The 72,089-nt window shown below is 42.3% G+C and overlaps 1 protein-coding gene across 1 annotated transcript; it reads left to right on the top strand.

The window, feature by feature from the left end:
• The first annotated feature begins 10,432 nt into the window (after positions 1–10,432).
• NTF3 (neurotrophin 3) lies at positions 10,433–57,572 on the top strand. The gene is made up of 2 exons (XM_085048936.1): positions 10,433–10,785; positions 53,787–57,572. The coding sequence occupies exons 1-2, from the start codon at positions 10,768–10,770 to the stop codon at positions 54,579–54,581; spliced, it is 813 nt and encodes a 270-aa protein (XP_084905062.1). The 5' UTR covers positions 10,433–10,767; the 3' UTR covers positions 54,582–57,572.
• Positions 57,573–72,089: the final 14,517 nt, after the last annotated feature.

Genomic DNA, 72,089 nt, shown 5'->3' on the forward strand with positions numbered 1-72,089 from the left:
TTTTGTTTTTTTTACCTCCAGTGAACAACCCAAAAGCTTGGACAAAACTTTTCATCCTTCCTGAAAAGAAATGTGGTGGGTTTTTTTCATTGAAATTCAGACAAGCAGTGCCAGGCAAAAGTCCAATTTATGCTGCAGTCTCCTCTATATCTCTCTGGTAATGAAGAGGAGATATAATATGAGCAAGAAATTACACTGAGTTCACCAGTTTATTGATTTGGTTTTCAGCTGGGTGTAAAGCAATTTTATTCTCAGTGGGTTTTAACTCTGGAGCACAACGAGAGTCTCTGGACTGCCTAAAATTTGATAAAGGGATCATTTTACCTCTCTGCTGTTCACCAAGGAGTGAAAGGATCAGTAACACCTCCTCTGTGCTCACAAAGCCAGAAGACTTTCATAAGACTATCTAGTGGAAGAAAAAGGTCTTTTTGCTCCATGTCTTTCCTCCAATAACCCAGAGCAAAAGCAAGGATATTTCCCATATTTCCCAGCAGAACAGCAAGGGAACACAGTGTTTATCCACTTCCCTGGGAGCTGAAGTGTGCTTTTCCACTCTTGTTATGTTAACCTCTGATACCAAATGTTAGTCTTGCCTGCCCTGTGTATGACATTGGCAGGCACGGGGGAGTTACAAAAAATAAATTTAAAAAAGGATGATTTTGGCTCTTCACAGCAAAACAAGGAAGGACCATTTGTGCATCCTGTCAGTTGCAAAACTGTGGTCTGTCAAGGTTTTCTGTCTGTATTTTCTCAGTTATATCCATCCAGAATGAAGGAGGTCCAGTGCTTAATCCATGTTTGCAAGGTTGCAAAGTGGATTTTTTGCTTGGAATCTTAGCTTTGGAATGTCCAATCGCCTGGATCTACTTCAGGAGAAGTTATTACAAAATATTCAGGATCAGATTTTCTACAGAATTTCCACTGCACTAGGCCAGAATGGAGTCACAAAAGGGTGTTAACATTTTATACTGTGTGGAAATTTGTCAATCAAAATAGAATTTTTGCAATAAATACATAAATATAAGGTAAGTATTGCAGTAGCAAGATATTCTCATTTAAGTTCTCAAACCTTTTAGCTTAAAATACTGACTTAGCACTATTTTAGTATCTGATCCAGATTAATCTTACCAATAAATTATTAAGTGGACTTTTAAAACAGAATCATTTTGCATACAAAAGTTGCAAAACCAAATGACTTTTTGAAGTAGAAATTTCAGTAGTAGAAATTTTTCCTCATGCAAAATATTACTGAAATATTTTCGTTTGTTTCTTTGTTTCACACGATCAAAATCAAAACTGTTGTGTTTTTTTGGTTTGGATTTGTTTTTGGTTTTTTTTTTAGTTGGTTGCTTGCTTGGTTTTTGGGGCATTTTGTGTTTGCTTTTTTTGTTTGTTTGGTTTGGTTTGGTTTTTTGGTTTTTTTGGTTGGTTTGGTTTAGGGTTTTTTGTTGTTGAGGGGTTTTTTTGTTTTATTGCTTCTTTTTATTTTTGTTGTTGTTTTGTGGGTTTTGTGGTTTTGGGTGTTTTTCTTGGTTTTGATTTTTGGTTTTGGTTTTGGTTTTTTTTTTTTTGTTGTTGGCTTTTGGGGGAGTTTGGTGGTTTTTTTTTTTTTTTGTTTTGGGGGTTTTTTGTGTTAAAATACAGTGGCAAAGCAAACATCTCACTTGAGATATTGGAAACATTCTGTACCAGCACCAAATGTTCATGATAATCTGGGACTTCAGCTAAAAGACTACATTTTCATGTCAGAGTTGGACTCTGGGTGCATTCTTGAGTGGAGAGGATGACTCGTGCATGGTAGCTTTGAACAACTGGCCTGAGCAGGAAGCAGTGTAAATAATTGCAAAAGTGATTGTGCCTCAGGCCATTGTGGAAGAGGTAAAGTCATGCCTTATCACCTTCCCCTGCATGTTGACACGATTTTATAGCCTCAGATTGCACTGAGCATTATCTTTGTTTCTCTAAATTCCTCTGACTGCAGCTATTCTTGTTCTTTTCACTCCTATTTACTTTTCCAACTAGCTGTTCCATTCTTTCTTTGTCTCCTTGTTTGCCTCCCACTTCCTACACTCTGCTACTCCAGTTTTTCTCCCCACAAACTCCAGAACTGTTCTTATAAAAGTACTATATGTATCTATTTATCTTTGTAGTGTGGAATATATCTTCCTCACGAAAGAATGGTGCTGTGACTCCAAACCTCCTCTTCCTCCATCATTAAAAACTGAAGGCACCTTTCCCCAGCTCTAACATGAGTAATTCAACCAAACTTCTTAATAGGGTTTTGATTTTTTTCCCCTTAGCATTTTTCTTGCTGATAGTCATGCAAGTTCTCTTCAATTAATCATAACAAATGAATAGGGGTTCAAAGTATGTCTGTAACTGCAAGGAATAGATTTTCTTTTTCAAACCCCACCTTATATAAAAGGGTGCTTGTGAAATGGAGCAAAACCTTGGTTGGGACCCCAGAACTTTTGTCACACACACAGAGCCAGATGTGCAGAGCACGAGGAGGTGAAATTATCTGTAAAATGGGGTCAGTGAGAGTGCCCTGCCCAGTGCCCAGCAGCTGAAAGGACAGATCAACCCTAGAGAAAGAATCAGTCACAGAATCACTGAGGTTGGGAAAGACCTCCAAGACCATCCAGTCCAACCCGTGACCAGACACCACCCTAGCAGCTAACCCAGAACCACATCCAGGCTTTTTTTGGACACCTCCAGGGGTGGAGGCTCCACTAGCTCCCTGGGCAGCCCCTTCCAGTGTTTAAGAACCCCCTCAGTGCATCCCACACAGCCACCCAGGAGACTGACCCAAGCATTGATGGCTACCCAAGCTCCACACCAGTGTCTCTGTGGGGTGTTTTCACAATTTCTATGAGAGCAGAGACATATCTACTGCATTTAACCAGCAATATTCATGAAAAAATTAAATATCACTTCAAAATTTTCTATATTCTTCATTTTATTGAGCTGATGCAGGGTCCTGTCCCTGGGAAAAACACAGTGAAGCATGGAAATTGCCTTAAAGAACTTGAGACTGCAGCAGAACTGACATGTGGCATTTCTCTCAGTGCAAAGTAAGGCATGTTGCATGGTCAGTTTTTCCCAAGTGAAACAATTCCCACTTGCTGTAGGTATCACGTCACAGGACAAAAGCCTCTGTGAGGGGGGAGGACTTAAAACTGCATTGCATGCTAGGAAATTTGTAGGTTCTAGCTGGGCATTTTCAGGATTTTCTGTTATTTGCTCACTTTGCTGGCTCAGTAAGACCCCCCAAATCTGTTACCTTGTTAGACACAGTGCAACATCCATTCTTTTCTTGAGATATTTCAAAAAATAGAAGTCATGCGTAGAAGAAGGGACCATGTACAAAAATTAAGGGAAGATACAGGGGAAGGTACAATGAAGAAAGTGAGCTAATCCCTGAGGATGTGGAGTCTGCTATGGGCACATTTAAACAAGTGATTTGTTTAACATTCTGGGCCTAACTCAGTACAGCCATGTTTCCATAAAAAAATCAGGGATTCCTGGAGTTTTGCTTTATTTGGGGTTGATGAGAGCCAAAATATTTGTCTCTATCAGTTGAGGTCTGGCTGTAACACTGACTCTGCCTCAATGCAAGAATAATAATGTCTCACTTCAGAGCAAGTAGCCATGCAAAAGAGTTATATTCACTCTCAGAATAAAAATTTCATCTTATTCACTTCATAATATTTAGGCAGAGACAGTGATAATTAAAGGGAAGCCAAGATGCATCCTTAGACTATAAATAGTGCCATAAAAACTCTCTTTAATACCTTTAGATTCAACTCCTTACACACATTTCAAGCAATTCCACAGCATAATGATGTCTTGGTTTTTATCAAAAGCAAATCTTGCAGGGATAAAGCCTGTCTTTAACAAACACTGCTGGCTACTGAGACAAGCCATACTGGGGAATTGCCTCCAGCAGGAACTTCTCAGCAAGGGGAAAAAACGTTGAATTAACCACTAAAGGGGAGATAAAAATCAAACCCAGCATGGGCACTGGAGAGAACATACATGCCATAACTTCACAACAGCCCTAAAGTCTCATAAATTTTCCTATTGTTGCTTATGTGACCAAGCCTGTGTGACTCATGGATTAGGCTGTGCCAGTCAGGGATGATTGTGTGACCATCCCCATCTTCCTGCAATAAACACTCTCTGTGTCCTCCGCTCAACGCGTGATTTCTTCACTTCCCTCCCTTGCAGGGCAGAAACCTCAGCTGCTATTCTGGTCCTTGATAAAGGAATGGCTCAGCTGCAGAACTGGAATGAGACACGGGACAGACAGGAAAACATGTGAGTAGGAACCTTTTATACAACCACAGGCGTGGGTTAAACGGCGATGATATTTGGGAAGAGAGAGATTTGCCACGAGCATGTGGCAGAACAGAATTTGGCACAAGCCTTCCTCGGAGGGAAAAGAGTTCCTTATAAACTAAGAACTTTGCCTAAACTTAGCTCCAGGCATGGACAGCCTGAAGCACAAGCAGCCTCAAGTGTCAGTAGTGCGATTCAATCAAAAGAACGTGCTGGAATTTTCCACTGAGCCTCTTTTCTTACCCACTACTCCCATGATGAGAGATGGGGTCGAAAATCATAAAGTACTGAGAAGAAATTATAATTTTAAAAGCCTCCATGCCTTTGCTTCTTTCCCTATTCCTTTTGATTCCCAAAAGGCTGAACGTTTCCTTCCAAATAAAACTGGGGAAGGATGGAATGTGGGTTAAAAACATTTGTCTGTTTACTTGGTTTATAAAAGATCTGGATGACAATGAAGAAAAGAAGGTATTCTCTTTCTTTGAATTGAGATTAAGAAAAGGCTCTGAGCATGCAAAAGACCCCATTGCCTGTTCACACAGCTCCTAAAGAGTGGTTTTGACTGTGCTGTGCATCCTGGATCCCTTGATCCTTCTCTGGATGCAGACCATCAGCACATCCCTTGCCCACAGGAGGTAAGGAACATCCCGCTGGGGATGGGCCTAGAATGGTCCAGCTGGGGCCACCATCATTTGAAACAGTCTGAAATAAGTCCAGGGACTTCCTAATTAGCTCACAGACAACCCCAGTGAATTTAAATTAATACTGTTGAAAGATGCATTAAATGTTTTATCTATAAACCCTCAAAGAGTACCTGGGTATGCTAGGCTTTGGAAATACTTTATTAAAATAATACATTTAAAGAAAAAGAAAAAGAAGATAGGCCAGGACAGACAGAAGAGCACACTTTGGCCCAGAGTTGTTTCAAACCCCATGCCTGCACATCTGCATTGGCTCAAATGGGACTTTCAGTTTTCGGCTGCCTGAAAGTTGATCCATACCACGTTTGCTGCCCTGCCCCTCCTCCAGCAGATGTGATTTCACACTTAGGTTTTAGGCAATTAAAATGTAGAAGCCCAGCCAAATGGGCATCAGCATCCATCAGATAAAAAGTTTGACTAAAAATTGCTTTAATTCAAATAAAATTGCCTTTTAAGGACACAATACACAAATATTAACTACAGGGGACGCAAGCCAGCGTGGAGAAATGTTCCCCTGACTTCAACAAGCTGACTTCTGCTGTTAAATACACCTTGCCAGCTCTACTTTGAACCAAGACTTTTTCTATTCCAGCAGACAAAAAGAAGAGCCCTCATTAAATTAGTTAATGCAAAACATCATTGCTCAGTTGCATTTCCATCATTACACCAAATTTCGTTGCTTCTTGAGAGTGAGTGAGCTTCTCTTTTCACAGAGTGTTTCACTATTCAACCTTTCTTGCTTTGCCTTGCCCTATTATCTATTTCCTCTGTTACTGACCATTGAGAAGGGCACCTCTGTTTGACAGGAGGACTAGGAATGTCAACAGGGAGGTCAGGACACATTTCCATATGTGGAACACGACTGGATGCATTGTATGGAACTGAGCCTTTTATTTCAGTGATGAGCAACCTGCTTGGATCTAACAGATGCCAAACCAGCAACGCTCTGAGCCCTTTCCATTTGGAACTGCTTGACTTAGTGGTAGTTACTTTTATGTTTATTCTGAAAAATATTCATTTGTTGTCTTTGCTTTCATTCTTTTTGACAAAATTCAGCTATTACAGTTCCACTGCACCCGAAAGATGCAGAAACATCAGTCCAGGAGGGAAAACCAGCACTGTGCTTTACCTCCCTCTGGGAAAATTTCCCCATGATAAAGCCATTTAGTATCCCACACCAAGTCATATGAATATGTAGTAGAAACTTCTTGAAGGGTATCACTGGGAAGTTTCCTTCCAAAACTATGCTGGAGTCCTGAGTAAAAGATGTTCCTGAAAAGATTTGCTTTCTGTGGTGGTGTAAGTCATGCAGTCATGGGAGAGAAGGGGGGAGAGGAACCACCCAGACCTTCCCTTGCCCTGTGCAGGGTCAGTTCCAGTCTCAGGAGTCCTGAGTGATTTCTTTACTCTGTTGGCATTTTTCATCATTTTTTAATCTACATGACACATTTAATCATAGCTTCTGTCATTTTCCAGGTCTTCCCTTACTCAAACATGGTCAGAGCTGGGTCCCTGCATGCCAGCTGACATCTTACCAAGTACTTTTTTGTATCTCTTTCTAAATTCCCAGTGTGGAATTTATCTTCTGCACAAAAGAATTATGCTATGACTCCAAAGCTCCTCTTCCTCCATCATTATAAACTGAAGGCACCTTTTCCCAGTTCTAGCATAAATAATGCAACCAAAATTCTTCATATGGTTTTGATTTTTTTTCCCTCTTAACATTTTTCTTACTGACAGTCACACAAGTTCTCTTCAATTAATTTGGAATCACAACAAATGAGTAGGGGTTCAAAGTATGCCTATAATTACAAGGAATAGATTTTGTTTCCCAAAATACTGCCTATCATCAACTAAACTTGTTTCTGAATTAGTCCTACAATAACGACCACCTCTGAAAAAAACGGATGCCATCAGAAAAGTAAATATGACATAAGTCCAAAATATTAGCCTAACTAATAAGTGAGGTTACACATTAGTATAGTGAAGAGATTTGTAATCATCCATGACTCGATTGCCAAACACAGCTATATATTGGCAGGTGTAAGTCCCTTTTTGTATATCACTGCAATATATAGCTTCATTTTGATAACGAAGTACAGATTCCTACATTTCTTTTGAAATGAAAAATACTTGTAAAACCCACAAAATTTTGGTCTGGATACTGCTGTGGTGCATGTGTAAAATATTTCACACAGGAAGGTCATTATAATTGTACTTACTAGATGCATTTTAATGCATCTAGATGCTATTTTAATTAATACAATCATTATAATCCCATTTATTCTCACTTTGCTAATTGTCTGTAAAGGAAATAGGTTTGAAGGCGATAAAAGCTGACTCTGTAAAATGGTACTATTGGTATTCTTAAAACAATATTTAAATAATGTTTAGATAAATTATTTCTATTCTTTTCCACTACCCTCTCCACCAAATAAAAACATAGTTGGATTCCTTATTACTTCTAACAAAATATTTGCAGCACATTTCAAGTAAAAAAAAAAATTTCTGGAGCTGTCAGACACTTTATTAAATTCTGGAAATTTGAACAAAAGTGATTTTAAAATTTGAAAGTTGAACAGCCTTCTGTACTGTAAATATTAGTCAAAAGGCTCAGAGCTAATCTTCTTCTTCAACTTCTTCTTCCTTGCTTTGATTCCAAAACTACCATCTTAAGAAGGGAGGACCATATGGCTGGAACATATTTCCATCCCAGGTAAGTGCATTTGTCAATGTATGTTAAACCAACCACCATGGGAACTGCCCAGACTTGGTGAGGCACATATGGTGTCCCTATAGTCCCTTTTTGGGATCTGTTTGGGATTTCAACCACAAAGTGGTGCTGTTGCAAAAGCTAAACATTAGGAAACAGGCTTCCTGCTTTTAGAATGACCCAAGGCATGCATTAAACCCAATAAAATTTTCATGCATTTGCATACTCACACGCATATCTTCCCTATAAATATTCAACTTTTTATCATCAAAAGAAATCACAGCAGTATCTGTTAATATGTAAAGAGAAATACATGTCTTCAAAGTATATAAAATATCCCATTTTGAAGTCTGGTCAAGTGCCTAATTAATCAGATCAATGTCTTGTAATTATCCCAATTAAAATCCCCAGAATTCAAAGATGACTTTCTCCAGCACGCTTTGAGCAATGTTTCAGATTCTTCAAGACAGAACAAGGCCTTGTTCAAAGTAACTTTTTTTTTTTTTTTGCCATGTCAGAACCTCAGATCCAAGGGCGACGGATAAAATAAAGTGACCATTTGGGAGCTGGATCGCTTCTCATAAAAAATTCAGAAACCTGTTTAAAGTGTAAAAGAAATCCACCTATGCTAAGGGTTAGCATGGGGGAAAAACCACCCCATCTGCAGAATAACAGATGGAGATGTAAAAATACCTAGAAAGAAGCAGCCTCAGAACAACAGAAACATCTGTAGGGGAAAGGTTGGAAAAGTTGAAGGACCAAACACGTCTCCATTTTCCCTGGCTGTGAAAACAGGCTGTCTACAATGCTTTTTGCAGTGCACACATATTTGGCAAGATTAAGGTGTCACATCTCAAATTACAAGGCTTCTGATTGCCCACAGACCCAGACACAGGGCAAAACCCCTCCACTCGTGCAAGCTCTGGGAGGTTTGCCTCCCATCAGAGGTAGGCAGCCTCTCTGCCCAGGGCTTTTGCTTCTAGACTTCTTATTTTGCTGGGTTTTTTTTTCCCTTTTTTTTTTTTTCCCCCTGCAAATGCGAAGTTCCCGGGCTAGGGTTGCCTTTGGATGCTTAACCCTTTGCCTACCTCCAGAGGAACGTTCGCCAGCCACGGGAGAGTTTTCTATTCCTAGCACTGTTTGTCTACTTCAGGAGATTAAAAGCTGAGTCACATTTTAGGCATTTCTCAGATCTGACTGCAGTGCCTGGGCTGGGTGGGGGACGCACGGGATTTAATTTGAGTTCCCTCCTCTTAGCTGAAAAAGCTCTAAATTGGATGGAAACAGTGTTCAGGCACAGGGTGAGACAAAAGCTATTGGAACCAGAGTTATTCAAGTTCGAGGGTGGTTTTTTTTTTTTTTTTGATTGGCAGAGCAGTGAGTTTCAGTAGAGAACTCTTAGGAGGCAGTGGTGGGAGATTACTTTTGTTCTCCATTTGGGCAAGAAGTGACTCAGGCAGACCTTATAAGACAGATACAAATTGTGGAATCCCCTAAACAGGACCATTTAAATTGCAGAATCCCTTAAATAGGACCATTTTATGCTTGAAAAAATTCAGATAAAGGACAACTGCAACTAATGACGCCATCTGTATTTCAATCTATGGTGGCAAATATTTCAATAAAACTGTGACAATTCTCTAGGTAGATTAAAATGCCTTAAAGGAGATGATACAAAGTTTTGACAGCAAGAGAGGGCTAATTATCTTTAAACAGGGCGGGGAAAGATAAAAAAGTCCCTGGTTAAATAGCAAAAGAAAAGACTTAATGAGCTAGTAAAAGAAGTATTCTTTAAGGAAACAATCTAGTGACCCTTAAGATTTAAAGTGTCACCTCGTATCTTATATGACCACGTTCTTATGGTTATGACTTGCTCAATTATGCTTGAATCAAACAGAAGAGAAAGATGACTTAAGCATGTAAATTTAGAGGGAGACTTAGAGGCATGCAGCTAAATTTATCAGCCATCTCTGCGAGCGATTTCTCTAAATAAAAAGTTTGGGAACCAGCCGCTGCTGGTTGCTGATGAACTTTCCATGTTTTTGGCCCTTGCCATCCTTAATGGACGAATCTGCGAGTCAAAACAGGAGGAATTGTACACAAATCCATCCTAAGGTCTGTTCTTAGCAGTGGATATTTCTCCCAGCACTTATTTTTTGTGTCATGGGGGGGCCTTCCTTGACAGAAACGCTGACCAAAGAAATAAATTTGTCAAAGATTTGCAAATAACAGGGGGAAAAAAAGAGAGAAAGAGAGAGAGAGAAGCCAGAGCAAGCAGGGGCTTATGGCATTGCAGTTCTGTGCCTCTATTTCACCTGTTTGACATGTCCTGTAATGACTTGTGAACAGGGGTAGGAATAGCAGCACATGCTGGCAGTGTGAGCAAAGTGTGTGCATGTGGGAGACAGAGGGAGCGTGGGGGACAGGGGGGCGGGAATGGGGGAGTGGATGGACCATTGGAGTGCAAACACACAGACATTCCTGCAATAAAATACTCGTCTGCTGAGAATCGCAGTCTGGAAGAGATGGTGGTGATTTAACAAAAGAATTCTCTAAAATGTTCCCTGGTGCTAATACTGTTCTTAATAATAGGAAGAGGTTTTGCCAGGAAGAGGAATAAAACCTTCTGCTGGATTTAAAAAAAAAAAAAAAAAAAAAAAGAAGAAAATAGGAACATGCAGGGGGGAAAATGACCTTTACGACAGTTTTGTCATTTTCAGAAAGATGCCTCATTCTCTGAATTTCCCCAGCCAGGCAAGGTTGTTATAAATGGTAGGTAGAGAGAGCAGAGTGTGGCAATAAAGGGGTTAATCCACGAGCACAGAGCCATCTGGCTGAGCTGGTTTGTTATAATCGAGCAGATTATGTTCACGGGACTCAGAGTTTAAGGCTCCTCTCCCATAGAGCAACTCTGCACAGCCCAAGCAGACCAACTTTGGGACTTTGAATGAACGTATTTACATCCACCTTTCTCTTCATGTCGACTTTTCTGGAAACATTCACACGGATGCCATGGTTACTCCTACCACGGTAAGGGAAATTTGACGTTTTCTAATAGGGTCCTAAGAGGGCGGGGAGGGGAGGGGGGGAGAGGGGTCCTTTAAAGAAGTATAATGGGGAGGAGGTGGGGGTCTTGTAAGCAGTAGATGTGTCCCAAATGTTGCCTTTCCCGTTGTGCCTACTCCTTCCCCCAGCCCTACTTGCCCTGTAGTTTGCCTCTCCTCCTGCTCCTCACGCTGTTGTTTGGATCCCCGGGAAGAAAACGGCGGAGGAGAAATACGAGGTGCTACAGGAATCTGATTTAAGAGGCAAAAGCAAAGGAGACTTCTTGTTTTGTTTTAAGAGGGAAACCAGCAAGTTCAGATATAACAAAAAGGGTTGAAAACCTTGACCGTGGATTGCAAGAACCAGCCTCAGCACACGTAGCGTGCTCGCCCTCCGGCAAAGTTAGAGCCCATGACAAGCAAAGCCAAAATTCCCAATTTCTAGACCTCGCCTGCCTCAGGTAACCAGCTTCACTGGAGCTTTCTTATTTTGTGTGTGTGCTACACACTGGAAACCCTATTCACGACCTTTGAATCAATCCTCATTCTCCTCAGACCCAAACACAAAATTCTCTGGGAAGAGCTGGAGATCAAAAGATTCCCTGCACATCTGTGTCTAGGTGAAAAAGATCCACTCTCTCTGTGCTGGAATGGCAGGGAAACTGTTCTTACGTTGCAGCTCCCAGCGTTTGGTGAATGCCTTCTAGGAATGCAGCACACATCTAATCAACAGAGATGCACATCTAGAGAGCAAAATAGAAAGCTGTTTCTCGTCTAAACAGCTGAAATGCAGCTTAAAGCGTCAGTTACTGGCGAGTCCTTATGGAGACACCAAACTGCTCTTAGCCAAGAGGGGAAAAAGTCCTTGAATGGTTTAGATAGTTTTCTGATCAGTTCTTAATCCTTCATTAAAATAAACGGGAAAGCTCTGCGCTGGTCCTATCTCTCAAACTATAAATATGCAGTATCTGGAGAGATGGATATTTTGGATTGAACAGGGCTGCTATGCGCACATTCTCTAGTTCCTATGTTGCAAAACCAGTTATTTAGAGATGACTCTGTGTGTGTGTGAGTGTAAGGGGGGTTGCTTCTCCCCCATCCCCCCTTTTTAAATAGCCAGGGATGTGTGTTATATGGTCCAGACGATTGTTATGAGCTACAACCTTTCAGAAAACACTCTTTGCTCTCAGGCTCGTGTGATTTGTTGCATGAGGAGTGCAAATGGTATGTGAAGTTTTGCCTTTGCGTTGTGCCTTCAGGAAAATATCCAGACAAGTAGGAGAGGCATCCTCAGGCGCAGAAATACCTGATATGTGCAAGCCTGCAAGTGGAGAAACAGCGCAGGGAGCACCCAGAAATGGGATGTGAGAAAAAGGGAAATCTAAAAGCAATAAAAAAGAAAAAGAAAAAAATGGAAAAAAAAAAAAAAAAGCCTTGCCAGACAAAAGCAGCAGAGAATGGAAGAGTTCAGCATGGTTCCAGCTGCTGGCAGTAAAAAAGACCAGTCTGAGCTACACGTGTCAGTACTAGGGGCTCTGTGTGTGAGCACTGCAGGGCGACAAAAACCAGGCATGATTACAGGTGGTGAACCCAAAACATGGGGGCAAGAAGAGGCACCAGCAGAGGCAGGAGGGAAGTGCTTTGTGTTGAAGGGTGCTATATGTTGAGGTATGCAAAACACGTAGGTTTAAGAGGTTTTGTTTGTATTGTTCTGCTGGGGGTTGGGGTGTTTTTCTTTTTTCAGGGAATGAAAAATGAAATGGTACATTTCATTTTTCATTCCATGAAAAGGCAGATAAAAACTGGAGGGAAGGTGTTATACAGCAGAAATAAAATGCTACGTGTTCGTTGTTGCGCACTGAGGTAACAAGGGCAGGTGAGGCACACAAAGGTGGTCAGCTTGAAAGGGAAAAAGAGGATCTCTGTGGGTGGCAGAAAGTTGAGGAGCTCAGAAGAGGAAGTAACACTCGAGAGAGATGGGTAAAGGTACAGGCTGGAGGCTGGGTGAGGATATGAAAGGGACATACAAGGCTGATGGGGTCTGCAAGGGGGAGGTTGGGTATGGAGTGGGAGTGGAGGGAGAAAGGTGAAAGCACAAAGGATGTCTGGAGGAGGAATTAAAATGTGAACTATTGGCTATTTGGAGAAAGGTATGGAAGATAATCAGCTACATGATGCTTGTGGGGGGCGTCAGAAGGAGACACCTTTGATTCTGTTAAGAAATAGATCCGAGGATGTGTTTACAAGGAAGGTATCAGAGTATGAAAGGCAAGGCTTGCATGGTGATGGAAGCATGTGCTGAGAGCAGGAATGCAGAGGGAAAAAACGAGCTGGATGGAGGCAGGGTGTGGTGAGGGGGAAAGGGTCCTATAAGCCTGGAAGGGGTAAGTGATTAGAGAGATTTCAGAGAAGGTTGGAAGCCAGCTGGAGTGTGCTGCCTGCTTGCAGGGGAGAGACAGGACTGGGGAAAAAGCCATGGGAAGGTGGTGTGAGGAAATTCAGGATGGTGGAAATCATGGGGGCAGGATGAGCCACGGCAAGCACATAAAGCCATGGCAGGTGTTGAGAAGCAGGAGAATGGGGAAAGAATAAGGAATGTTGGAGGCATGAGTGAGGATGAAATGAAGAGCTATGTTTTGTGTAAGGATGCTTAGGGAAGAGGTGGTTTGGAGGAGATACAGGGCAAAAGAGCAGAGAGTGAGGGGGAATTTGGGAGAGTGTTTCTTAGGAGGCAGAGAGGAAGTGGTGCAAAGGTGAAGTGGTTTGGTCAGCAGAACAGGCGATGCCTCTTTAGTGGGGAGTTGGAGTAAAACAGGGAAAGAGCAGGCAACGTGTTACAGGGGAAGCAGTTGGGGCAAGGAATGGCAAGTAAGGAATAGTGGGAAGACTGTGGGAGGAGGAGAACATACACAAACAAAAAGGAGCGATTTTCTGTTGCAACAGACGTAACAAATGTGTTTATATCTCTGTGGTAGGTACTGGCTGAGTGAAACAGCGAGAGGGAATGGAACAAATGTGCTGCTGGAGAAATGACTAAAGATATAAAGGGGTGGGAGGAGGAGGAATGGGAGGAAAAACTACCTGGAGGGCTGTATAAGCCACATGGCTGTACCAAGGTCAAAAGTAAAGTGTGAAGTGTGTGGGGAGGCAAGTGGAGTTGGGAGCTGTAGGGCATGAGGTGGAAGTGGATGGGAATGACAGTTCCTGTTACAAGGGGTGAGGAGCTCGGCGTGGGTTGACACATGGTGGTGTGGGAGCGAGGAAGGGACCTGTCAGGCTGTGCCTGCTCACTAGGGCTGTGCAAGGGAAGGGGAAAGGAGGGAAAAGTTGGGTCTGATCAGAGAGATTTGTGCACACAGCATGCTAGAAGGAAATGAGGGAAGTACAGGTGAGGATTGCAGACCTGGGTGTGGGGCTTGGGAGAAGGAAAACCACTTATGGGGGAAGGAAGAGTGATGAGGAGTGAGAAAAAGTTTATGACGGCTTAAGCCGTCTGTCGTTATCTGACTCTTAGTGTGAGCGAGGCTGCCTAAGTGTGCAAGGGGCCCTGTGTGCATGCAGTGCACCAGGAGAGCAGACTGGGAGTTCAGGGCAAGGGCAGAGCAGGCAGGAGGCACAGGTAAATCCATTTAGCCCTTGGTGATAGGTGCATGGAAACGGGATGCTGGTTCCGCATGAGGGCGAATATGTCATGGGACTGGCAGAGTTGCGTGTGATGAGGACAATCCAGCAAGAAGCTGAAATCCTTGAGGGGCCTGTAAGAGCCTTGGGTTGCTGTAAGGGATGGATTGCTGTGGGGAAATCCCAACCAGCCACCCTGGAGGCCGTGCTGGTGTGTAGGGTGGCTACCAGAGGCTGAGTGGAGCACCACGTGTCCACGGCGGTCACGGCTCGGCTCTCCATGTCGAAATCGCTTACGTAAGGGGTTACTGCACCAGGGGTGAGTTTCGTGAGTGCTGGGAAAGCAATGTTTGCGTTGAGAAGGAGGCAGGAAAGGATGATTAACAAGGAAGATGGCTTGGTGCGTGGGTAGCGATAGGACCCAACGTGCTCTGGATGTACCTGCCTTCCGTATGACTTGCACAGCAGGCAGCCTCTCCTCTAGAGATCTTTTGCAGACCTTTTCTGAAAAACTGAGAAATAATAATCTGAATAATCCTGAGAAAATCCTGGCAGGTCTAAGTATGATATTTAGACCAGCTTCATTCAGAAGCGTATCAATGCACCTTACTTTCACGCATTCCAACTTCTGAATACTGCTGCTGGCAGGGAGTTTTCTCAGGGACAGGTTTACAGGGTTCTTGGATGAACAACCATGGAGCTGAAGTACAGAGAAGGACTACAGATGTCAGTCAAAGGACAAAGGAAAGCACTGGCTTTCTCCGTGGCTTGAAGCAGTGCTGGAGTAATGTGCAGTTGGTTGAAGGTTGTGAATGTAGGATAAATCTTGGGTGTCACAGAGAAGCACTGGGAACTTATTTCCCTTCAAAATGATTGTGCTTATTGACAACAGATGTTCTTCAAATCTGGTCTAAAAACATCTTCAAATCATGTTCTTCAAATCTGGTCTAAAAACATCTTCAAAATTGAGTCTTCTACACTGGGTAGGAAAGTGCATGTTTCCATCCATAGCTGGTGAGAATGTGTGTAATCCTGTGGGACTTGCACTGGAAGAAGTCAGTCTGGTCACACAGAACCTCCAAGCTTAAAGGTTGAAGCCTCTGAGCCCAGACCCTACATAACATCAGCCCCATGGGTCATGGTTCTTAGATCCCTTTTCTGTTCATTGCAAGGACCAATTCCTGCTAAAATAAAAACAAGCAGCCTGTAGAATAATTGGCAATGGGTGTTCATGCAACCACAGGTTGAGTTGGGAACCAGCTGCCCTGTTTTTCACACATGTTTCCCACTGCAGAGTCCAGTTCAAGTTCTCTAGCTGGAGAATTTCTCCTGGCAGTGCTCACAGCTGGTTGCAATCTGCAGAAAGCACCTTTCTCCTCTGGTGGGAGTGAACTTCCAACCATGGCAGGCTGTGGGTGGAGGGGATGGTGAAGCAGTTGTCCATGAGGGGGAGATGCAGTCCCAGACACTGGGATTCAGCTGGGCTGAAACCACACACCATAGCCTGCTCAGCCCTCTGCCACCAGTGCTTCCCTGGCCTCTGACCACTGGGAAAATAAAAATCAAACAGTGGCATCAACCTGCCAGCTGGCAGAGAAAAGAGAAAGGGGTTGATGGGTTGCTGCAGGAAGTATCAAAGCAGGAGTGAACGAGCTGTGCTCAGTGCAGGGAATGTGGGGCATTTGAGCCTTTCTGGACTCCTTTGCAGCCACGACACAGCCAGGGAACTCTGCTTGCAAGGGGCTGGAGCATTTGGGTGTCCATGCAGATGTTTGCTGGCCACGTGTGTGTCTCCTGGTGGTGTCCAGTGGAACGGGGAGTGGCGTGGGTGGGGATGACAGAGGGGGATGGCAGCTGTTTCTGCGTGGGAGACTCTTGGTGCATCTGTCAGGGGGGATGCTGGGAGCAGGCGCTTTCGGAGGGGACAGATGAGATGTGCGTGTCAGGAGAGGAGAGCTAAGGGTGGATGTGGAGTGGTTTCCAGGTTGTGAAATGAGTGCTAGAGGGAATAAACACAGCAGTGTTCCTGATGGTATCATGAGCCTGAAGTCCACAGGGGAAGGAGAGTCCTCTGCAGGACTCTCTTCAAGGGAGATTATACTTCCCAAGGAATTCAAAGGAAAACCTCACCCAGGCATCCAGTCCAGTTCAGATTGCAACCCACAGGGTAAGATTTGCAGTGCTCCTCCAGCATTTCCTGTGCTTCCACTGTGCACGTGGCCAGCCCATAATGGAACCACAGCAATAAATGTGCTTCTTCTCAGTTGCTCTTTCACACCTTCCAGCAATAAATTCCTCTATTCTGAGTTTGACCCTGGTATAGATTTTACACATTTTATCTTACATTGGCTGAGTTAGCATATGAGAATCTAGTTAATTCAAAAATGCCTATTTCTAGGCAATGCCCTACAAAAAATTCACCCACATTTGCCAAAAGTCTAAATTGATATACTCAGAGGACACTGGCAGTGAACTGTTGAGTTGCTGTAGGGAGAAGTACTTTGTACTCTGCATGAATTCAGGTTGGGAGTGTGAAATTTAAGCCCTACCACTCCTGAAAAGCTCTGTGGTTAGACAAGTTCAAAGACAGCATCCTCTCCTGTGACTTCTGCCTCACCCAGGAGATGGACACACTTGCAAGGACAAAATCAGCTTCTGCCCCCTCAAGAGATGGGTTTTGGGAAGTATTTGGTTTCTGCTCCAAACCAAGATCAGATATTATGGCCTTTAGGCATCAAATACAGACCTCATAAACCTGATGGAGACAAAACCACAGTTGTTAAGAGGGACACATCATTTCATGTGCTGAGGAGTCTTTCCTGGGTTTGTCCTTTCAAAAGTTAGAAGATATTCACCCACTTCAATGTTTTCAGCTCCTGTGAGAGGTAAAACTAGTTCCTCCATTCATTTCTCAAACAATTTGCACAGTCAGATTTTAAAGCACTGACTTTCCAAATGGATTATGCAGAGAACTCTATCACCAAAAAAAAAAATCTTCTTGAAAGGATGGTTTTTATTTGCTGTTTATCCATATTTGCATGTTATCCCATTTAGATCCCCTAACATCTTGAGCAACTTTCCTCCTTTGTTACTGTTTACTAAATATATCCCTCACATCTTTGACTTAAGCTGTCCTTTGTTTAAGCCCATTCTTTTCTTACAGAGTTAATATGATTTTTTTTCCTGTAAGCTTTTTCTTCTATCTTTTTCTTCTATTTTTTAATCATGTTTTTTCAATTTTCTGACTTCCCTCAATTTCACCCACAACTTTGTGGCACCAGAGCATTCAGGAATAAAAGTGATGTTCCAAAACCAGAAGACCTCTTTCATCCATTTGTCTGCCTTCTGTAATTGCACTGACTTTTTGCACTCTCTATTTTTCGCTTTTGTGTCTCCCTTCTACTGTAAAAGAACTTCTATCTAATAAGTCCAGCACTACTTCCTTATTTTAATCATGGCTAGCTGATTTTCAATATTATACCTTTCCAGCTTCCTCCCTAACATTTAACACAATTGCTCTGAATTGATTTTTCCTAGACATATTATCTTTGGCTTTTCTCCTCTCAAGTTCTTATTTTCTGCCCATTTTTCTGACAAATCTCTGTCCTTCTATGTAGTATTTTTTTTCTATCCTTTGCATTCTCTCTATCCATCTACAGCCCATTCCTTCTCCCCTTTCATTTTTCTTCAGCTTTACTCTTTAACACTTTCAGAAAGAAATTATTTTTGAAGTTCCTTCCAACCCAAACCATTCCACATTTCTATGATTTTTTTTTCAGGATAAAACTCTTTCTGAGAGAGATGGCAACCATCTCATCACATAGGGACACCTTTAGGAAATAGTGCCTTAATATGCCTCTTTTTCCTAGATGGGCTCTAGATGGTCTCAGAACAAAGTGTTGAATCAATTTATTAATACAAAAGGTATTCATTAATCCATCTGGGCACAGACTTTTTTTCTGCTCAGAGAAAATGTCTGTGTTCAAACTGCCTTTTTAAGTTTGAAACACTCAGGAAATATGTTTAGTTGTTTTGTTGAAAGACAAACCATCAGAAGCTCTGAGAAAAGAAAAAGCAATCTAAATACTATTGCAAGATGAATTTGGGACGGAGTTTTCATTGTTGTTGTTGTTTTACCAGAGCAAAACAAAAATAAATGAAAGCTTCATGGAGTTAAATCTTGCCCTGAGAAGCTAAAGCTGCATTTCACATCTGCTAGGGTAGGGAGTGATGTCCCTTGGAAAAGTTTGCGTTTGGGAGAAACAGATATGTTTTTAAAGTCCAGTGATTTTTATTTTTCCTGTCTTTCCTCTACTAGGAAATCTTCTTGTCAATTTTTTTTTTTTGGTCACAATTTTTTTTTTTTGTTGCTCTCATTTGCCTCATTCCCCTAAAATAAAAGCTGATGAATTTTCAGTGCTAGCTACTTTTTTAACCACTCTGGTTTAGACTGTGCCTTTCCTGACTCTGATTTGACAGCAGCACTTCCATTGATCCCAAAGCATTTCTGATTTACACAGGATCAGGGCCAAGAAGGAAACCCACCTGACTGCAGGTCAGATTCTGCTCTCAGTTGCACCCTTACTAAAATCAGTGAGACTGGAACTTTGAATTTGCCTCTTAGGGTTTGTTTCCTGGGATTTTTTTAAACCATGAATGCACATCCAAAGCCTTTTTGTATGCTGAGCCATAGAAATCAGAGAAGCAGAGAGAACATGCCTATATTAGATAAGAAGTATTTTGATTGGGAAAATTGCAACAAATCTCTTTTTTTCTCGGTTGGAATTTGTCAGTTCCTCAGAAACGAAATTCCCCTGCTTGTTCTAATAAATTTCAATTAGGTCTCTGTGGACACCAAAGTTTAAAAACCTTTCAGGCTTTTCTCTTGATCAAAACCCTGTGTCCTTGTTGACCCATCCACCAGCCAGCCATCCCCAGAGCAGAGAAGTGGCACTTGGAGCTTCAGGGAAAAAGCCAAGGAAGCCCAGGAACCTGGAGAAATCAAGGGCATGATGCTTTTGCCTCATTTGGGACATGGCACTTGGGAGGCAAAGTGAAATTCCTCAGTACTGGAGAATTAAACCCAACAAAATCTCCCTCCAGTACAGTCCAATATCTCCTAATATGGTCTGTGTCTTTCAGATCCCAGCCAGCCAGATAGAATATTCTTCAAAGCTCTGTCATGTCTAATTTTAAATTAATCAAGTGACTGGGCTTCCACCACTCCACTTAAAATTTTCATCCCATCCCCCGTCCAACTTGAGTGCCATTCATTACTACAGGACTGAGTGCTTTCCCATGGACAAGTGGTTAGCAACAACACAGCCCTGGGTGGCAGCAGGACAGCTGGCAAGAGACCATTTTAGACGAGTGGTTTGGTTTCAATTTTATTTTTTCTTTAGTTAAATTCTAGCGGTTACCTTTTTGAGACAGCATTGTTTGAGGCAGAAGTGAAAATAAAAGGCATCATTGTGGAAAGTAACAGAAATATTTTAGTGAATAACCTGTTCTTGGAGAAGAGCTTTTTCAAAAGAAATGTTGCACTGGTGAGGTCACACCTCAGATCCTGTGTCCAGTTCTGGAACCTCACTGCAAGATGGGCATGGAGGGGGTGGAGAGTGTCCAGGGAAGGGAACAGAGCTGGGAAGGGTCTGGAGAGCCAGGAGCAGCTGAGGGAGCTGGGAAAGGAGCTCAGCCTGGAGCAAAGGGGGATTAGGAGATCAGGACCTTCTGGCTCTGCACAACTCCTGACAGGAGGGGACAGCCAGGGCAGGTTGAGCTCTGCTCCCAGGGAACAGGGACAAGACAAGAGGAAATGGCCTCAAACTGTGCCAGGAGGGTTCAGGTTGGATTTCTGGGAGAATTTCTTCATGGAAAGAGTGGTCAGGCACTGGAAGGGGCTGCCCAAGGGAATGGTGAGTCCCCATCCCTGGAGGTGCCCAAGGCACTGCTGGATGTGGCACTCAGTGCTCTGGGCTGGGTGACAAGGAGAGGTCAGTCACAGGTTGGACTCAATGCACTTGGAGGGTTTTTCCAGTCTCAGTTATTCTGTGGTTCTGTGAAAAGCTCAGCACCATCTCCCAAAGGTATCTGGTGTGTCTGTAGCCTGGCAGAAGCCTGGGCAGAGCTCCAGAAGGCAAAGCCACACAAATTAACATGGCTGCACCTTCCCTCATGGAGAGCCTCCAGACCCTCCGACCTACTGGAAAAAACTGCACTAGGATAATTCACCTTATTTTTGCTTGGAGGGCATTGCAAAGCTCTCCAGGGACAAATCCCCCAAAGACACCCTCTGGGCTGGTGTTGAGACAGGGACACCTTCCACTATCCCAGGCTGCTCAGAGCTCCATCTAACCTGGCCTTGGACACTGCCAGGGATGGAGCAGCCATAGCTTCTCTGGGCAACCTGGGCCAGGGCCTCACCACCCTCACAGGGAAGAATTTCTTCCCAATATCTAACCTAAATTTCCCTTTTCAGCGTGAAGCCATTCCCCCTTGTCCTGTCACTCCAGTTCCTGATGAAAAGTCCCTCTCCAGCTTCCCTGTAGCCCCTTCAGATCCCAGGAGGTGCTATGAGATCTCCACACCCTTCTCCTCCCCAGGCTGCTCTGGCTCCAGCCCCAGATTTCCCAGCCTTTCTCCACCAGAGAGGTGCTCCAGTGCCATGATCAACTTCATGGCCTCCTCTGCACTTTCTCCAACAGTTCCACATCCTTCTCTTGCTGGGGGGTACCAGAACTGGATGCAGTATTCCAGGTGGGGTCTCACCAGAGCAGAGCACACATGGGCACCACAACCTTCCTTCAGCCAGGTCTATAAATCCGATTATTTTAATTTTTATTCATAAATACCTTAATTTTTTACAGCTATTTAGGGAGAATTGTTTATTCTAATTGTTTTCTGAATTTTCTCCTGATTAAGTGATATTTTTTTAGCAACACATGGAAACTTACAGACTACAAAGTAGCATCCAAAATTATTTCCTGGTTACCTGGCAGATTTCCACTGATGGATTTCACTCAGGTTTTTTTCCATCTTTTCCCATCCATCAGCTTCTATTTTCCTCCTGCTGAATTTTCTTGAACAGCCAGTTGCTAGCTCTGGAGATAACTAACTTAACAGAGGCCAAATTCTGACCCCACTTACATGGGAGAAACCTAATGGCCCCCTGGGGAATAGGTTCATCTTGAGGCAGTGAAAATTTAGACCAGAGTCAAGACCTGAGATCTCAACAGAGAAACTATTGCCAATAGCCAGCGAACTGAGAGTGGATGTTTCTGCACAAAAAAAAAAAAAAAATTCTTAATGTAGAAACAGTTTTCCAAATTTGAACCAGCAAAGCTTTCTCTGAAATTCTGCTCTGATCTGTCAAACATTATCTACTCACAGCCTGATACTGCTCTTGTTTGTTTGTTTGCTTCCTTGCTTGTTTTCTCCTTTCTTTTTGCGAGAAGGTTTTGGTGAGGTGACTCCAGCTCTTTTGATTTTTCCATTCATGAAATTCTCATCCAGATGAATTATGTCAGACCAAATCTGAGCAATGAAACCCAGCATCCTACCTTTGATCTGAGGCAAAGAATTGTAGGTGCCATGGCCAGCCTTCTGCAGGAATGTTGTCCAGAGCAAAGGACTTGAAAAGAACCTCAAAGATACTTCTAAAAGCCATAAAATGTTTTAGCAATTTTGCATTTTCCTCCCTTTTTCTTACTGAAAAGGAACAGATGGGAACAGAAGTAAACTCTGTCATCTGGAAAGACTGAAAGATCAGTATGAAAAGAGCCAGGTGTCAAGTTTGTTCATCACCAGCCTAGCTTTGTCAATTATCAACATCAAAACCTTGTCTCAACAAGGGCTGAATTACACTAAAGATAAATGATTTTGCAAAGCCATTTGCTTCAGTATATTTTTGTCACCTAATTGTTCAACTATCTTGAAAACTAAAGTTCTGAACAGAAATAGGAAAGAAATCAATTTAAATTTTTAGTTCTTATGTCACAGGATATTGTCTGCCTTGGTCTTTCCCACCCTACATTGAACATTGCAGTCTGGATTCCACTTAAAGTCCATTAGCTCTGTCATCACCTTTTACTATTATGCTTAATTGAATTTATTTATAGGTAATTTGCACCTTGTTCATATAACAGTTTGAAATGGCAATGTAGCACCTGTAAATTTTGAGTGAGAAAACAGAAGCACAAAAATCATTACAGTGCTGTTCAGTCTCTGGAAAATGTCTGAATCACTGACTTTTTTGCTTTAACTATTGGCAATTATGTGTGTAAATGTAATTATATATGTGTATTATAGATAAATATGTGTACACACATATATATATGTGCATATATGTATGTGCATTAACCGTACACAGAAAAAAACTGAAGATGTCTTGTTCTTTGAGTAGGTTTTCTATTTTTTAATTTTGTTTTATTTGCATTTCATTTCTGAGATTTCACACCACCTTTGGTTTTAATCTTCTTATTACGTAAGTGAGTATTCTTGCTTTACACTTTCTACTGAAGGATGTTTGAGCAAATAATTTAACTTCTGCATGCTAATGATACTGATACCACAGAGCCCCAGAAATACAAATAAGGAACCTGGAGTGACAAGACAAGGAGCAATGGCTTCACACTGACAGAGAGCAGGGTTACACTGGATATTGGGAAGAAATTCTTCCCTGGAAAGGTGCTAAGGCCCTGGCACAGGGTGCCCAGAGCAGCTGTGGCTGCCCCTGGATCCCTGGAATTGTTCCAGGCCAGGTTGGATGGAGCTCTGAGCAACCTGGGATAGTGGAAAGGCGTGCCTGCCCATGGCAGTGGAGCTGGAAAAAGTATTTTTTTAAGGTCTCTTCCAACCCACCCCCTGATATGTTTCTGTGACTCTCACACATATCTATAAAGTTATCCAACAGTTCAATATTTCATTTCTTCAACCATGCACACATGCTGAGTTTCTTGGTAAATACCCTCAGTCCTCTTTTGCCATCTTTTGCAGAATAATTTTGCTTTTCTTTTGCAAAACAAGTCTTTCCAAAAGCTGGAGCTGCATAAATGGGTACTGTTTTTCCATGCATAATGCAATCCTTGGTGCTTCTTTTACAAGTTGGCTCTGATTGCCTTTTGTCAAATTTTGCCTGTAGTCCTCAATTATCTCCTGTGTCTGCATATTCCTATGGGTTTGTGGTTTGGTAACCCAGTCAGCTGTGGCTGTCTTCTGCTTTTCCTCCAAAACATGCTATTTGTTTTGTTTCTGCTGTGCAACCTGGCAACTTTTTGCTTTTTTTCCCCCTGTAAACATATATCAGGAGTTTGTAATACTTTTTTCATCAGTTTGATGCCTCTGTGCCCCAGCACCACCTGACTAGATAAGGTCCACAAGCTCTCCTGCAATTTCCTGAAAAAGACTCAAATGTGCTGTGTAACAAAAGGTTTCTCCCAATTATTTTACCTTTATCTTATGCTGATACCTTTCAAAATTTCTTTGCCACTGTCTGGCTCTTCTTCTCCTAATACCATGGTAATGAAGTAAATCTATGACCTCTGACCAAGCCCCCAAGACATAAAAGACACAATTACTGCTGCTTGTGTCCTTTTTTTAATGCATTCCTTATTTTTCTGAGAAGGCAAATTCTTGTTTGAATCCCTTCTGTTTGACTTCAGGAAAGATTAGGGTCTTTGAGGACCTTTGGCATCTCTATTTTCTCATCATCGTCATTTTTCTCTTCATGCTTTGCACATGATCTTCTTTTTCTCATTTTTCTCCTACAATGCACTGTGCCTCTGTGATGGTTAGACAGAACTCAGGCAAAGAAAAAAAAAAAGGAATTAAGGGAAAAGGCATCACTGCATTCCTCTCTCAAAAAGACAGAAATTGAAACCATCTTTAATGGTTAAAATCAAGGTGGTTTTTTTTTTTTTAAGTTCCTAAGAGGCACAGAAAAAGAATTGCTTTATCAGACTTCTGCACTGCATCTCCATCTACTTAATCAGATGATGATGATTTACCAGTTTTGTTTACTTGCCTTCCCATTGCCTGAAAGACTTTTAGTGACTCTGACCCTTGCTGTGTTCCCTCCTAGATGTTTGTCCAGATTTAGTGCAATGGTTGTGTTTTCACCTCAGAATTACTTCTCTGCCATCAAAATTGTGTTACATTTCTTCAACATTCTTTCTTTTGCTCTTAGAAATATCTAATTTCCTTGCAATAGAAGTTTTTATGCATGTAAAAAACAATAATAAAAAAACCCCAATAGTAAAGAAATCCCAAACTTTAATCTTACACCCTAAAATGTCAATTGATAGCAAGCTATAAATTTGCCTGCAATGTGTGCATAATGTGATTCTAGCATAGAAGTGTCTGGATTTGAGTTTAACACAAATTATTTTCCAAGTAACTGTGACTAAAATTAGCTTTGTATTGGCAGCTACATTAATACAATGAGCACATGAATACAATGAATAAAATGAATACAACAGTCCCTGAGACTGGAGAAAACTGGGACCAAAGCTTTCAGGCTCTTTCACCCACAACAAGCTGGAACTTGCACTCACACAGAGCTTTAAGTGAGTAAATTCCTTTTATCACCTGGTTGTAGAAGGGTGTGCATCTGAAAAATGCAGCCCTCCTCACTGGGCATGGCTATGTGGGGCTTGTTTCCCAAAGAAAAGGGTCCTGCCTTTTTATTGGGTGAGAACCTTCAAGTCATGCACTCAAAAAAACCCAGTTGACAGACAGCTTGTGCTCACCACAGAAAAATCCCTTAAAATTCTTTTAAAAGATGTGGATCAGCTTCACCACATGTGTTTAAATTGTCAGGTTCTGCTCGTATCAGCTCACTGGGATATGTGTTTTCATTCTGAACCCTCGCACTGGAAATGTCTCGGGGTGGGAATTTGTCAGGCAGTGGTCAAATAAAGAATTCACACCCAAACCAGTTTGAGTGAATGCTTTAAGGAAGATTCCTTGGGCTGTAATTAGTAATGCATTGCTAGAACCCAGGTACTGCACATTTAAATACTCGTCCACCGGCTCTTATTAGTAACACATTGCTAAAACCCAGCACAGCCCTCTGACATCCATTCAGCTGTTTATTCACTCACTCACTCATTCTTGTTTCTTTTGTTTTGGGGAGATATTTGATTTCTTCATACTCTTTCAGTTATATGCTCAGCTCTTGGGGTATAACCCAACTCCCTCAGATGAACAGAGCATTTGTAAGTGATTTCAGTTGAACCAAACTTCATTTCTCATGGATCAGGTGCAAAGCTGTCTTTGGCCTCTGTCTCTAAAGCACCACAAAGTACATTTTGTGGACTCATTGATACAAACCACCTTTCTATTTATACATAAAAATGCTTTTCACGTTGACCTATGTAGTCTCAGTTTATAGGCGATGCACCTGCTTAAAGAAAAAAATAAAAACATTATTAAGTACCGTTTGAGAGAGCAGAAACATTTTGCCATTAACAGAAAAAAATAAAGCAGAAAATAATTTTTCCAGTGCTCATTCTGCCTCTGTAGTTTGCCTTCCATAATTGCTCCTTCAACCTCTTGCACTTTTAAAGGAATTTTGGACTTTGAGATGAGGGTGGTTATTGTAAATTTGTAAAAAAAATGCATCTGTATGGGACTTCTTGAAAGTGGAATATCTTGGAGATGATGGGACAAACCCATTCCATACATTTATCAGTAGAGTTTGATATTTTGGCATGTACAGCCAAGCAAGGAATAAGGTGATCAGGAAGCACCAAAAGGGTAAGGAGGCAGAGCTGTTCCCCTTTTCCAAGAGGAGACCCTGCATATCCTTGGGGATGCAGGAATCTCTGCTGGCAGCAGCTGGTAGGATCTCAAAGCAGAGGGAAAGGAAGGTGAAGCGTTGCCAAAACAGGCTCCAAAGTGTCTTGCTGTGACTCTGACCAAGTGCTTACAACAAACTGTCCAGGAAAAAGTCCCAGCTCAGAAAAAGCAGTCGCTTCTTGGAAGTTTTTTGGCATGTCTGCCTGAATAACAAACACACTGGGGTGGTGGCAGGGCTGCCATAATTCACTTAAAACTAGTTCTCAAAGGCTCAAGTTCACCCTCACAGAGACCAAGTTTCGAGCTCTTCTGCCACTTAGGGCCTGTTTTGCCAAGAGCCCAGCCTGAGCCCAGCCTCCTCCCTAGTTTTGTGACAGAGAGAGCTTCAGACAGAAGGAAAAAGGGGAATTCACTGAATATTTTAATATTTTTGACATATTCATTTGGTTCCCCACACCTTAATGCTCTGCATTGATCCAGTGATATCTGGGCCATGTGTGGTGGTGCCAGCAGTTCCAAATTTGTGCAAATACCCCTGAAACATGGCTTGTTATGCACAGCTTGGCAGTTCAGTGTAGAGAGTCTGCCAAAAGGAGACAGGAGCCTTATCAGAAGGAGACAGGAAATTCTCAAGCAAATTTGGGAGTTGACTTTTGAGTTAGGAGTGTTGACAGGCGCAGATCCCTCTGTCTGGCAATTATCAATTCTTCCTCTTATAACTACAGGGAAAATCCAAGTGCCTCAGATTTTCACTGGGCAGAAAGTGTGTCCAAGACCTGCTCCTCCAGAGCCATTCTACTTCTGTAGTTCTGGTTCTGACTTTGGTCCAAAAGGGCAAGGGTAACATTTCCTTTTTGCTTTTGCTGCTCGTGAAAGATTTCCACCGACCACAGAAGAAGTTTCTAAGCCTATCTGACAAAACATGAATATGAATTCAACATTTAATCTGGATTAAAAAACCCTGCCTAGGAACTGTGAGGGGTGCTGCTGCAAGGCAGCAGGTTGGTTTCCCTGTCAGGTGTGTGTGATTTTTTATTTCTTTTTTTCAGGCATGCATCACTCAGCTCTGCCAAATATCTACATAGCTGTGATCAGCTCTAGCCATGAGGATGTTCATGTCTTTGTTTTAGCATCCTGTAGGATTGCTTCGGCACCAGACAATGCATTCAGACACTGGTAGGAGTAAGATGGGACACAAGGTGAATGACAAATTCTCTTGAAGTGGAAAACTTGCTTGATTTTCTGCTAAATTATTCTGTCCCTATTGGCAGTTTGCTATTTCCACAGACTTGGCTCATAAATATTGGACGTCTGCCTAGCTGGGAAATTGCATTTCCATTTTCAACACCTGCTATGTGCTAGACTTCTATGAGAGTGCTTAGCTGGCTTTCTGAAGGAGGGGGAATTTACAGTTAGTATTACCTGTGAGTGTTTTTAAAATGGGCTTAATTTTTAGCCCAGTTTTACGTTTCTGGGATAACTCCAGTCTTCTCTGGATTTTGAAGCACGGGTGAGATTCTTACTAGATTTTTTTGTTGCTCTTTCAATACCATATCTCATGCAGACACAGAAGATTCTGTGCTCTTCCTTATAAACCCAGGCTGGGATATTCCTGGCTGATGTCTCCCTCCACACGCAGCTTTCCCAGTGTGTGTGTTAAGGACTGTTTAGGAAGAGGCAATGTTTGCATTTCATGGCACTGTATGTATAGACGCCACAGAGAATTCAGCAGATCCACTGAGGTGTTATGTAAACAGAGGATATTTATGATAATCGTAATTATACATGGTTGCAGAGAATTACTCATGGAAGCTCTGAAACCATCATTGCATATTTTGTTTACCACATCTCAATAACTATTTTAGTAAGACAGACAGGCTCAGAGCTAAATGTATTCCCTGTCAGGCTGGCAAACCTGGATTTCTGCCCATGCACAGCATGGGTACGGAATCAGTGTCATATTCTGGGTTTTTCTTGCACAATGAGGAATAAATAAAGGAAAAAAAAAGACTAAGAAAAAGTTAAGCCAGATTTTTTTGTGATTAGGTTTTCGGGGTTTTTCTAGGATCTGATATTTCTTGCTTTCCAGTGAGTTTGCAAAGACAATGAATTCAGAAACAGGCATCAATGCAAAACTTGAAATAACATTGCAAAACTTGAAATAACACTTGCACAGTGTTTCTGTGCAAGATTTGCCATCTATTAACCATAAATTTGCAGCACATTTTTGTGCATGGGGCACACCTCTCTCCCATCTTGCAGCAGCCCTGAAGTTCTCAAAGAGTAGAAGATTCAGTCAGGAAAATCACACAGAGTAATAAACGGAAATAAAGAAATCACCAGTCTCTTATTCACAAAACCTTCCCTGCTTATCCTGTTCTCAACATTCTCCAGTGATGAAAATGACAAGTTTTCTAAACAACCTGTTGCTGTTAGAAGGACACCCTGTGCCTGCCTGATCCTTCAGCCAAGCAGTTCTTATCTTGCTGCACCGTGACATTAAGAGGGACAAAAATCTGTTCTGGCAACTTAAGCTCGTGGGTTTTTGGCTCATATCTTAAATTTTTCCTCATGAAACAATCACTTAGAAAAAGATGTGTAAGTGCAAGTGCAGGTTATTCTGCATTCTGTAGCAAGGTTATATCAGTAATGGGATTTGGCTAGATAACTAACACAAGTTTGCTGAACAGGTCATTGAGGTTTTCCTGAATCTTATGATCTCTTACTCTCAATTGCATCGTTCAGCTTCATCCTCAGGCTGAAGCACTTGAGGTCCCTCTCTATTTCTTAATTTTTGCTAGTGCTGGAGCCAAGAGCACCATGAAAGCCTCACCTGCTGCTTCTCACAACTCCATCATGTAGGCAAGATTCTTCCTCCATCTGGTACAACCATGAAAAATGGAAGGATAGAGTAAAAATGACTGATGAGCAAAGTGGCAGGAGATTCCTGGACTTAATGGATTTGTTGCTATAGCCTTCAAGTATGGGTTTAGCTTACAGCTGGCAGAAGAATAAAGATGAAAATGCAATTTCCTGCCTCTCAGACTGAGGGAAATACACCTGGGAATGAATAGGACTAGGGAACACAAGTGTCTGGAGTCCCTGAAATGGAGGCTGGGTGGCACATGAGTTTTGCTGCCGGGCTTTTCATAGGAGCACATTTATCTGCTGGGTTCTTTCCTCTGGGCTGTGCTAAAGGTTATCACTGCCTTAGCTTTTATGCTAGTTTCAAACATTTATGCATTAATCAGCAGAGATATGGTACTGAACTTTTCCTTGAAATGTCTGCATATTTACTGTCGTGCATGACATATGTATATATCATTACTGGATGTTGATAAGAACAAACGAGAAGGAAATATTTAACAGACCCAAACAAGCACTATACTTAGCATATGATTTATAGGCTTAAAATGGAGTCCAAGTGCTAGTGGTGGGAGCCTTGTAAACTGCATGTGCAGTATTGTGTTCTGCATCAGCACTTAAAAATGAAAAATTAAACATTAGCTCCATTTACTTGTGCTACAATGAATGTCTTCAGTGCCTTATGAATTAGTGAGGTGTGCTTATGTGCCAAACTAAATGCAAACTAAAAAAAACCAACCAAACACCTACAAGAAAACTCCTCTCTCCACTTGACAAGGCTTTTTGAGTCAGAGACCAACATGTGCTTATGCCATCACAGTCTGGATAAGACACAACAAAGCATTGCAGAGTACATGAAACAAATTAATTCACTGGGAAAGTCCTTCGCAGGTCACTCCTGGAAGGCAAAGAGAGTGATCTCCATTTTCAGCCCTCTCCAAAATAATCACCCAGCAGCATTTCAGGAGGTCAAGTGGTCTCAGAAGGAGGTGGAACCAATGGAAAAACTTTCCAGTGTCAGACATACATGTATGGCAGCTGCAAATGGGGGTTTAACACAGAATAGGAGTGAAGGAGAGGAACGGAGTGTTTTCATAAAAAAAGGAAAGCACAAATGGGGAGAACTTTCCTTCAGAGAAAGCTAAAAGGATTCCTTTTTTTCTGCCCACTCTGAAAGCAAGGATTTTAGAACCCTATAGACCAATTCAGGTGAAGTTAGTGGAGAGATTCCTAAGTGTTTTGGTGGATTTTGGGATTATACTGAACTGATGTTTCTGGACAGGCTGCTGACCTGTGAGAAGGAGGGATTCAGTCCTGTCCGTCTTATTCCAGAAATTAGGCAAACAGTTGATCCCAGACCTATGGGGTCATGACTTATTTGTCATGTAGAAAAAAAAAAATTAGGTAAGATTTTGTGGTGTTGACAGTTTTTTTGCTCTGCCCCTTTCCCAACTGGACAGCAGGCACAAAGCAAGGTAAAATGGTGAGGCAGACAGGGATCAAGAACAAGCTATGCTGGTGTTGCTTGGGGAGAGAAGCAGTATCGCTAAGATGGAGTGTTTACAGAAAAAAATCCCACAGCTCATATTTGTATTATGCATTTATAAATTCCTGGAACTCAATTTTATAGGGTTTTTGATTAATGGCCGTGCTGCAGTTCAGCTCCAGGCCTATTGAACTTACTGTACTGGAACTGAGCAAGACATGCACAAGCCAAATATGAGCACTACTACTGGACTGTGATTTAAAGATGGTTCTTTGCTCAAAGGCATTGCTGGGGAGGCTCTGCTTATTGTACACAGAAAGATCAAAGTCCAAGGAGGGCCTCTCAGCTGCCTTCTTAAAATAGGAGCCAGGGATGTGTTTGTCTCAGATACTTCCACGGTGGAAGAGCAGAACAATGAAAAACACAGTGATCTCCCCAACACCTTTACAGCAAAGCAGGTGCAGAGCTCGTTGATGTATGGATTCTCCTAATTACATATTTATGTCACTTCCATCCCAGTATCTTCCAGGAGCACAGCCAAATGCTCCATTTCCTTGTGCTGGTGTTGCATGCCAAGTGTTCCCACACTGTGGTATTTGACATTAGTGCTGTTTCTCCCACACTTCAGAGAAGACATCTGTGGTTATGGCTGGCAAATGCCAACTTAAATTGTTGATTATCATGATAATGTAGTCAAAGCAGTCTCATTCTGCTGAGGTGGGAGTCACTTCATTAAATACAGTCCTTATGGCTATTAGGATTTGTGAGGCAAAACTCGATGCCTCTAATCTCTTGGTGTGCCAATTGGAGTCAAATGAAGGCAATGTGAAAAAAACAACAACAACAACAAAAAACAAAACAAAAAAAAAAAACAAAAAACAAAACAAAAACCTTCAACCCTGGATGGGAAATCTGAAGATTTGCCAACGTTGAGAGAAACTTCTACAGTCCACAGCATGGCTTGTGGTCTTCCCAGACAATGCAGCTTTCGACTGTGGGGTGGAATCTCTTTAGAAAGTGAAATCCCCATTTGATCCCAGAGCTGGGATGTGAGAATGGCATATTCACACCCCTGGCATATTTCACCCACCCTCCTACAATCACTTCTGGTGGGAAATAAAATGGAAGATTGATAATCATTGTTGTTAATACAAATATTTAAAAACACGAGGGACATTTGTTCTCCCTTTGAAAACCTAGGATTCAGGCAACTAAATCTGTCTGCCCTCACTTCTTTCTGAGTGTAGCACAAATTAGAAGCTCCCTGTCTCCTCTTCCATACACCTTGTAGCAAAAACAACAAAAAGGAGCCCACCTGCCCCTGCACACAGAGTAAATCCTGGAAAACTGAATTTGCAGGTAAAAATGAATACTGAAAATTCATTTCAAAGCGAGAGTTTCTTCTCTAGGGGTTTGGCTTTGTGTTTATAAAAACAAGAAATGGTTACAATGATGCTGGCTTATTAAATAGCTCCAGACCAAAAAACAAATTAGTAGGTATGAAGTTGCTGAAATTCATTTAATTACACTTCTGCAGCATAATGGACTTGGCATGAAGATAAGCTTGGTATGGTTTTAATGAAAATGTTACTAGTTTTTATGACTGCTTGCACTTGTATGAGTGTCCTTTATTGTTAAATGTATCATACATAGGTAATTAGCATGATCTATTTATTGCAGAATTACATCCTTTTTTTTTTTTTATTGGGCTCCTTCACTACTCACCCTCAATTAACTTCATTTTTTCTTAGCTCTTCTTATTTCCTTTGAGCTTTGCAAAGCATAGTGGTTGTGATTTCTTGCTTAGTGCACTATTTTGAAAGATAAGCTGTTTGGAGCAGCTCACATGTTTCCTTTTAAAGAAAACTTTCATTCATGTCTGTTGAAGTCCTTGCTTCCAGATGGTTCAAATATAAAGTAGCATTTTTCTTGCCACGCCACACTGTGATGGTTTAGTCACAACCAGGGGCTGTCAAGCAAATAAGACCCTGATTTGTTACTTCAGAAGTCCTTGCTGCATGATTTAAGGATGCCAAGTGGGTCAGCCACCAGTCAGATACTGCAGCAGACAGTCAAGCTCCAATAGGAGTGACAGACAGTCATAAAGTTGCCATTTTCAAGGGAGAATACTGCTTTAAAAAAAAAAAAATTACAAGCTGAGTACGTTAACCCTGGAGAAAAAAAAAAGTGGTGCTTAAAAGAGGAAAGGAAAAGATGTTCAAAATGTGTTCATATATCTACAGACTGTCAAGATTTTAGATTCATACACATTCCCAGGCTTTCAAAGCAGGAATTATGTGAAGCAGTGTATTTGAAAGGACCAGAAGTTCGAGTTCAGCCTGAGGATGCAGAAGACCATTCCTACTGGATTATTCAGCTTCACAAACTGGTGATCTGTGCCACTCTGGATGTCACATGGGGGTGTTGGGGACCAAAAGGTGGAGGAGCCGTGGGTGATATCACTCCTCAGCTCCCAGAATTTAGGTCTCCTTGACACAGCATTGAGATGAATGATGGGCAGAGATGGGAGCCCCCACTGCTTGGTCTTGCTGTAGGGATGGTGGGTTTAGGGGATAAGTTCTGGTCTCCAGTATCTCAACATTTGGTATTACTGAAAACATGAAGGATTAGGGAATACCAGAGGGACTGTGTGTTTTCATCCTGACTCATTAAGTAATTCTGAGTAAGTGTTCCCAAAGGTTTCCCCAGTGTTTCTCACAGCTTTATCAGCCCAATTCCATCTCTCCAAAAGGAGACAGACAGACTCCCACTCACTTCTTTTGGAGCTTGATTGGTCCTGAAATGTGCTGCATGCAGTATACACAGCTGTTTGCTTAGAAGCCTGAAAGTAGCGAAAAGCATATCGAGAAAGTGCGCAGAGCCTCATTAAATGGAATTATTTTTGTTTAAGTTGTATTAATTTTATGGTTCATGTTTCTGGCTTACAAACAAATGACTGATAGAAAAGTCATAAAAGATAAAGACAAACACAGGATCAGAGGCTCTGATTATGCCACATAACCTGTGTGACAGGAGAACAAGGACAGTCTGCTTTTGAGATCAATGAAACTATGACTACTTAACACGATTCATATTTGTAATTTACTTCTCTATGTCCATTTTTAGGGTGATAAGTTTTTTTTCACTGGCGTACTTAAGCAACTAGATACAATTTTCATGCTCTCCCATGTGAGTTTAGTGTGAAAATGGGAGGACTAGCTGAAACATAGCAGTGATTCCACCCCTAACCAAGAAACACATTTTTTGCAGAACAAAATTATCAGCAAAAGGTAATTCTACACAGACTGCATGTACTAAATCCCATAGTGTTACAGTTTATCTGTGTAGGGAATATAATACCGGATTCTCTTTTTTATCAGTCCCACATTCCAGGAAAGCTGCGTCTTTGACAGACTACATAAGAGTAGGACTTGTCCAGCTGGTAGATGCACTCATCTCATTAACTCTCCTCAAATATTTCTCCTGTTTAAAAATGTTGAGCCATTTTTCAAAGGACAGGGGCTTTAAAGTCACTGTCACTTCCCAGAGTGTTAGAGGTCTCTTTGGTTATTCATCTTGAAAGCTGCAAAGGCAGCACAACATCTTTGTCAACCGAGGGGGTGAGCACTTTTATCAGAGTTTGGAAATCCTTCCTATCATACTGGTTTTCCCCTTTTTTCCAGAGGGGATGATTCACTGAAAGGAACTGAATGTATATACCTTCTTTCTTGAGCTCAGGTATTGTCTAAGCCATCTCTGTGAGGTTTCACTGTATGTAGGATGTGCAGATCCACAAGAAAACTCACTGATATTATTGTGAGCACCCCAAACATTTTCACATCGTTAACAAAGGGAATCAGGACACAGTGTTTCCATGGTTACACGTGGCCATGTAAACACTTACAGAGACTTGAATTGGGCACATTTTTATTTAACTGAAATCGATTCTACGTGGCCTTATGTAAAAACAAATAAGGAGCTGGGATGAAAAAATAGTGTCTGGATAAATTTCATCAGCAAAATCAGTATGATTATTTACATAGACAAGCCAAAATATGTGAAGGCCAGGTTGGATGAGGCTCTGAACAACCTGGGATAGTGGAAGGTGTCCCTGCCCAGGAATGCCCAATTCCAGGGATTGGAATGAGCTGATGTTTAAGTAGCCTTCCAAGCCAGGCCGTTCTGCGGTTCTATGATCCTGTGATCTACTAAAACATCAGCAAAACCCACTGTTATTATCCTCCTGGAGGTGAGGAGTGGGGAGTGGGTTCACACTTTCCCCAAGCACTGCTCCAGCTACCCACAGACCACTTGATCACTGCCTGCATTAAGCAGGAGTCTCCCAGGTCTTTGTCTGGCAGGATCATTTACAGCTATAATCATGTAAACCTTTATTACAGATATTTTGCAGCTAGGGAAATAGTGGCCAGCAATAACCTAGTTTTCCCTAATTTTTATTTTTAGTGGTTGTGACACAGATGAGTGAAATGCACAGTTGAAACAAATATCTAAATATATTTTTGCCCATAGATGAATATATCCAGGGAGCCTTGGGTACAGAACTATCTTCGTCTCCCACAGCCACTCCCACAAAAAATATAACCTCTCAGTTCTTACAGTAATCACAGTATCTCAATAGTATCATTGGGATAAAGTTAATTACTTTTATTCCAATTTCACAGGTAGAAAAATAGTTTTGGAAAGCTGCACTCTTCTTTTACTTCAGAACCGCTAAATGCCTTCTATTTACAAACAAATCTTTCTGCTGTGCTACTGAATCAACTTCAGCAAATACACCTCAGACCAAAACAAACATGTTTTGTTTTTCGTGGTATAACATGTAGCAGCTACATGTTCATCAGTAATGCTGCAGTTAAAAAAAAAAAAAAAAAAAAAAGTTAATTTTACCAGCATAAACAAGGCCTTAATGTCTTTCCCAAACTTATGAAGGCAATTCCCAGGGGAGTTAGGAACTGAACACAGGTTAGAGACTCAACCACTGGACACTCCTTTCTGTCCAGCTGACCTCTGAGGAGAAATCCTGAAAAATTTCCAAGAACCATCAGCTTTTCCTTGGTCTCAGCAGGACTCGAAGTCCTGAGCACTTGGAATGCCACAAACACAGTCTGCATGATAAGCCTAGCTCTGATAAGACCACAGGTGCTGGCAACACTTTTATAAACCTATATGAAAAACACAACTTTAAATATATTGCATGTAATTCGGTTAGGTATGGTATATTTTTAATTACCATTGCAATAACATCTGGAGGCCTTGGTCAGGATCTGGCCTCGCTGCCCCAAAACTGTGTGAGACGCAGGTTTTCTGAGTTTGTAGTGAATGAGACCCTGCAGATTCCCTGGTGTGAGGGGAGAGGAAGTGGGGACATGCTTCTGGCATCTGGGGCTGGCAGGCGACCAGGACAACTGTCCGTGGGCGCGTGGCCAGGCAGGAGAAGGGTCACAGCGCGGGGCTGCAGCTGCACACAAAACCTTCTGCCAGCCTGCTCTCACACCCAGCCCCACGAGGTGCAGAGAGCCAGCTGCAGAGCAGGCACAGGACACTGCTGCTGCTCTGTGACCTCAGCTCATCCAGCCGGCAGGTTCTGCAGTGGGAGGTGTTTGAGAAGGGCACAACGTTTAAAGTCGCGTTTTTCATACGGGTTTATAAAAATGTTGTCAGCACCTGTGGTCTTATCAGAGCTAGGCTGATCATGCAGACTGTGTCTGTGGCATTCCAAGTGCTCAGGACTTTGAGTCCTGCTGAGACCAAGGAAAATCTGGCCTTCCCTGCTGGGCAGTGATGGGAGCATCGCTCAGTGCTGGAGATCCCACAGCTCTCACGTCCAGGCACGAAGCAAGGCACCAGCCTCCCTCCCAAAAAACTCAGAATCCAAGAGAAAAGACTGAACACTCAGCAGCAGAAAATGAGGCAAGGCTGGTGAGAGGAGGGGGTGCATTTCTGGATGGAGCTGGGAGCCCGATTGGCAGATATGCCCTCAGGCAGTCTATACCAGCAAACACAGCAGTAAGCTGTACTTGTAAATATACATTTGCACTTACTCAAACTGTAAACAGTGTTGACAGCTGGGAGAAGAGCAAAAATGGGTAGGAGGGAGAAGAGAAGAGAGATTTTTTTTTTTTTGTATTATTATTTCTCAGGAAGAAATAAATTTGTCAATCTCAGAACTGGTGAAAAAGTGCCCTGGCATCAAATCAAAACCTAGCTATTGCATGACACATGCTGATAATCAAGGTTTGTTGTTTTTTCACTGAATGATATAATTTCACGAAGCACTGGAGTATTTTCAGGTTAGGGCCAGATCCTCACAGTGATACAAACCAGTGGGATGACTCAGTGATGCTAAACTACAGAAGACATGACCTTCTAGACAAAATTCAGGTGCCTGTATCATCAGAGATAATAGATTTCCAAGGTCTTTAAATCCTTGTTTCTCAGATCCTGTGGATGATACTGTTAGATCTTACAATTCCACTGTAATGACATTATACTTCAAGTCATGGACATCCTAGTAATTATGTGAGATTCTCACTAGGTAATAAATACAGCATACATCCCAGTCTTCCCAAATTCCTGAAAACATTTTGTATCAGAAAATCTAATCAATTAAATTCAAACCGTGTGGAAGGAAAGCCTGTTCACTTCAAACAATTAAACAACTTGTGCTCCTAAACATTTTTGTTTGTTTATTCATTTTAAAGTTCAAGTCAAACAAGCTGTTTTGATCTGCTGAACTGAATCCAAAATATTTTCAGATGGTCAACTTGTAAACTTTTTGACATTGACTAATGTTTTTTCTTGCCGGATTCATGGTTTTTAACTCTTTGAGACTCCCTCAGCTTTTGAAATCCCTCTTCTCAAATTTTAAATAGTGCTTCAAACCCCAATTAGGTTCTTTTTACCTGAAACAAGCACCAGAGAGAAAGGATGGAAGTGCTATTCCCACTGAGGGAAGCCCAGCCAAGGGAGAGAATCTTGGAGCCATCAGTATCAGACAATCCATACAGCATAAAAATTTAAGAACATCCAAACTGCTGCAGGAGTTTCAGTTGCAGTTTGATTGTTAGGAAACCAAAGAATCTAACCACAATGCACAACACAAAGTTCATTTTTGGTATTACTCAAGGAAGTGTGCTGCTGCAGGAACCAACAGGTCCAAATGCAGAAGCTGCTCTGGCCACGGCTTACATTGGCTTCTCCCAGTCCAACTCTGCCTCACCATGGATGTCACAGCTCTGTCACACCTCCTGTGCACCTCAGGAAGCTCAGCTTGTCCCTTTGGCAGACAGATTTTCACCTGCAGAACAAGAATCATAGGAGCACAGTTCAGCTTGGAGGGAATATCATGAAAGTAAAATACTCCAAAGATACCAAATCGCGAGTTTCCTGAAGCTGAGGAGAACAGGAGTTGTCTGGAGCCACAATTCTGGCATTTGCCTCTGCCAACAAAGCCCTAATAGGATAACAGGATATGAACAGAAAAAAGGGATTTCACCACCACCAGAGCCATGCCCTTTCCCAAGCATAACCTGTATAACACAAGGACTTTGCAGCAGCACACCTGTGTCCATGCTGTGCAGGCACACCTGGTCTGACAGAGATTTTTGTTTAAGAAAAAAACAAAATAAAACCCTTTGTATACAGCTGGCCAGGGCCTACAGTGTGTTTGTCATGTTGACTGCACCTGGAAACAGCCAGAGGCACAATCAGGTATAGATAGATGAAGCTGCCCTCCACAAGCCAAGACAGTGAAAGAGGGAAGATCCGTTCTTGACAGATTCTGAGAGTCTTGTGTCCATGTGGTTGTGTCAGAGGCAAGAGGAAGTGTGGGATCCCAGAGTCACAGAGTTGCTAAGGTTGGAAAAGACCTCTGAGATCACCAAATCCAACTGGTAACCCAGCTCCATGTTCACCACTAACCTGTGTCCTCAAGTGCCATATCCACACATTTTTTGAACGCTTCCAGTGGTGGTGACTCCACCACTTCCCTAAGCAATTTCTTCCAGTGCTTTACAACCCTTTCTGTGAAGAAACATTTCCTAATAGTGCAGTGCCTGACTGATCCTGCTTTAAACCAGTGCCTCTCTCATACAGGCTCAGTTAAAATTTCACAGTTGAGCTGCTGCAGCTTTTCTCTGTGATCCTTTTTAAAGTGGTATGTTTGGGGTTTTTTCCACCAAGAGAACAAACAGAAGCTGAAGTGATAGCAAGCAGATTAACCCAGTGAAAAGACATTGCGTCAGGGTTATGGGTTTGAATATTTGAGGAATGTGAATATTGATAGAACAGAGTCAGAGAGAGAAGGGGCCCTTCTTTTGTCACTTGTGCTTAGTTTGCTCAAGTTTCACTTTATCAGCTGCAGTGGAGTTTTCCCAAGTCCAAACCAGTGTTCAAGAAAGAGGTGAGGCACAAGCAACATCAACAGTGAGAAATTTTGAATGAGTGAACTGAACAATCTGGACAATATTTAAGCTCATACATTTCACGCACAGAAGACTGATGGGAAGGCATAAAGAAAAAAACAGTGCTTGTGAAGATGCTAAATGAAATTTACTCTGAGAAATAAGATCAACAGAAGTATTTATTTGAGCAGGAAGAAATTTATGTTGGATGCAAAGCATAAAAAACAACTTAGCAAAACCAAATCTTCCTCAGCATCTACTCCAGAGAATACCAACCGGGAAAAAAGAAGATAATTAAGCTTCTGTGTTGCATTACTTTAAAAATTTACTTGAATGAAAGCAAGTGGTGTAATAATGAACTGAGTCAGAGAGCACTGTTCAATTAGAGGTAGAATTTAAGGGAGTTTATAAGAGCAACACTTAACAAAGCACGACTTGGTTGGGCTTGTTGTTATGGAAAGGGGAAAAAAGTTTTGGTGAGTTAAATGACATTTATAAAATAGGAGGGACTGATCAAACCCACCCAGATTAGTCCTCCACAGCAGTAAGACCTTAAATTTAGGTCAGGGGGATGAAAGGAGAGTTGAGTCTGAAGTGTTTCGTACAAAGGCAATGTGACATATGGAACAAGTTACCCCAAAGAGCAGCTAAAGCAGGGAGCATGACTGTTTTCAGGAAAGAAAATGACAGGGCACTCCAGAAGGAAATTTACAACCATGGAAGCTTCAAAAGGAATACAAGTCCTATTTATTCGTGTATTTATTTAGGGGAGTCAACCACTGCCTGTGCTCCAAAGGGAAATGATGATTAGCATTATTTATTCTTCTTTCCACCTTCCTACTTCTGGTGTTTCTGGGGTTTAGTTTGTTCTATTTTCACTGGACTGCAATTTTGCCTTCCCAGAACACAAAGGACAAGAGCTAATAATATTTCGAGGTCTATGTTTTCGTAGGTTCAATAGTAATTGTTTAAAAACTTCATTTTTTGTATTTTCTTCTGCTTTCACAATGGGTTTTACAAGCAAAGGCTTTTCAGTACAACATAGTCTTTGAACAAGTTGCTCCTCAACCTCCCTGCTAGGTGTCTCAGATACTTTCTCCCAAAGGAAAATTTTGAACACTAATCCAGAATTTTAATTTCAAATCTTGAATCTGAGACCTTAGTGTGGTATAAAACTTTCTCTTCAGTTAGAAACCAACTAAAGAAAATTGAGAGCTCATTCTTTGTCTTTATACTGTGAGTAAAACTTTCTTTTTCACTGCCAAAAATTGCAGGTTAGGGGGAAGGCAATGAAGTTACAATACAGTTTTGTGGAGTGATACCTACATTAAAGGAATTTCTTTTGTTAGAATGCAGACAAACTAGTCTGTTTTCTTGCAGTAATGTTATTTTTTTTCTTCCACATAGCTGCACAACAGGCTTTGCAGTGTAGGCTCAGTATTACTCCCAAATTTAAGGAAAAGGAAAGAATTTGGAGAAATGCTTTCCCCAGGTAAATCTGAAGTAGCATCACACAAGCCTACAGAGCTATTTTAAGTCTGTAGAGTTATTTTAAGTCCATACAACCAACTTTTAAGCAGAAGACACAGCATTGTTTCTTCAATTCCTCCAGTTTATTTGGAATCATGGTGATTGTGAGCATTAACACCAGACCCATTCCCTATTGGATTTCCTCATAACAGCTCACCGGTACTGACATTAGCTGAAGGGAAAACCAAGCCAGCTAGGACTTTATGCCAGATTATGACCTCAGTTTTATGCAACTCAGTCTGCAGTCGCCTGCTTTCTGCGTGACCAAAAGCAGAATTTGGCCTCGAGCTTTAATTTTTAAATGTTTCATATACACAACTGTCTCCAAGCATAATACAGTTTAATAATTTAAAACGGGAATAAATGTCCTTTGCAATTTTCCTTAATTTCTAGCAGTCTAAAAATATGTGTCTTATCTTTGCTGGATAACTTTGGCAAAGTATTTTGCTTGTAAATCCAACATCTGTACATGCCCTTGAGTTCCACGGTCCAGAGAGTCTGAATCACCCAGGCTGGACCTGCCAGGTTCTCTTCTCTTTTTCACTCACCTGTATCTCAATCAGAGCTATACTGGAGGGTTGACATCACAAACTGTACTCTCATATGAATGCTGACAAGAAAAAGGCCTTCATGACATGGGCAAGGGAGACATTTCTGAGGCTTGAGGTGCTCTCAAGCCAGAGATGTTGGTTTAGGGTGAGATGATGGGAGCATAGGACAGAAAAGAGGCATGTATGAGGTTTTGTCGTTTCCTGGGAGAGCATGGGAGATATTTCCTGAATATGTGCAGGTTTCCCATCAGTGCCAACCACAGGAAAATCTGCCTTCCATCAAAAAATCTCTTTACCCCTGCATGTAGCTCAGCAAAGATCTTTGTGTTCCCACTGTCAAAAAGGCCTGAGAACTTTTTCTCTCCTTTACATGCAGCTATCCCAAGATGTTGACTGACCTCTCACCTTTTGTAAAGAATTCCCCCATATGTTTGCCTCCCCAAAGTTCCTAAGGATGTGATTGCTTTGTTTTGTTTTTGCAATGGGCTGCTTTCCATATTTTCTAGTAACAGACTGAGAGCAGGTTAGGAAGGGCTTTCACAGGTTTCAGGGACTATGCTTCCCAGTTTTCCAGCACTAGTAATATCCCATCCCATTTTAACACAGGCCTTCACCTGGAATTTGCACAGGATGCACTTGTTGCTCAGCAGTGCTGGTACCTGGTCAGGAATATAAAAAGGGGGGAGGATTGTTCCCCGTCCTCTTCCCCAGCTTTGCTCCCAGGGCTGTTCAAGCTCAGCTTGCTCAGAGCAACTCTTGCTGCAGCCAGAGGAGCAGAGACTGCTCACCCAATACTCCCTGCTGAGAGGAAGTGGGTGGAGAGGGGATGCTGAGATGACAGAAGTGCAGAGAGCCCAAGCTTCACCCCACTCTGCTTCCCTGCTCGCCAAAAGAGCTGGCTGGGAGCATGGGAGAGTAAACTGCTCCATGAAGGGAAAAAAATAAAAGCGGGGGGGGGAAGAAAAAAAATGAGGATGAAGTAATTGAATTTTGTAGCAGAGCAAAGGGAGTGCAAGCGGTGGTGCAGGGAAGATAGGGAGGAACTGTGACTGACTCACAATATATTCAGTTCTCTGCTCCTGGGGAGATGCAGCTGTGCATCTCCCCTCGTATAGGCTGTAAAGTTACACCATCGTCCAAAGTAAGCATCCCTAATTCTCCTACTTCCTGGAGCACAACAGTGTTTGGCTCCTTTTTAATCAGGGATTTCTACTGTGCAAATTGAAGTCTAGGACCAGGCTCTTCCTATGTGCAGAATTAAAAATCCTTCCCTTGATTGTTTTTTGTCGGTTCCCGGGGAAAACTACTGAACTGTTACAGCTGATTTACATTGGCCTGATCCTTTTTTAAAACTCATTCCAAGTTATTCTAAATTCCTCAAGGCACCTGAGATGTTGTGCATGAGCCAGCCATGGACACCTCTGGCAATGTTTCCCTCATCCCCTTTCCTCCCTCTGCTTGCTTCCCAGTTACTTCTGACTTTATTCAAGTAAGGTCTGTTGCCCTTTTCCAACACTTCAGTGGGAAGAAATGTGGCATGGAATTACTCCTGATTTTGTCCAACTAATTCAATGGGCTCTGGTTAAGGCCAGCAGTGTCTGGGGAAGAACCTGAAGGAAGAGGCTAATCCAGTGTGCAGGACTAACCTAAGGTTCCTTCCAACCCAAACCATTCCATGACTCTGGGATTCTGTGAATTTTGAGGTGGTTAGATGTCAGTAAGATCATTTTATAAAGTGTGCATCTGAAAAGAGGTGACCAGAAGTCTGCTAAAAATTGCTCTTTCCATTCCTGGTTCTCATACTCTGAGAATTATTTCAATCCTGCCCTTCTACGATACAATTTTTTCATAACCAGGATTTCTTCTGTGAGAAGGGATTTTCTAAAAAGCCATACAAGTTACTGACTGTGTAAGGAGAGGTCAGGCCAGCTGTGGTACATCTCATTTGCCTCTCTCACGTGCCCAGTTTAAGACTTGGCTTTTCTGTCAAATATCTGGAGATCACATGCTTGGTGAGATACCACATGTGTTAAAGTACTCCCAGTTCTAAAATTCCACTTTCAAGGATTTTTGGCGAGGGGGAGCAGGGAAGGCACTGCAGATCAACAGCAAAATGGCATCTGGATTGAAAGATAAGGAAAACCACCATGGTTTCGAAAAACCAAGGCAATTTTCAGATGAGTTTGGACCTGGCAGAGGTGCAGAGCTTGCATTAGTACAATGGGAGAACACAGAAATCAGCCCTTGACTTTGGAAAGGCTTCTAGAGACCCTAGTTTGCATATTATCACACACTTTGGATGCAATTTAGCAGAGCCTTCCACCATGAGCTGAATGTCTGAGCAGTCTGCACTGCAGCAGGGCAGCTCACAGAATTAATAAACAGATCTTCTGCTACACTGGGACCAGAATTCTCTCGCCACCCTTGAGCATTAACCCCTAAATATAGTCAAACTCACGGCAAAGTGTGAACTGAGAGTTAAAACTGGAACACTTCCATGTCTGCAGGAGAGCTGCACACTTGAAATTTCATTCACATACACATCAATGAACCAGGGGACTCCCAAGCAAAGTTCCACTTCAGGCAGATTTTTACAAGGAAAAAAATACAGAGGAGCTGGACTTACCAGAACCATCCTTACCCTCAGAACAGGCTTACATGTAAACAATTTGCTATAAACTAATGCCAATTAGCAAGACAACTTTTTTCCTCTGAATGGGCAATGGCTTTTTGAAAGATTCAGATGAAATGGGAAAAACCACACCTGTCCTGGGCACACATTGTATTTGTGAACTCTTCTCCTTAAGAAGGACTTGAGGGTCTCACTGTGCACCTGGGAGCAGTTCTAGGAGAGCCCTCATTGTGTCACTGGGAAAAGTTAGAGGTAATGTCCCAATTAACCACCTTATTTAGCTGGTCACAATAGACAAGCTCTTTCTGTACAAAGCTCCTTTTAAAGTCTGACACATTTTGCAGAGAGGCAAACTTATACCTTTCCCCCACCCCAAAACTCTTGTGTTTTATCAGAAATACAAGACTCCTTTTTCTCAGAGAATCAATTTAAAAACATCATTTCAAGCTGGTTGTGAGCAAGCTACTGCACCTGTACATTAGGCATGGAAAAGATACTAATTACACACAGCAATGCTAATTTCTCACTATGGTCTTGATGGAAACAATTCAGTTGCATGCTGTGTCTATGTTAAAATAAGAATCAAACATCAGCTGGTTTTATTCATATTGTCATTCCCTGCCTCCCTTACTGTGCAAATGCTTTGTCCAATTAATGCTGATTTCAGTGAGCTCCTTTTGGTGGTTTTAAAATATTTGGATCAGGACTGGAGTCCTTTCCTTAAGAACCTTGCATCAGACACTTTGCACCTGCAGGCCTAACAAGAATTTTTCCCTGGGGAGTTGTGAACCTTTGAGGAATAGGGAGAGGCAATTCAGAGAGCAGACTTTGATTCACGGCGTGGCCGTGGATGTATTTCTGTAGGGATTTTGGGAAACCCAGAGTCACGGGCTCTGGAAAAGCAAACACAGGTGCAGTTTTGGGGGAAATGAAGCGGGTCTGCCCTGGCAGGGCTCAGGGCTTGGAACAAACTCTCGAGCAGTAATGCTGTTCTTTCTAAGAAAATGGTGCCTTAACAATGTTAACATGGGAATTGGGTGGTGGTGGAGTCCCCAATCCTGGAGGTGTCCAGGGATTGACTGGATGTGGCACTCAGTGCTCCAGGCTGGGTGACAAAGTGGTTGACAATCATAGGTTAGACTTGATGATCTTAAACATCTCTTCCAACCTTCATGATGTTGTGAATCAGTGATTCTCTACCCTCAATGCAAACATCTGTGTTCAAGGGTCACAGTAGAGCTCTCAGAAAAAAAACCAAATAATGGCCTTTTAAAGTTATTTTAATGACAGAAATATCTCAGGTTAACTTCGAGATCTATTTTAATTCTACCCAAACAAAAACTCATTTCATTTCTAACTAGAATTCCCTATATTCTCTGTATTTCTCTTTCCTTGTGAGTGCAAATCCTGTCTGTACCCATAAACTAGGCTTAGGGATGCAAGATTTTTCTGAAGGAGACTCTAACACGTTTGAATTTGCAGCCCTTGTTTTATTCTGCTTGCTTGCTTGATTTCACTGTTTTCCTTACTCCACAAAAGGAAAAAGAAATTGGAAGGGATTAAAAAAGACAGATGTTTTCAGCTTCTAAAACAAAATAAAATAGGAACTTTTGCTTCCAATGCAAAATCCTGCAAAATTATGATGTATTGAAATTCAAAGCTCAAGAAATGGTTTTCCTTTTGAGTTTCCTAGTATCAGAAAAACTAACAAATAGTGGTTTAAAACTTCTCTTTTTTCTATGATTTTATTTTCCTAACAAAATGAGTTTCCCAGTGGCAATGTAAATGTAAAAACATGCCAGAGCATTCAGCATCACAGGGTCTTCAGGAGGCTGCTCTTTCATAGCCTAACAGGAGAGGGACAAAATTCTGATAATCTGAGAGGTTCTTCCCTTTCTCCTCCTGCTAGCAAGCTAAACAAAACCCACCTCTGGCATTTTGAAATTGAACAACGAGGACAATCTGTTACAGGGCCAGGCTTGAATTCCCTGGAATTGCGGGGAGGTGAAAGAAGTGAATTTCATCTGGAAGGCTGCTCTCAACTTTAATTATGGACAACTTAAGCCCTCAAAGCATCTCCCTGACAAAAACAAGAGGAACTGCAGCTAGGGCCTGACTTTAATACAAAACAATTAATCAGCCCTGCTTGAGCCAAAGTAGGTCCAGGTTGACTTGAAAGGTTAATGGATCTTCAAACTGTTTCAAAAAAAGACTTAGATGGAGTTTCAGTGTTGCGAGGAAACACAAAACCCAGGCCTCTTTGGTGTGGCTTTGGGTTTGTTACAAATATCTTGCAGAGCTTGAAAACTGCTTTTGATGATCAGCCTGACTTCCCTTTCCTCAGCTTAATCCCAGTTTTCCTGATTGCACTCCCTTACCTCACCCTAAAGTCAATGTTCTCTCTTCCCAAGGCTTACACTTTCCAGATCTTTGCCCTGGGTTTTCTGTCATGCCCTTTCTGCCAGCTCAAAGCAAAGGTTTGCACCTTCAAGGCAATTCCCTCAAAGGTCAGTTTTCAACCACATCAGTAGTTTTTGCTTCTCTTTCCCGTTTTTGTATGACAAGACCTTTCAACTTACAAGCAGCTTTCCCAGTTTTACTGCTGTGCTACAAGAAGCAGCAATTCCCTTCCAGCTCTGCTATGAAAGGCTTTAGTATTTGCATTTATTAAATACTGTGCTTTTCCAAAGTTTTAGATCATTCCTGGGTCTGATCAGGTATTGCTCCTTTCTAAGTTTCTTTTCCCCTCTGTATATCACTGCTCAATACCAATATTCCCCCAGCACATGAGCTTTTAATTTCTAGTTCAGCTTTCATTTTGCAATTTTCTGCCAGTATTTTATGTCTCCATCTCCCCAGCAGAGACTGTATTTCTCTTTCTCACTGCTGTTTGCATCCCCTCCAAATTCAGCTGCAAATTAAATTTGTTTGCTGCTTAGTCCTACTGCAATTAACAAACAGTAATGAAAAGATAAACCAACACACAGTTTATCAGCTTCAATTATCCACTACCATGTTTTACTCCTGGAGTTTTCTATTCTTCTGTTTGCAAATTACTTCTAGGAAAAAATTTCAAGTGCAAACATCTGGGAAAATCTTCTGCTTTTCGAAAAATTAGCACAGGTTTAGTCAAGTCAAGCAATTGATTTAGCTGTGGATATGACCTTTAGATTTCTCTGTACTTTGGGCAGTTTTAGAGCTACATGGTGAATAATACAAAGAAATACTTCAGTTTTTGTGGAAATTATTTACCCAACTACAGCTTTATCTCTTTGTTGCAACTAAGATGGGCCTGACTGCTCACTGGGGATGGCATTATATTTATTTTCATTGATCTATCAAATTTTCAAAAAGCATTACAGGTGGATTTCCCAGATCCAGCCAGTCCAACATGAAATCCCCAACGTGGATGACTTTGCAAATATCAGCTGATTTCTGCATATTCCACTCTCTGCTCTTTCAAAATGGGGACAATGGCAGTCCTCCTACTTTGTCAGTAATGATCAAGATAAATATTTATGGATTGCTTCAATATCAGGAATGTGAGAATCACAGAATGGCCTGGGTTGGAATGGACCTTAAAGAACATCTGGTTCCACTCCCCTGCCATGGGCAGGGACACCTTCCACTGTCCCAGGTTGCTTAGAGCCACATCCAACCTGGCCTGGAACACTGCCAGGGATGGGGCAGCCACAGCTTCTCTGGGCAACCTGGGGCAGGCCCTCTGCACCCTCACAGGGAAAAATTTCTGTAATAATTTTTACCTAGAGTAATAAAACCCCAACATCATTCCACATAGTTCCTTCCTTTGCAGATATAGGAAGTAAAACACAGACATTTTGACTCATTAAAAGTCTTCCACCAAATCAGGGAAATTGGGATCTCAGCCTTCAAACCCCTTGTTCTGACCTCCTCAATACACAGATTAATCAGTCAACTGCTTAATCCAAAATGATACCACGGCAGTCGAGGCACAGACAGACAGGTGTAAACACAGGAGTATGTCACAAAAACATCAGTGAGGGAAGGAATTGGAATGGAAAAGGACTTTGCTGTGACTGAGAGAAGCCTGCCTGCTCCTGTAGCTGATTATAGACCTGGGATTGTAGCTGGGATGGCTGATATTGAATTGGACATTGTGAATAGTCCAGTCCCCCAGAGGGATTGTGAGAGGATGCTGGGGAGTGCCAAATGCCTCCAGGGAGCTCTCAAGTACCCTGATGTTGGTGGCGGGGGAGGGAGGAGCAGGGCCAAAACTGGACAGAATTCACTGTGCACAAGGTGTGAGAAGCAGCTGCTCTTCCAAAGAGTGAGGTAAGCACTGAGAAACTGCTCCTGACCTTGCTGTTGGAATCAGGCATGTATGTGTACAGCCACCTCATCTTGATCTCCACAAAAATACAGATGTATCTGTGGAAAGATCAAACCTAGACAGACAGAGGCCATTGCAATCACCTGTGTGGCTCCACACAGCTCACTGGACTGCTCAGAGCAGACTGCTCCTTGCCGCAGATGTGTTGCCACAAAAGTGGCCCTCAGGAAGATGTCACCAGTTGGGAAAGCCTTCTCCAGTGACCAGGAGGGTCATGGTCACCCCCATGGTGTTGTGGGTTGGTTCAAAGTGCAGATGAATTTTACACATTTGGGTGAGCAGCTGTCCAGCTGTGCTTTGCTCAGCCAGGCATTTGAAGAGGGAATGTCAGTGCCTCTGTGGGCTGAACTCCATTTCCGTAAGAAATCAGGTATCCCACTAGGTATATCCCATTCACTGGAGGCTACTGGGGCTCAGATGTGTCATCTCTTCTGAAAAAGGCCTTGAGGAATGCATAATTCACGAATGCACCTCTGAGCTGTCGCAGAGATGAGCCAGCTTTGCTGGGCTTCCCTCAGGTGTGTAGCTGTGCTGCCCTGCCCGTGTGCCAGAAGGATGGATGAGTTTCACATCCCCTCACTCCAACTCACAGCTTGGTTGGCCCTCAGGGTGGGAGGGTGAACACTTAGGGCTTCCATAACTCACTCCCACATGATTTTGTCTCTGAATTCTTCAGCTTCTTAGAGGGCCTGGCTCTTGTGAAAGCTTCAGCTTCAATCTGGATGTGTTGAAATTTCCATGTCCTGAGGAGTGGAAATGTTCAGGAAGGTCACAGAGTCTTTGGGAACGTTTAGCACTCTGCAGCAATCTACCATAATAATAATAATAATAATAATAATAATAATAATAATAAACAACTACCTTAATCCACATTCTACAAGCAGTTGATTACTATTCCGAAATACACTGCAAATTTTCAGACACAGTTATTTCATACTCCCATCTTTTTGAACACCCAGAATGCAGTGACACTTTTCTTATTCTGTACCTTTTCCACGTGCCCCAAAGCACAGAGGAGGAAGGCTGCATTGCTACCCAATGGAGTAATTAGGAAGATGGAATCTGCAGGGCATTCCATGACTTGGGAGGTTGTAAAAGCAGTGCTCAGCAAACAATGACAATAATTACACTCTCCTCTTTGGTAAAAGCCTGCAAAAGCTGTCAGCCACCACAAAGGATCATTAGTTGCTTGGTCTGAAGAACAGAAGCTGCTCCTAAATTTTTTAGAAAGTGCCAAACACTTCAAGCTGACTAACATAAATCATGTGGGGTATTACAATGCTGAATGTAAAATTCACCAGTCACTCTTCCTTCTATTCCAGTTCCTCTTAGCAATGACTTACAAGTAAATACTTAGACAGTCTCTCACAGTACTAGGATTTTATGCTTTTTGCAGAGTGTTTTAAATGATGCTTCGCTCTTTCCCTGGGTAGAGCATTCAGAGACTGACCAAAATAAAGCAATACACATATTTTTAAAATCACCACAAACAAAGGTTTTCACTGCTGTGTAAAGTGGTGAGTCTGAAAAGAGCAGAAAGTGGTTTGCCAGAGTTTATTAGGGATGGAACTTATTGGTGGAAGGAAGAGGTAAGCTTATTTACTTCTCCTAAATTTAGACCTTCCCTGAGCCACCTAGCTCAGACAGCATTAATGCCCTGCTAACACTGCAGTGCTAGGCAGGAATACAAACCAGTAGAACAGAGTAAAGCTAAGCCACAGCTGGGAGATCAACCAGCTTCGCAATGCATGAGCTTTTCTTTTGTCTGCTGTTTGCTTTTCCCTTCTGTGCCACAAACGTCAGCAATCCTCAAGTCAAACTTGCTCAGTGCAAAGCGGCCACAAACACAGCCAAAATGAGCTTTTTTCAGGAATTTACGTGTGGAGAATGCCAAGAGGAACCTTGAAGAACAACAGGAATATCTCACGAACATCAGCTAACCAGGAAAAATGTAGCTCGGATGAAATCTTTCTACCTGAAATGAATAATCTGAATTGAAAAAAAAAAAAAAAAAAGCATGTGAAGGATTAAACTCTTGGGAGATTTTTATACCATTCTCCAAAAGGCCAAAGAAAGAGCTGCTTGTGCTGAAGTAGCTTCTGCTGAGGTCCATACAATGCTGTGCCCCAGGAACCTGGAAGTTGAGTCAGTCTTCTCTTAGACAGGGCACATATGTTGAAATCTTGCCTCCCATCCAAATCCCCTCTATAGATAATTTACTCCCTGGACTGCACTGAGTAAGCACTTGTTCTGCTTTGTGAATTGCGTTGTGGAACTTCTGAGGCGTGGCCAGAAACACTGGAATTATTTGCTTTGAAAATATGAAAAGATAAACATTTTAATGTTTTACATTTTCCTCTCCTTTTTACAGATTTAACAACGCACACACCAAATAAATTTCAAATTATCTGCAGCTCCATTTTGGGCAAAGAGCCATTCATCAAATGCAATACTCCCCAGACCTGCAAACAAATATACTTTTAATGTGTCTTATAACCAGATTACAGCCAAGGCCATAAACCAGCTGCAGTTTCCCTCTAACATCCATTTCTTCTCTCTAGAATAGTGCCTTAGACATACTCTGAGCTGCTGGGCTTTACAGACAGCCTGAGAATTTTTAATCATGGACTGGAACTTCTGAACACCACTTATCAACCTCCTAGGCTGGAGAAACTGCCTGAAAACTTTAAGTTCAAGAAGCCTTTGTGTTTTCTCCCAAAGTTTTGGACCCAGAAAAATAAAAAATTGTTCTGAAACATTTTTATTTTTGCAGCAAATGATTTCCTATGCATAAATCAAAATGCAGTTCAAAATTCAGCCTAAGTTAACATCTTTCCCACCAAATCCATGAGACATTTCACATAAAGTTCCGGAAAATGCTTTTCAACATTTCTGCCGTTAATGAGGTTCCTCCACGGAGAAGGAAAACAGCTCATTCGAACAGCTCCAACTCTCAGGCCCCCAGCCCTGCCTTTCTGTGTGCAGCACAACATTAAAGAGAGCCTGCAGGAACTCCAGCCTTGCTTTTCCCACCTCATCACCTGCTCCAACTTGTGTATTTTGCCAGTGCCACTTAGTTTTGAAACTGAGCAGAGCAGGGATTGCATGCAGCTGCATGTTGGCATGAATAATGCTCCTGGATTTTGGGCTTTTTTTCCTTTGAGCTCCTGTCAGGCCTTTGCTCACCATCCTGTGGGCTCCTGTGTTGTGCCAGCAGTGGATCCTGGCTGCTGCGCGAGATCCTCCCAATGACATCTGTTTAATAATATTTTTACCATTTTTAAAAGCAGATCCTGTACTGAGGGAAGACAAAATCGCATGGCAATTTTTTATCCAGAAGGGTCTGGTCTCTGAGATCCATCTACATTAAGTCAGTATTTATTTAGGTGTGACAGTAATTGTATGGTAACTGAACATCTTCGATGCTTTTTTCCCCCTCCAAAGCAAAACACTGCTGCAAGCAACAGTCTAGATTTAGGTGAACTCATACTCTGACAAACTGAGAAGGGAGAAAACACATTTCTTGTCCATAAAAGGACAGCTCACACATCCACAGAGGGTAGCTCTGATTTTGCTGCAGTTCCAAACTATGAAGTGGGGACTCAGTCTTGTGAAAAGGAGTTTTGCTTAGAGTGGATAGAAGGTTGTACAGTAAGAGATTTTTTTCTGGTTGGGTTTTTTTCCCTTAAAAAGAAAAATGGTTCACCCTCTTAAACTGAAAATTGTGATTTTTTTTAAAAATTTTTTTTTTAGTGGAAAATTTTCTATTCAACAGGTACTCACAGTGTCACAGCAGGTTGAGGGAGAGGATCCTTCCCCTCATCTCAGCACTGGTGAGGCACATCTGGAGTGCTGTGTCCAGTTCTGGGCTCCTTAGTATAGGAGCGAGTCCATGGAAATTATTATGGATGGGGGCAACTGTACTGTGAGGAGAAGCTGAGAGAGCTGGGGCTGTTCATGCTATAGAAGAGAAGGCTCAGGGGGATTTAGAAGTGTAGAAATACCTCACAGGACGGAGTAATAAAGATGGAGCCAAGCCCTACTCAGAGGTGTCTGTGAAATGACAAGAGGTGATGGGAATAAATCGAGATATAAGAAATACTGCTTATATATATATATATATATATTTTTTTTTTTTTTTTTTGAGTTTAAGGGTGGTCAAATACTGGAACAGGTTGCCTAGAGGGTAGTGGAGTCTCCATCCATGGACATATTCCAAACCTAACTAGGAACAGCTCTCTGCAAGCTGCCCTGGGTGATACTGCTGTGAGCGTTGAGATTGGACTAGATGATGTCCTGAGGAGCCTTCCAACTTCACCTGTCCCACAGTCTGTGACTCTGTGCCCTCATCCCAGAGTGCCAGAGGTCTCTGACACGTTGTGAATGTGTTTTCAGTGCAGGCAAATCAAATTCAACACTTTTCTGAGTCACCTGAAGCAGTACTACAGTCAGGGTTTATCACATCCTATGAGGTTGCTCGGAGTTTTATATTTCCTCCTTCAACCTACTATTTGTGCTGCATGTTTATAAAACAGTGCTTCCATCACTTTGTATTTTACATTGAAAATTGATTTCATTTCGATATAAATGCATATGCCAAATATGCAGGTGTCCACAAGGAGAAAAAACACCTCCCTAGACAGTTGCTCGTGGCTCTCAGCTACAGAAACAAGATGACAGAAAGGCTTAAAAAGAAATTACAAATGAGCTTCTAGAATATGGATAGAAGGTAGGATTGTAAGGTGACCACAGGAATCCATACAGAGCAGTACATGGCAAAGTACAAAGAAGCAGCACACTCTTAGGTATAATTTTCAAAATGCTGAACCTTTAAAGAAAACTCTTCCATTTTAAGGAGTGGTGGGGAGAGGGGTGTCCTCAATCCGTCCTTGAATATTTCTACTTGCTGTTAGCTTTGTTTCACCTTATATAAAAATAATGAAGAAACTTCTTTAAAAACAACCAATAAACCAGTCCCCAGTCCCGAAAACAACCCCTCCAAAGTAGTCAGGGAATCCATTTGAATTCCCCACCTGTATTATAGAGGCCACATCACCACTCTTGACTGCACCATTTGCCTTTGAGAATCCATTCCCTTACCAGAGAGAAAAAGAGAACAAAAGCACTATTGAAATACAGAGTTTGTTTCCTTCTTACGGCACCATTAAACAGAAGCCATTTGATAACTATGAATTTGATGGGCTTGAGAGATCTCAGCACACAAAACCTGACAACATTTAGGAAAGCCAGAGCTTTTTCATTTTACACAGTGAGACAGTTTTCTACTCTGCATAATCCAGCAGTTTTGAAACTAAAACTTCTCTGTGGAATGAGCTCTGTGGAAGTAACTTGGCCTCTCTCTGCTGCCAAGTCCTGGCCATACTATCCCAAGAGCTTCCTACCTCTGCAGAGAAAGGGCTTAACTGATATATGTGCTGCTATGCATGGAAAGAGGAAAAGGAAGGCCACCCTGAAAAGGGCCTAAAATATAGATGAAACACTGAAAAAAAATTCAGAAAAGAGCTGCACTCATTATAAAGTATAACAAATAGTATCTTCAAAGAAACACGTAGCCTGTGTTTCTATATCTTTATATATGTATCTTTAAAGACACAGATGTTACTGAAAAAAAATCCCAATTTTCATGTTCCCAGCCTCTAGCAAACCTCCCTCTTGGACTGTTTTAACATTGGCTTTCTGTTTCTTTGCAGATCTTACAGGTGAACAAGGTGATGTCCATCTTGTTTTATGTGATATTTCTCGCTTACCTTCGTGGCATCCAGTCTTCCAACATGGATCAGAGGAGTTTGCCAGAAGATTCGATAAATTCTCTTATTATTAAACTCATCCAGGCAGACATTTTGAAAAACAAGCTTTCTAAGCAGATGGTAGATATTAAGGAAAACTATCAAAACACAGTGCAGAAAACAGACACTCAGCAAGACGTGGATGGAGAGGAAAATGTGAAATCAGACTTCCAGCCAGTTATCTCAGTGGATACAGATCTCTTACGGCAGCAGAGACGCTACAACTCTCCCCGAGTCCTCCTGAGCGACAACACGCCGCTGGAGCCGCCGCCGCTGTACCTCATGGAGGATTACATCGGGAATTCCGTGGTGGTGAACAGAACCTCCCGGCGGAAGAGGTACGCGGAGCACAGGGGCCACCGGGGGGAATACTCCGTTTGTGACAGCGAAAGCTTGTGGGTCACGGACAAATCCTCCGCCATCGACATTAGGGGACACCAGGTGACTGTTCTGGGAGAAATTAAAACGGGCAACTCTCCAGTTAAGCAATACTTTTACGAGACGAGGTGTAAAGAGGCCAAGCCCGTGAAAAACGGCTGCCGCGGCATTGATGACAAGCACTGGAACTCCCAATGCAAGACATCCCAAACTTATGTCAGAGCACTGACTTCAGAAAACAACAAACTGGTGGGCTGGAGGTGGATAAGGATAGACACCTCCTGCGTGTGCGCCTTGTCCAGGAAAATAGGAAGAACATAAATCTGCATCTCTTTGCTATATAAATTATTACTTTAAATTATATGATATGCATGTAGCATATAAATGTTTATATTGTTTTATATATATTATAAGTTGACCTTATTTATTAAACTTCAGCAAATCTACAGTATATAAGCTTTCTCTCTCAATAAAAAAGAGCAAAGGGTGTGTGCCTCTGCTGTGGCCAACTCCAGGGTTTTTTTAGACTATGTTTGTGACACTGCTTGTCAGCAGCATACCGTAACCTTCCTGTAAAATCTGTGTAAAATCAGTATTTTTCATTCAGTATTGTCAAACCAGTGACTGTCATTTAGTAAACTTGTTAAAAATCAGATCAATGCCAAGAGTTGTGTACATATTTATATTCCCTGCTCTATACATTCATATTTAATTGGATGCAGCGTTTACTCCTCAGCACCAAAAAAAATAATGGACCAAAATACATGTTGTAGCCTGCAGATGATGTTAAATTTACAGGAATAAGGTAGCCCTAAAATAAAGTTTCGATGTATTATGCCAGTTTTGCCAGTGAAATTACCATTTTCCCTCTATTAGCATTTCAGAATGGCTGCTAGTAATCCAGGAACATGCATTTGTGTTTTAGAAGCACATTTGTTTTGCAACTGTTCCTAATGCTTCCAGTGCATCATTGAAAAATTACGAAAAAAATCTGAAATATTTGTAGCCAAAACTTACTGAAGGCAAGAGCTGATCCAAAGGGATTATTAACATAATACATAAAAGATGGTATGTTGGGATCAGCCTCTTCCTCCTCACATGAATCAATTATCTTCTGCTTGTGTTGTTGGATCGTTCCTCTCTGTCTGGGTTTTTAAATTAGAAGCAAAGCTGGTGGTGTCTTAACCTTAAAAGAGCCCATGGCTTGCAAATTTTAGTAAGGAAAGACATTATATCCTTGCCTGGATATCAAAGCCACACACCCATATGAAGGTTTTCTTTTCCTCAGCAATCTATTCTCCATCTTTCACAGGGGGAAAAATGTGTTGAACTGCTGGAGAAAGCAGGTACCTTTCATAGGAACATGAACTGGATGGTGGCTAAAATCCATGTAGTCTGTAGCTATCCCGAAGTTCCCCAATTGAACAGATGAGTTGTTTAGAACAGACAAATGTACTAGGGTGTATTTACATCAAACTCTTCCTCAGATTGTCATGTAGCTCCACTGGGGACAGGAATGATGACACTGCTTGAAGAGATGGCCCATTCCACACTAGCTGTGCAATGCCCTGGATGGGATCCCACTCCCAGGAAGTAAATGAGAGCTCCTGGCTGGGAACGGAATTCGGATTGGGCTGCACATTATCTGTGTCCAGATAGATCCAACACACAGCCAGGGCTGGGAAATACCAGCTCGTCCAAAAGTTTTACCCTCAGCTTTTTTCTGAGGGTTTTACACTACAGCTTTCACTGCCGTAGTGTGTTCAGCATCAAAAATGGAAATGAGATCAGAGCTGTCAAACACGAGGTTGAAGGATACCTTTCGAGAATTATCTCGATTTTACCTTTTGAGAGCCATCTCAGTTTTCAGCATGAGGCCAGGGTATTTACAGCTTTCACTCCTGGAAAACCAGCTTCAAACATGCAACAGGCCCCAAAAGGCAGCAAACTGTGAGGTCTCCCCTAATCCCTCACCGAGAGTGTTGCACACCATAAAACCACCAGGGAGCTGGGCAGGTTGCCTCGAGGCCAAGCACTGGAATATTTGTATATTTGTATCTTGGAAATCCAGGTTGGAGCACATGGGTATTTTCTTCAGGGGAGGCCAGAAGCAAAGCTTTTGAGAACCATCTCGATTTTCAGCATGAGGCCAGGGTATTTACCTCACAGGAAATATCATCACCTCGCTGCACTAAATCCTAATTTTGCTTCAAGCAATAACTTCAGGGGGGTTCAGTACCAAGGCAGGCATTGAAATGAAAGAGAGGATGTAATATAACAAGGAACTCAGTATCTGAGAGAGCTGATTAAAATATTTCTTATTTCTTGGCAAGCATTAAAAAAAAAATCAACCCCACAGAGCTTTAGCTAGTTTTCCTAGTAGGAAAGTTTAAGTTTTAACTAACCTCTTTGGCTTGGGGATATAAGCATATTTTTCACTGGATTTTTTTTGGTAAGTGAAAAGCTTGATTTGACACCCTGAATTCCCAAATAAAGGTCCTTTGCAGATGCTGGGAGCAATTGAGAGCTGGTATTGTCATGGTTCATTAACTTTAGAGATCTCCTTGATTCACTATGCCAAATAGGTCTGTCTCCATGTGAGAATAGGAGGTAGGAAGACCAATTTATCTTGGTGAAATCCCGTTAATCAGAAACTACCTTGTTCCTGCAGTGTGAATGTCACTTTTGTTTACATCAGTGTAAATCCAGTGAAATTCTACTGAAGACAGGGCAGAAAACATAACTTCATAACAACGTAAGCAACATCGGAGTGGATTCTAAATGCCTTTATTTCTGCTCACTGAAAATCAAGGGAGGTTCATTTTTTAAAGGTCCAGAGAAAACCATTTGTCATTTTCCCCTGTAAATCAAATAACAGGAACTGGTCTTTGACTCTTGACTTTCACAAGTATTTTACAAGCAGCCAGCAAAAATGTCTCAGAGTAAATATGCCTGTCATCTGAAACACATGAGATGAGAAAGGAGCGTGGTGTGCACGGTTATTAGATCGGCTGCCTCTTTCCCACCCCAGGAAAACAATGAGCGGAAGTGTTACCCCCTGGATCTGATCCAGCTTCCACTAAAGTCAATGGGAAAAAAAAAAAAATAATCTCACCTTCTCCGGTGGAAGCTGGATCAGGCCCCAAGTGAAGAAAAACCTGCAGATCTTGACCAGAGAGCAAAGCAATCCCACACATCAGAAACGCGTTCCTGTAAATCCTGTGTACGCATAAGATGCTGTATAATTTTGTAACAAGTTTGTAAACAAAGCCTGTAATAAATTTGTTAAGGTCTAATTATCTTTTCACTGTAGCCGGGGGTGGTTTTATTGTCAACTTTGGTCATGGCACAATGGGTTCAAAATTCCTATCTGACTTTTCTTTTGTTTGTGTTTAGTAATTAAGCAAAATATTCAGCTCTCAACACCAGTTTAATTTAAGCATTCGAAAAATCACTTCCATTAGGCAGCTCAGATGCTCCGTCAATATTGTTTTGCCAATAGATCATTATAAACACATATTTTATTTAGATTTTCTCCCAAATGACCAAATGCTATTCTGAAATCGCCTGTCTGTGTCAAACTGTATTTTCTCTACTTTTTTCCCCCTAGTTTTTTTCCAGTACATTTAGTAACAGCAAAAAATGCTCCACTGAGGTTTTGGGAAACCATCTGCATTTATTTTATCACCTTTGAACATGTGTTCAGGAATGAAGTCTGTGCAGAGAGTTTACTGCTACCAAGAGATTTGTGCGGCTGCACCAGGAAGAAACTTTGACTGGACTTTGCAGAGTGTGTGCTCAAAACCACTCTGCTCATACTCTGTTATTTCCATTCTTTAGCAACCCGAGGCTTTTGCATTGTGTATCTGCAGACAATACCAAACAGGAAACGAGCCTGATTGGGAGTTTCAAAATTAAAAATTTCGTGATAACGACCTGCCGTTTCTGACCTCTCAGCGAACGCATTCGAGCAGCAAAGTCAAGCACAGGAACATTCATTTTGTTTAATAGAAACATTGTGGCAAAATCAATGGGATTCTGTGTTCTCCATGCTTGGTAAACGTGTGTAATTCATCATGGATGTGGGGCAGGCGGAGGAGGAAGAGGAAGAGGAGGAGGAGGAGGAGAGGATAATAAGCACTACAGCTTGTGAGAAGTAAAAGGCTGAGCTCTGGCTGGGAGCATTTTAAAGTGTGGAGGGGTTGTTCTCTGAAATGCTTTGTCTGTATTTCGTTACAGCAGATGGCAGAATGACGAAGCAAGCACAGATGTGGTGTAGAAAAACTGAGCAATATGAGGATAACAAAAAACTTTCCCGGGAAACTCGGCCATTTGCTACCATTGTGGGTCCCTGCAGTTCTGGGCAGGTGACTGCAGAGCTCAGCAATGACATCCCTAGTTTAATGATTTAAGTAATCTCCATGGAAAGAAACAACAACAAAAAAAAAAAAAAAAGGAGTCTTTTTCCTGAAGCTCATTACATTCATGAATTGGATAATTTTCCTCTTTTTTTTTTTTTTTTTTTGTCCCTTGGAGTTCTTTTGTTTGTTCGTTTTTGGCAATCTCTATCTGCTTTAACACCACTGATGAAAAGCAAGCGGTAATGCTTTGCATGAATGTCCCCAAATATAGATTTCTCCTTTGTTTTAGTGCTGAGCTTTGAAGGCAGCGGCACCTGAAAGCCATCCTTTCACCACAGAACCGGCCTTTTGATGTCGTGACCTCATGTTTCCGGACACTGGGATCACAGGGTCCTATTTTGGACTCCTTACCCACACAATTAGGTGAGATGGTGATCAGGCTGATTGAGAAGTGGCTGCGTACACAACAACCAAGGAGCAAAGAGAGAGTGAGGCAGCCCTGTGCCATCTTTGCATCCACCTTCACACATCTCTTGCTCTGATTTCAGTCTTGAGTTGCATGATCAAGTGCTGGTGATAAAGGGTTGCTTTTTGCACGTCCAAGGTTTCATATGCCCAGGATATCCTGGAATGGTTTGAGTTGGGGGTGACCTTAAAGATCATCTCATTCCAACCTCCTGCCATGGGCAGGGATATCTTCCCTTATCCCAGCTCGCTCAGAGCCACATCCAGTCTGGCCTTGAGCATTTCCAGGGATGATGTTTGACAGGAGGACAAGTTCTCAGTTCACATAACCGTGCTTTGTGTGAATCTGGGTATTCCTTCTGAAAAAGGCTGCTGTGGTTGCAATGCTGATCCTCTCCAAAACACAGCAAGTTGTCACTCTTCACGTGCGTCACAGGGAGCAGAGAGAGCCATTGACAGAGCAGCTAATTCAGCCAGGGGAGGCTGCTGAGGAAGCAGGTAGCATGCCCCTTTCCTCTTAGCAAAAATATTCCCATGGAGGGTGTGAGAAAATCAAAGCAAGGGCTGAAAAATACAGGGAGTCATAGCTGTAGGGTAGCAAACATCTTGCAGGGATTTTGGAAAGTGAGGGAGAATTCAGCTGTTCAACTGTAACATCAGATGAAAGGCTCTTCCCTGCTATGATAAGGGTTAAATAAATACCATTAGATCATCTGTAGCAGCAATTCAAAAGCAAAATGCACCTCTGTTAATTGGGGTTAATCCCACTGTGTTGATGAGGAATTAAGTATTGTGCTCACTGAACACAAATGACGAAGCCTTGCTCTCAGTCACCCTGTGCAGCCCCTGTTTTCAGCACTCAGGACTGTGAAGCTGTTAAGTGAGGGCAAAATTTGGCTCAGAAGGTACTAAATCCAAATTGAATGCATGAGGGGGAGCCCAAGTTGGAAGCATTATCCACCTCACAAAACAAGCCAAGTTTTTAACACGAGTTCATAAAAATTGCTCATTACTTTGTCTAGTTCCAGGGATTTAGGGTTTAAAATAAGTTTTGAACTGTCTGGTATGACCAGTACACATATATTTAGCAGCAATTTACAAAAGAATAAAACCCCAGTAAATGGAGGCATGCAGCAAAATACTGTGCCTAGCACTGCAAATAACCCTGTTGATTCTTATTTATGTTCTCAGTGTCTCAGAGAGGAATTTTAATACAAATCTTGGTTTTGTTTTACACACTATGTTTTGTAAAATAACCACCTCAGCTCACTGCTTGTAGAGGTTTGTGGTGTGCAATCTTTGTGGATAATGAAGCAGAAACATGGCTCTAAAGCTGCTGAGCAATGTAAGAGTTGTAAGTCCCACATTTGTACAGCAGAGAGTGAAAACAAATGTGTGAAAATGACAGAATTGGTTTCTCAGGCTCAGAGATTAAATATGTTTTAAAATACCAAATGACAGCTTTTGTCAAGTTATTACAAATATCTCAAGTCAGATTTGTATGTGACTCAGCCCACTGCTCACATGGAGCATAATTTTTGTAATCTTTGTTATTGCACAAATCTTCTCAATGTGATTCCCATTAAGTTCAGAAAACAGAAATTTGCTCATTTCCACACTGCTGACAGAGCATTCAGAATAACCCCAATAGATGAGCCAAGTCTCAGGTCAGAGCATGATCCCTGAATTTATGTTGTAAGGATAAAACTACCCAGGAAGGACATTTTTTTCTGCACAGAGTGAGAGGTCAGCTGCCATAGTCAGTGTCTATGCCATGATATCACATGTTGGAAGACTTAAGGAGGTAGAATCTGGTCAGCTGGAGAGCTGATGGGAAGAAGGGAGATGGATGAGGCAGTAATTATTACATCATCTCCTTGAAAACCTGATCCCTCAGACACATAAAAAGCAGCCATCAGGATCCTCCTGATCTCAGGCTCTGCCTCAGAGGCACTTATTCCCTAAGTCAATACTCTTGGATGCCTGAGAGCTGGCGTCAGGACATGGTACTTGTCCTAGGCGGGGGTAAAGGTGAAAAAACCCCTTCTCACACCATAATCAGATAACAGCAATTATGCAAAAGGGAGTTCTCATGGGAACAGTTTTGTCTCAAACTCCCATGGCTTTTTTAAATTTTTTTTTCCACAGAAATGGAATATACGGGTTTCTGAGAAAGGCCTGCTGCCTGTGGCTTTCTCAGAGGGATATGAGGGTGCTGGAGAATAGAACTTATGCAGAAGGAGGAAAATTCTCATTAAGCAGAGTTATTCAGTGATTTTTCTTCCCCTTCACTACAAATTTATTTATTTGAGGGAGAATTTGCATGTGAGTGACAACGAAAAGCCCCTCAGTACCAAGACTGGATGGAGGAGAGGATCTCAGCACTCCCTGTGGCTCCTTCCTCTCTTTTCCTAAATTCCAGGGAGACTCAAGGGTGTCAGAGGCACAAAAAGGGAGAGCAGTAACAGAATAGCTGCAGAACACACTTCCCCAGCCACAACAGCCAGGCAAAGACTGCGTGAGGACAACTCCATCATCCCAGAGGCTGATCCTGGGCAGGTCTTTCATCTCCCTCCATGGGATCTCAAAGACAAGGATCCATAGTGCCATTTCATAAACCAGCTTTAAGAAATATCAAGGCAGTTCTGCAAGGGTCTGGACCTGGTTCACACAAAATGAAAGGCAAAATCTGGTGGGATTTTTTTAGCAGTATTTGCTCTTGAACAGTTTATTTGCATCCAGAATGTACAGGAAAAAATGATGTGAATAGTGGAAAGTGTCTGAATCACACATACAACTAATAAATACTTAGCTTTATTCTGATCTCACACAGGTTTAATGTCTGACTTCAGTGGGATTAGTCCCACTTTTTACTGATACAACAAAACTTTGAATTACATCTGTGACATTTGAAAGCAGGTGGTGGGCTCTGGACCAGCTCAGACTATCAATTCCTAAGCACCACGTAGCTGCTGCCTGTGTAGCTCCGTGATGGATGCCAATGGAATTATTTAATGAGATAGATTATAGGGACCTACACTTCCATGCTTTAAATAACATCTGCCCTGCACAGAGGGATGTTGTTGTCAAATTTCAGACTGACTGAATGCAGCTCACCAGGTAAACCCCAGGGGCTTTTCATGCCACCAGCTGAACAGCCTGCCCTGAGAACCCCAAGCCAGAGAATTCAAAATCAACTCTGATTCTTTGCTACAGATGGAGTTTCAATGTCCTTGTTTAGCTTGAAGAAATGATGAGAAGTCAAAGTTAGATTTGTGGGTACTGGCACTCAGGATTAAATTGTGAAATCCATAACTGCTGGCACTGCAAGAAAATTGGGAGATAAAGGCAGCATGTGCACACTGCAGGCTCAGTGAAGATGCTCTTGCTCAGAAACAAAACTGCTTTAGACAACAGAAGTTTATTTGGAGTGAAGATCCCAGTCCTGCTGAACAGTAGTGCCCAAGTGAGTTTTTTTTTAGCTCACCAGAAACTTCATGGTTTGGCTTTCCCAGGCATTTTGCAGTAGATATTATGGAGTATAATTAGTTTGTAAGTTTTACTGCATCAGAAACATTCCAGAACTACAATCTGAAATAAACTGAAATGATTCATCCTGGTTAAGCATTACATCCTGAGGTCTGAAGCATTTAGCAGCCTTCAGTAATGACTCAGTTTGCAAATACAATTTGACTTCGTGGCTAGGAAAATTTCTTTGAGATTTTTCTCTTCATCTGCTTTTCCATGAAATCTTTGTAAACACCAGTGATTTTACAGTGCCTAAACTCAATCTGAAGTGTCCACTTCTGTCAGCCCTGCAGTCATCCATTATTCCACAAAGTGTTTACTGAATATTCCATTGCCCCAAGCAAGAACTTGCTCAGTGGGAGCAGAGCAGGCTCCATGAGTGAAGAGCTGCAGCTCAGGAGGTGTGAATACAGCAAAGAACACAAAAGCTGATATCAAGGAATTCACTGGAAAGCCAGAACTGGAGCTTAACAAAAACAACTCTAGGAGAGAAAAGCAGACACTGAGGAAAAAAATAATCCAAAAGTTTGCAAACTCAGGGGAAAAGATCAGCTGACCTTTGATAGTAGCAGTAATTGGGGTTTTCTTCCCTCACAGGGTTCATCCCCCTCTGCCTGGTAAAATCCATTCCTTTCCCATCAAAGTAAAATATTATGTCTTGAGCTGAAATTCTGCTGGCAGGGAAGTTTTTGTGCTTAAACCATTTAGTGGGTCTCTGCTAATAGTGTCTGTAGGAGTGGTTTGTAGATCCATTTTCAAAAAAACAGACAAACAAACAAAAAAAAACAAACAAAGAAAAAAAAACCACCAAAAAAACCCCCAAAACCCCAAACCAACCAACCAACCAAGACCACCAAAAAGTCCCCCAGCCCAAAACCACAATCAGGATTTACTGAGAGCCAGTTCCACAGCTCAATCTGCATTAAAGTGGATTTAGTTCACTCTAACTGCTTGCATAAGTCTTGATCCAAAATAGCCCTTAAGTTCATGTCCAGTTTTACAGGAAAAAGAGCTGTCAAGAAGTTGGTAAGATTAACCCTGTGCTTAAAGCTGAGCACATGCTCAAATGCTTTTAGGGATCAGGGTAATAATAAGGTTCATTAGTGATTTTATTCCTGGAACTTAAGAGTTGTTCACTAAAAAACCCAAATGGAACAATATGATCAAGCCTCTTAGTTCCCATCCTATAAATTTTGCTTTAAAATCCCAGGATAAAAGAAATACAAAAGATAATCTGTAAGCATTTAAGACTTGATTCAAACACCATGGAAGTTTGCAAAAAGCTTCAAAAAATTTCTAATGGGTCCTGAATTATGTGCTTAATAATTGAACACTGGTCAATAAAATGCCATGGATTTATAGGGAAATGAAAAGAACACACCAAATAAAACTGATCATTCTTTTTTTTAGAAATCAAAGCCCAAAATTAGCAGTAAAGTGTTTGGCAGCACATCACAAATTCTTCCTTGACAAAGTCATTCAAATGGACTTGGATATGAATGCAATTTCCTGCACAGGGTGCTGGGGAGAGGGAAGTGAGTTCAACTCAAAGCTAAGTGGGAATTCCAGGGGAAGAAGTCATTCTGTGGGGAACTATCTGAGCTTTAACCCTGGGCTGAAGTCATTGAGGCCACCTCAATGACTGAGGTTCTCACCCCAACTTGGGAAGGAAAATTGGCCACTTCCCTTCAAATGAGGGCTTTGACAGCAGCACTTCCTAAGGGGTGCTGAGGAAACAGAAAGTCTTTTAGGTCATGATCCGAGATTACTTTCTCCATGCCTCTTATTCCAATAGCTGCTTAAAGGCTGCTGCAACTTCAGATGAATATTTTAGTGACATGCCCAAAGAAACTTCCCTGCCCTTTCTCAGAATTTACCCCTCCTACCATCCATTTACCCCATCCAAGACCTAAGCAAGTTGCTACAATAAAGACCTAAGCCTTTCCAAGTCCTTGGTAGATGGCTCCAAAAATATATGGATGATTTAAAGCAAACACACAGGCTTAAATGCTGTTTAATGCCATCCTTGATATCAGAATAGGTGAGCATCCTTCACTGTGGAGACCCAGAGGTGTTAAAAGGACCAAGATTCTTCACTGCAGCTGACAAACTGCTGTTAGGACAGCACTACCACTTGCTTTCACATCTCTCTGCCCTCCCAGTTAATTTCTTGTTCTGTCCCTATTTAGTTCTCCAGATTTATTTATTAGTCTGTCACTCAAATGTGAGGGACTCTAAGGCAAGGTGGTCAAAATCAGAGTGTGAGATTCACAGCCAGAAACAGCTTGTGTGCTGCAGGCTGGGCATCCCTGTCTTACAGAGTGCTGAATTCCATCAAAGACTTAAAAGAAGGACAAAAAGAGGCTATACACTCCTTTTCTGTCAGGATCACAACCTTATTTGCAGGCCACTTCCTTGGTCTCCTGTCGTCACTGACAAGTTAAAAGTAGTAACTACCTATGAGGAGAAAGGGGTTGGGCTAAATGACAGGGATTTTTGGGACTGTCAAAGTGAAGTACCCAGAAAACATGACTCTAACCCATAATGAAATTAGCTTCCCCTTAAAATAATAATTTAAAAATAGTTAATCACAGGTAAATACACATTAATATAGCTATTCCCTTTTACCACATGTGATTTTTAATTTATTTTTATGGACCTGCCCTGCAATTCCGGAAGCCTCCCATGGGCTGGAAGACTTGTCCCTAGTCTGGTTTACCTACAAATCCCAGCATTTCAAATTAAGATGTTCTGTCAAGGGAAGTCCCAGGTGCTTTCAGCACAAGTGTGAGCTCTGAACATGAAGTTAAAGCTGTCAACACCGACCAAAAGTGAAAGGGGTCAGGGGACAGAGATGGAAATCCCAGGGCAAACAGCTTCAAACAAGGGAGGAGAGAGAGCAAGGAGAGAGGAAGAGACAACTTCTTTGGCTATTTGGCAGTGGGGACAAAATGCCAATCCTCAAACGTGCAGTTTACAATAAAGATGACAAATTGGGCGCAAGACAATCACCCATTCCCAGGCTGGGCAGGGGACAGGACAAACCAGCTCTGGAAGACTGACTAAGGTTAAGCATCAGTTGGGGCCAAGGAGCTGAAGGCCACCCACGCAGATCAAGCGGGAAAGCGCTAATGGGAAAGACATTTTGGGAATTAAAAATACAAGCGGCTCCTTAATCTGGTAACACAGAGCTGTAAAATAACAGCTGGACAGCAAGGCAGAACAAAGTTCTCTTCAGTGGTTGAATGCAAGGTGGTTGAATGGAAAGACACCGTCTGCTTGATCAGAACAGGCCCTCATCCAGCATGGCTACGTGTGGAGACAGGCAGGGTCACATTCCTCAGCCATGGCAGCACAGCTCTGTCCCACAGGCCAGGGCAGCAGTCTTCAAAGTAACAATGAAATATTAGACGTTTTAAAAGGATTTCCCACTATATTGATGTTGCTCTCATAACACAAGCCAAGGAGTAGGAAGGCAGCACATCAAAACACGTTTGTGTGCGCTTGGGAACAGGCGTCTCTCCTGCACCAGAAAATGCTTTCTGCTGCCTGCAAAGGCAACATTTGGGCTGCAAGTCCATGGAAAACTCTTCCTATGGCACCTGCACCAAAAGCAGGATGCTGAGAAAGCAGCCTTCATTGCTGATGTTGTTTGAAGTAATTCACAAAACCTAGGGGCACGGCATATTCTCTAGGGATGGCATGAAAACTCCCACTCTGCCCCAGTGCCCAACTGAACCAGTTCCACTGCTCCAAGGCCAAAACCTGGGACCACCGCTAAGGATTGCTGTGACTGTCCAGGAGCCAGCAGTGCCCTGGGGGCTAAGTAGGTCAGTGATGTCCTGGAGTGCATTGGGAAGAGCAGTGCCAGCAGCTCAGGCAGTGATCCTGCCCCTCTGCCCAGCCCTGTGAGGCACATCTGGACAGCTGTGTCCAATCCCGGGATCATCAGCACAGGAGGGACATGGAGCTCCTGGAGCAGGGCCAGCAGAAGCTGTGGAGGTGATTTAGGGCCTGGAGCATCTCTGCCAGGGAAAGGCTGAGGGAGCTGGGGCTGCTCAGCCTCCAGAGGAGCCCAGCTGAGAGGAGCCTCAGCCCTGGGTGTCCCTGTGTGCAGGGAGGGTCAGAGCAGGGCCAGGCTCTGCTGCAGTGCCCAGCAATGGCACCAGAGAACAGCAGGGACTGAGCCCAGGGAGCTCCACCTGCACAGGAGGCACAACTTCTGTCCTGTGCAGTGAATGAGCCCTGAACAGAGACCAGAGAGGCTTTGGAGTTTCCTCCCTGGGGACAGTCCAGAGCCCCCTGGACACAATGCTGTGCTGTGAGCTCTGGGATGGCCCTGCTGGAGCAGGGAGGTGGCATCAGATGTGACCCGCTGTGGTCCCTTCCAGCCTGACCCCTCCTGGGATTCTGTGATCCTCTGTGGGTAGTGGCTGACCCGGGGCAGAGCCCAGACTGAACTGTGCAACAATTCAAGATTGCAGAGCTCTTGTGTACTTCAGTTCAGAAGCACAACTCACACAAGGCAGGGGAGATGTCGCTATGGCTGCTGTGAGGGCTTAAATATTCATCAGCAGCACCTCTGCTTGAGAGTGAGCTCTGCAAACATTCAAACCACCACAGAAGAACCACAGGTCACAAGACCCAGGCTCAGGAGCTGAAAACACTCTTAGCACTTCCCAAGCATCACCTTCTGTAGCAGTGCAGAACACAGGCACTGGTACTGTCTGTACCTCTGCACTCTCTGCCAGCTCAGTGTTCCCCGCTACTGCAGCTTTTAGATTTTTCTTTCAGACTGTGGTGCATGACAAATGCAAAACAGGGACAACTCCTGCAGTTTTCTGTCTCACAGTCTTAACAGCTCTTCTCAAATCCCCCACAAAGCTTGGAAGAGACACAAAGCAGAAAAAGACTCATCTTGCAGAGGAACAACTGACCTCTCTATGACGTAGTAGCAGCTACTCACATTTTTCCCTGGGATAAGCTGTTGGCATTCCAGAAGAAAAGGGTAGATTGCTGAGCTTATTTACAAATTTCCTTCAGACTAACCACATGCACACAAGAAGATCCCCTGTGTAAATCCCCTGCTGTTACATTAATTTGTAGACAAGTCTGTGAGCTCTTTCAATTAAAACTTTCAGTTTGTGATGGAAATCAGGCTTTCAAATTTACTTCCTTTTCTTGCAAACACTATTCTTTATTATTCCAAAGTTATCATTCCGGTATCCTCATTATCACAATATCATTCCATATTACCCTTCAGGAACTTGCTTTAAACCATTCAGTGGCATCCAGATTTTTATCTGGCATAGTATGGGATGTATCAAGGGTGGCAACATTTACTGCTGCTGTTTAGTGAATCAGTGCATGACAGAGATCTGAGGATTGACATCTGTTTGACACATCACATTTCCTTCAGCTACTATGCCTCTTATTACCTTCAGCTGCTACCTCTGCCTTGTATTTTCAAATCCAAGACTACTGCAAAATGAACTTTATTTAGGCAACAAACAGGGCACCTGTCTGGCATCTGTTCTAAGCATTTACCACTAACAGTGAAGTACTGAGCTGCCTGAGCTGGAGAGAAAAACAGAAATATTCCTTCCAATTGCAAGAGAATGAGCCTTCAGAAGACTGCTTAATCAATGTAATCTGGCAGAGTGCTGCATCCTGGAACAGACCCTGCTCTTCAGTACTAAAGAACAGAGACAATTTTTCAAAGCTATGAACATTCATACTACAAACAATGTGTTACAGCATTTCCACGCTGATCAAACAGAAAATAAAAGCCAGACTTACCTCTGGGTGAGCCTTTTTGGGTCACACATGTGAGATGCAAAGGTTTGAGGAAGGAGAGGGATGTGGAAAAGCAGGACAGGTACTAACCAGAACAGGCACCCAGCAGTCAGCACTCGCAAAATGGCTACGGAACACTGGAGCAGCTCAGCTCTGTGAGACTTAAAGGGACAGATTTCCACAAACACACTGGGGCAAAAGCCTCTGGAAGAACACAGTTCCCCACTGGGAGAAGGCAGGCCCCAGTCCTGGAAATATTGAAGCATGTCCTTAACTCTAAACATGTGAGAAGTGCTGTGGATGTCAGTCTGAGCAGTCCTGCCCAAGCCTGCAGGACTCAATTTCCTGATGTTACCCAGGGAGGGGGTAACTTCAATTTGAAGTTACCCAGGGAGGGGATGCTCCAGCAGAGTGCTTGTGGCAGCTCCATTGCAAAAGGAATGAGGTACCATCACTGGTGAGCTACTCTGAAAACTAAAGAGTGCTAAGATACATTCTAGAAGTCCAGAAAGGAAAGGGGAAAAAAAAGTGCCCTAAAAAAAATCTTAAATTGTTACTGTGCTCATGTATTTAGTCTGATATTTCTATTTTGATTTTTCAGCATAATACCCACAATAGGTGCCCATCTAATTGAAATAATGGCAAAGCACTTTGGACTGCTCATAACAAGTGAAAATAACCCCAATTACAGATTTACAGCTCCCCTCTCCTCTATAACTCTGTAACTGAATCACAGAGTGTCAAATATTTTGCAGAGAGAGCAGAAACACCCAAATGACAGGGCATGGGAGGCTCTGAGGGCACAAGACACCAAGACAATATCAGAGGGTTTTGACGGAGAGTTTCCCCTTAGCTCTGCTGCCCAAGATTGTCACAGCATGGCTGCACAGGACAGCTGGAACCTCTATGGGGTCTCCAGACCTTTGCCCACCAAAAAGGCTCCCAAAACAACACATATGAAGTTCCTTTTCACTCATGAGAGGTGGTGGCATCATGATTTTGGGACAGTCAGGATGGGATTTCTGCAATTATGGAGTATGAATAGGCAACACATTTGGTCTCAGGCTTGCTCTGAAGTAGCTCTTCTACATCATAGGATCATAGACTTGTAGAATCATAGAATCAAAGCATCACAGAGTGGTGTGGTTTGGAAGGACCCTAAAGGTCATCTCGTTCCAACCCTTCTGAAAAAAAAAGAAAGGTATGGGGTTGCTAATGCGATTTACTTGCTCATATTGAATAATATAACTAGTTAAATGCTGGAAGAATTGAAACCCTAGGGCTTTTTCCATATTGTCCCCTGTGATTAGAAGTAAATCTTAGCTGTTTTCCCAAACCTATCATTTCCCTCCTGACACTGAGTTTACTCTACACTCTGCTCATGTTTCCACAAATATGAAATCAACATTAGGGTCAATATTGGAGACATTCTACTTTGTGAAACTTCATTAAATTCACATCACCAAATAAACCCCTGTATATGCAATAACTCTGACTTGCACACAACCCATAAACCACTCATCTTTGATTGCCTCCAGACACAGGAGGCTCTGACCCTCTCAAACATCTTAGCACCAGAGGAATTGCCCTGCAATTTTCATTTGCTGCAGGATGTTTCAGGAAACGTGGTGTGTTTTTCCCCCACTAATTGAAATGTCCTGAAAATGCTGTGGGGCTCATTCTGCTCCTGCTTACAGCACTAATTTGTTTTCTGCCAGTCATGTCCGTGAGGGTGACACCAGACCCCAGTTCCCTCTCTTTAGTGGAAGTAGTTCCCACTGCATGTTTTTGTGGGTTGTAGCTTTTTCACAGTGTGTCATTAGCATGACTGATTACATGCTACTGACATGCCATGAAAGATTACCAGATGTAATTTAAAATTGTATTCTTAATGAAGATCTGGGCCTGAATCTGATTGTTCTCTTGTGTTCACGCTGGAGTAGCAGCAATGTTGGAGTGAGATTAGAAGGGATCCCTGGGCTGAATCCCACACCCAAGAACAACCATGAGGAAAATCAGGTGGAGTGATGGATGTTGAACATATGGCAGCTGGAGCCTGAATTTTGCATTTAATATTAGTCATTTCAAACATTACTAATAGGATAAGCATTCATGGATTCTGCAATCCAATAATGGGGCTAAGTTTATCATCTCAAAACTTAATAATAGAAATACAAAGGTAATCACTTAAGGGGACTTCTTTATACTCTGCCATTAAAACAAATGTTCCTTGTTAGGCATTAGCACAGGTGGGAAGAATTTACCATACAGGGATAAGAAAATCAGACAGGAAATGTACCAATGATTGTTTTAAATATCTCTGGGTGAGGCAGCAGATAGAGAAGGCCAAGGAACTTCAGAGAGTTTTAAACCTTTCGCTTTCTGAGCCAGACTGCCCTTTCCACAGACATACTCCATAAAAAATTAGGTACCAGAAGATTTATTGGCTGGAAAGGGAAAAAGTTTTAAAATAGTTTTCTTCATTGCTTGAACATGAAGCAACTCACAGTGTGTGTGTGTCCCTAGACATGAGGGCAGATTAAGATTACTCCATGCTTTGACAGAACAAGTCGCTTCATATCTTGCTTGAAAGTGTGGTTTACTTGTGTGAAAGCTGGATTTGTGCTCCCTTGAATATGTGCAGACACAAGAATTTGAATTTTTTACTGTATTGGAACTTAAAAATTCATCTTTTTCTGTATTGAATGCTGTCATGTGCAAAGCCTTGGACATAATGGAAATGCTCTTTAGCACACAGCTGTCTGGTGGCTATTTTAGATGATGTGAAATCGCCTCTTCGCTGATTTCCAGAGGTAAAAAAGGTTTCTGTAAAGGCTGTTGGCTGAAATACAGCATGATAAGGAAGGAGATAAAGTAGTTGGCAGCAGAAATTGGTAATATTTATAAAAGGAAAAGCAAAGAAGCAAAAGAAGCAGCCCTGATGGAGGAAAAAAAAAGAGACTGAGGAAGAGATTTCCTGTCTAGTGAAGACAATAGTCACTTGCCTGAGAAAGCAGAGAGGACCAGACAACAGCAGGAGAAATGTTTCAGGAGTTCTCATAGTTTTGGAACACAGAGTTTTCTTTGGCAAGTGAATTTGCAGCAAGAGCCAAATGTCTTCAGAAACAGCTTATACTCTGGTAGCTGTCTTTAGCTTAAACTCCCTCAAAAAGCATTTGTGAACCATGAAGCCGTTCCAAGTGCAATCAGTTAGATAAGGCAGCCTCCACTCTGCCTTGGCCACTTGTTCTGACAAACTCGGTAATTCCAAACTCCGTGCAGAAGAAACTCCAGGCTGCCTCCTGCACGGCAGGGCGTCATGGATTAGCTGCTCATCCACAGGCCAAGTGGTTTAGCAAGAGCTCAGCCAAGATGCAGAGACCAAAGGGATCTGCGGGGCTGATCTGAGAACCCCACATTCCCTTTTTCCAAGTGGAGAAGCAGCAGTTGCCCACAAGAAGTTTACCCTCTTGCTTCCTGCACCTGATGCTTGATTGGAGGAGGGAAGAGGCTGAGGGATGAGAAAACATCAGTCTCCAGCATTTCACTCCACAAGAAAGTGTTTTACTTCAAGGGCATACATCAAAGATCCCAGATAGCTGCATTTTAAATCCATTCCTTCCAGGCCAGTGATCTGACAGAAGGGGAAAGTCTCTGGGGGCACGTGCTGGCTCATGAG

This window comes from Lichenostomus cassidix, chromosome 1Aa (assembly GCF_008360975.1).
Source record: "Lichenostomus cassidix isolate B80296 chromosome 1Aa, HeHo_3.0, whole genome shotgun sequence".
In the NCBI taxonomy this organism is placed as follows: Eukaryota; Metazoa; Chordata; class Aves; order Passeriformes; family Meliphagidae; genus Lichenostomus; species Lichenostomus cassidix.